The 67,473-nt window shown below is 44.7% G+C and overlaps 1 protein-coding gene across 1 annotated transcript; it reads left to right on the forward strand.

The window, feature by feature from the left end:
- The first annotated feature begins 33,920 nt into the window (after positions 1 to 33,920).
- On the forward strand, positions 33,921 to 59,721 carry GJA5 (gap junction protein alpha 5). The gene is made up of 2 exons (XM_084617430.1): positions 33,921 to 34,263; positions 56,460 to 59,721. The coding sequence occupies exon 2, from the start codon at positions 56,484 to 56,486 to the stop codon at positions 57,582 to 57,584; it is 1,101 nt and encodes a 366-aa protein (XP_084473556.1). The 5' UTR covers positions 33,921 to 34,263; positions 56,460 to 56,483; the 3' UTR covers positions 57,585 to 59,721.
- The last annotated feature ends 7,752 nt before the right edge of the window (positions 59,722 to 67,473 follow it).

The following is a 67,473-nucleotide window of genomic DNA, read 5'->3' on the forward strand; positions in this document are numbered from 1 at the left end:
GAGTACTTGTGGCACCTTAGAGACTAACACATTTATTTGAGCATAAGCTTCCGTGAGCTACAGCTCCGATGAAGTGAGCTGTAGCTCACGAAAGCTGATGCTCAAATAAATGTATTAGTTTCTAAGGTGCCACAAGTCCTCCTTCACTACGGGATTGTTTCCCTTTGCTCCAGCTTGATGTTCTCCTTCCCTGAGACTTTCATCCTCCTCAACAACATGGAGGCTGTCAGATTGGGGGTGGGACCACTCTACTGTGTCCCAGAAAGTCTCATCTGTATTCTTCTCTGTCTCCCTTATCTCCTCCATTTCAGTCATTTGGCCTCAAGTGCCCTACTGTGTTGCTAAGGGCCATGAGTTGCTTATAATTCATGTGCACACCTGCCACCTGCCCACAAGGCAGGTAATCATACATGCTGCATTCAATGAAATAAACTGGATAGCCCCCACTCTGCTGCAGACTTCTGCCTGCAGAAACAAACATATTTGTTTTTTAACTTTTGCATGATTTTTTGCTTTTGTGTTTATTTTTGTGAGATTACTTATTGGCCCAAATTTGGAGCATGTTTGTTAGGTGTATTGGGATTGGTTTGGATTTTTTCTTCTCTCTCTCCTCCCCTCATGTTTCTTTTCTAGGGGGCTTTTCTGGCATCCTTTTAGTAGTTAGCTTAGCCTGTAGGCTTCCTCCCCCCGCCACTGAACTCTCACTGCTGCCAAACTGTCCTGACCTTGGTAGCTCACACTGTTGCATGTCTCTCTTACTCTGCACCAGGGTTCTCTCTGCTTGAGAGCTGGACCTGGAAGGAATGCTTCCCACACTCCCTCACACAACTCCTGTTGGCTAGCTCCTCTGGTCACTTAGGAGCTCGCTTGTTAAACCCCTGCTCTCCATGTGTTAGCCCCACCCCCTTGCAAAGGGATCCTGAAGGGGTTATGGATCAGGCGAGAGCCTTGTTGGTAAGCTCTCAGCCCAGCCTAGCCCCCAGAACATACCACGCTGTAATCTTCAAACAAACAACAGACAAACTCACCCCAAGGATCATGTCATCTCTCCTCCTTCACCTTGAGAACTCCCTTGCAAAACTACCCTGTCTGATGTTCCTGTTCAGAAGCTCCTCTGATACCAAACCTGATACCATAGCTTATCTAGCAGTTTGGGTGAAGACCAGAACTGCCAGAGCCATCTCCTCACTTCTGTGGAAGTCATGAGTGATTTTAGAAGTATGCATTTGTTGCCATGGTGTAGTTTGAAAGGCTTAATTCTATGCCTCTCCATTTAAGTCAAAGGGAATTGTGGGATGATATCTTAGGGCTTAAAACATTTTCACAACACACGCAAAGCAAGGGGATTCAAGGCAGGACATTCATACATCTCAGAAGCCGTATAATCAGCTTGGAATTCTACCATGCTATTGCTCCTTCCCATAAGTCATGAATCCACAGTCCTAGAGAGGACAGCAAATAAGTGCCCAGACTCTGCCTCTTTGGGAATGGCAGGTGGCTCTTGGAGCATTCACTAACAAAAAATCCTCAGTGTATATTTTCAGGAAATAAACAAACCTATTTGCTCCATTGGTATGAGACCCTGGGTAAGATTCATCCTACCATACTCTGAAGAGTGCTGAATTGTTTGTCCATTCCATCAGCATACACCTTCTCACCAACAATAGCAGGCATAAGTGTCAGTATGTGGAAAGTCTTGCTGATAGGTAATCCCCCAATATCAACACCCTGCAACCCATTTACTGTAAAAATAACTCATTCCCTTTCTCACAGCACCTACTTCCCCTCTTTCAAGGAATAGAATAAAGGGAAGAGAGATTGGAGAGCAAGCAGTGGCCTCCCTTTCTCACATTTCCTTACAATGAGAGAGAAGTGGGCCCCAAATCCTCCCTATCCAACCTCCCATCCTGAAATCTCAGAGTGCTTGCCTACTTCCTCTGCAGTCCCCATTCTGTGCTTGAGCTGCATCTGTTCTATTGATAAACAAGAGGCTTTATTCTCATGACAGTTGAACCAGCATCGTTCATGAGCACTAAAATTCATCCCTTAAAAAAAAAACCCCTATCAAGCAAACACCTCCCAGTGCTTTTCACGAGCCATGCTACAGAAACCCCAAGGCTGCCTAGCAATCGGTCACAACTCTGCAAAGTTCAGCAGCTGGAAAGGCAGCTGGACATGAGCACAATAACTTTAGTAACGTGAGGCAAAAATCAAACAGACATTTGCCACAAAAATTCACTACTGGCAAATGAGACATAAGAGACTAGTACAGTGGCTCTCAAACTGTTTTACTGGTGACCCTTTTCACATAGCAAGCCTCTGAGTACGACCCCCCCTTAAAAATTAAGAACACTTTTTATATATTTAACAACATTATAAATGCTGGGGGCAAAGCGGGGTTTGGGATGGAGGTTGACAGCTCGCAACCCCCCCATGTAATAACTTTGCGACCCCCTGAAGGGTCCTGACCCCGAGTTTGAGAACCCCTGGACTAGTATGTGGTTTGAAAGAGTTACGGACAAGACTGCAAAAGGGGAGGTGTGAAGAATGTGGTAGGTCAGGGAACTGGTATTACTGAGAAATCAGAGCAGCAAAGAAAACCAGGAGCAGCAACCAAAACAGTAACATGGACATGACCAAAGGCAGCCCACAGAGAGCTACAACATTATCCATGGTTCCTTCAACTGTAATACAGAAGTGTGCCCTGCCAAGAGGCTGTCGGGAGGGCCCAGGGTTTCTCAGACCAGAGAATACTGAACATTGGAACCTGTACTCTCTACAGCTTGCACTGTTCTGTTCAAGATGAAGGTGGCTGCAATCTTCTTTATTCTATGCAAATTGAGTGGCAGATTGCAGCTCCTGGCAAGTTGCCAATGTGGCCTACAGCTGGGCAAAATTTGTGTGGCCCTGTGAAGATATATGAAGGGTGACTTTGGTCACAATCTTACCATGCTGAAGAGACAAAAACTGAAGTGATTTATGCAAACTGTATTTGAGGTTACTTGTTATATCTGAAAATTGTCACACATGTCCGTTTCCAGCTGACTATCACACACGCAGATATCACATGTAATCTACAGATGTCTGCACTTTAGCTGGAAATTGACATGTGGGTTGATTTCTGGAAGTAACAAATTTAGACAAACCTCCCCCTACGCTAAGCCTACAGTCGTTGGTGAGTCACGGATGCCTCATGGAGCCACTTCATTTCCTACAAACTACTCCGAGTGTTGTTAGTCATCTTTAATTTATTACCCAACTTGCCTAAGCCTAGACAATGGGAGCACAGATTAGTGGTACTGCATACATATTACTGGAAAAGCAAGGCTTGGGTGGGAATGAAAGTGAAGTGTATTGGTTTCTGACTCTCCTTGCAGGAATGAATTAAAGTTGTCTTGATCATCACACAGGGTGGAGGCAAGATATCAAGAGGGGTAAGAAAAATCTCACATGTGGGGTTGCAGATCAAGACACATTTCTCATGATGCAAGAACAAGGGGAGATTCAGGCTGGGATTTTCAAAAGCACTTAACATAGGCCTAACCTAGCTCCTCTTAAAGCAAAGGTAAAACTCCCATTGACTTCAATGAGTGCAGAGTAAGGCCAATACTGAGTGCTTTTGAAAAGAACTACCCTTGTTGTAACTGAAAGGCAAGGAAATTTAAAAGTGACAAAACGAAATACATTTTTACACACATATAATTAATCTGTGGAACTCATTGCCTCAAGATAGCATGAGTCCAAGCACATAGGAGGTCTCAGAAAAGGATTACATAGCTATATGGAGATAGTGAGAACATCCATTCCAGTGGATAGTGGAAATTGACTTTTTTTAAAAGGGTCTATATATGCAAAGAATGGAGTCTGTGTGTAGTTGGACTGAGCATGCCTCCTGAGTCACTACCTCAGCTATTATACATAGTGACAGAGATAAAGAGACAGGAATAGATGTCCATGTTTCAGATCCTAACAAAACTATTCAGTTTTAATACCAGGAACCAGATAAACACCTTGAGAACACAGGTTATCAAGGAACAAAGAGAGTCACCATCAGGAACCGTACAGCAGAAGCAGGAATGTGACAAGATTCTGGCAGGAGCCATCAAAGCTGAGCGCTACAAGGCCCATTTAGGTCCCCGATGGCCAGATTGTGCGAACATAGAAGGCCTGTCCATGTGCTGGCTCATAGTGATAACATTGTGTGCTAAGATTGGCACAAAATCCAGGTGAAATCATAATTGGAAAGTCCTTCTCCACTCTCAGAACTGAGTGTTCACACTCAGAGCTCCTAGTTTCCTCCTCAGCCATAAACACTATTGCATCTCTCCTTTGATCTACTCCCCAAACTAAGTCTATCCCACTCCCAAGGGGATACTTTCTCTGGTTTGGCTTGCTTCCATCATGCTGGCACAGAATTGGATCATGAGCAGCCATTGTTTTGTCATGGGAAATATTACAGAAATTGCCTGGTCACATCCAGTATAAATAAGGACCCAGATCCTCAGCTGGAGTACATCGGCATTGCTCCACAGACATCAACAGATCTGACTCCACTTATACGAGCTGAGAATCTGGACCATCGGCACAATACTTTCCATTATTCCCACTATGGTTTCAAATGTTTATAACTTTCAGAAACATTCTTATCTGAGGCAGATTTCACCCCATTCCTGGTTTCTGCCAAAGTTAAAGTTTTGGGGATGGAGCGGATTTGAACAAAATCCTATCAGCTATTCTGGAGTGATAGGAATGTGTTGGGAAATCTTTTTTTCCATTGGAAAAAGTCCCAGACTTTTTGGATCAAAACTGCAGAAAAAAACCCCCACGGTTGACGTCTGTAACTTGAAAGTGAGGCACGGCCATAATCCTTGGCTTGAGGAGAATTAAAACAATAAAAATAGAGAAGTTTATGAGTAATTGAAAAATTATTACTTCTGAGCATGCTCAGTGGGCACATGGTAAAATTTTTAGCAGAGCCTAAGTTTGAGAGATTTGTGATAGGGGACTGGACAGGGGCTCAGGAGACCTGGGTTCTATACCTAACTTCATCAGTAACCTGCTGAGTGATCTTGGGAAAGCCATGTCACCTCTGTTTCCCATCGCACTCTTTGTCTGTCTTATCTAATTTGATCGTAAGCTCTTTGGGGCAGGAATTGTCTCACACTTGTGTTTATACAGTGTCTAGCACACTGGGGCATCTAGGTACTTGTCACAGAGGTGATGCCCCAGCACAACCCCTCTTGGCTGGAAGTGGTAGTGTAGCAGCTGTGCCTCAGTTTTCCCAGTGTTTTTTCTAGCCCAGTCTGCCTGTAAGACTGACCTAATCCTCCAGCCAAACCATATAAGAGAATCCACCCCTTTGGAGGCCTCAGACTCTTTCACTTAAAGTCCAACAGAAAATAGTAAGACACTAAATTGACATCCCAGCGAGACTCAGCTGTTAACCTCCTCCATTGTAGGCTAGACCTGGCTGCAATAAACTGTCCCAACACTGACCCCAGTTCCTGGGCTTCAACCTCACCACCCAGGGACTGACACACTGTCCCTCTACTCAAGATTTTCTGGCAGCCTGTAGTCCCTGACCAGCTCCTGTCTCCAGCTAGGCTCCTTGTCCACCACAGGACAGTCTGTCTGCTCTACCTCGCACACCTGCTGGGCTTCCTTCCTCCTCTGAAGTCCAACCCTGCATAGTTGTAGAGGGGCAGGGCTAATTAAACAGGGCTGACTGGCCCAAGACTTCTGGCCATTAAAGGAACAGGCCACCCTGTTACAGTGCTACTATAATATAAATAATAACAATCTTGGATGGCTTGGACAGAGACAAGAATTAGTGCTCCTTGGTTGCTACCAGGGACATTTGCTTGAGGGATATTATAGGTGTCTCATTGACACATACACAGCAAATACTTCCAAAATAACTGTGCCCAAAGAGTTGCCAATCTAGGACCCTGGTCCTGCAAAAACTAATGCTCATGCTTAACTTTAAGGCAGGAATCCACTCCAAGGGCATAAAATTAAACTCATGCTTAAGTCTTTGCAGGGTCAGGCCCTAGAAAGAGGAGCAGCATGCAAAAGGTGGGAAGACAATCAAATATCATTATTTGGAAAGAGATCGACACATGAATTTTTCAGGTGTGTGATTACCCAGATAAACACATAAATATAGGTTTGAATTCTTGGTTTCTAGTTGATTAAACAATTAAGCAAACAAAAGCCATTCATAATTCCGAGTTAGCATAAATATGGATTCCCCACCTCCCAAAGTGGAAGGAGTACAGCCAAGTACAGTGTGTACTTAACTGCAACCATATCCACAATGGATAATAGGTACGGTGAGGTAATGTGAGTACCTTTAGCTACAGAGCAATCCCAGATTGGTGAGACTCATGGTGGGCAAAAGGTTTGGGATTTCATTTCAGTTTGGATAAGCACCACTATCGCACTACTGGAGGTGGGGGATGCTGCAAACATATTTCGGGAGGGGGGTTGACTAGAGCTGAGTGACATTTTTTTGGCCAATAGTAAAGTCTCCAAAAAATGCATTTTTCTGCAAATTCTGCAGATAGCATTGGCCAAAAACAACAACAACAAAAAACCCCTAAAAAAATAATTGGAATTGTCAAAATGACGAGCTTTGACATTTTAAAAATGAACCATTTGGTGTTTTGTTTTGAAATGACATTTTTCAAATGAAATGTCAATTTGAAACAATGTTCAAAACAGCTCATTCAGCCTGAACTAAATTTTTTGTTTTGTGTTTCAGTGAGGGGGAAAAAAAAACAGTTCCAGCTAGAAATGGAATTTTTGCCCAGATTTTTCAATTTGGCCACTGAACGGAAAAATCGATTATTCACTCTGCCGTAGTTCTGACTACCCTCCCTTTCTATATGGCTGGATGGGAGAGGGCTTCTTAAACTTTTTCCTGTTGTACCATGGAGTCATGGTATGGAAAAGGCTGGGGACCACTGGCTCATCCCGGCTGACCAAATGTTCTGAGTCTGCAGAGCTCTAAAAAACAGCACATCCACACAAGATTTCCTCTACTTCTTCCATTTGAGCTGGAAGTAACTAAAGAACAACCAGCCTCCTAGGAGGTTTAGGTGACCATTTGGTAGGGCAGGTGGTTTCCCATATTATCCAAACCTGTTTGCCCATCCCTAGATCAGATCACATACAACAGAGGGAGCAAGAATATCCAAGACCACACTGGTTTGGGGTTTCTAATAGGTGGTGACTTCTATTGCTGTATTAGGTGGGGTTACATGGTGTAACAGTAGTCACTGGTGTTTGTAGATATCTACCCCTGACATGTGACATGGATAGTAACCCTCGCCCAGGTCACATGACTGGGGCCAGGAAATAAAGAGAGGTGTCTTACCAGCATTCCTGAGTGCCAACATACTTAGTTATTATACATCCTGTGATATGAAATGACAGGTCCCAATGGGCTATGAAGTGAAACAGCAAACAAATCTATCTGGAACACAGTCGCCTTCAAATTATTTTGTGGAAACATGGATCTGCTCAAACCAGCACAACATGGAGAAACTGGATCATGTTATGGATAGTATCTCAGTCATCCCAGGGATTCAGTGGCGTTACCTGAGGGAAGAATCTGGCTCTCAGTGAGGTTGGTGTGTTCTGTCATAGCAACACATGGAGAGGCTCCTTTTTACATAAATGCTTCAAGCACAGTTCCCAATTTGTCATATCAGACCTAACGTACCCAGAACTACATTCAGTATTTCTGGGATGAGTTTGATGGCTTGTTGGACTTTTCCATGTGTGTGTTTTATTATGGTACAACTGCAGGTACATATTCAATTGCTTTCTTCCCATTCCATCTGCCTCTCCCCTCCCTTTGTCTCTCTCCTTCTTCCCTTTTCTGTCCCGCTCCATTTCTGCTCCTCTCCCATTTCTGTCTGTCTCTCCTTCCTTCTGTGTGTGTCATTCCATACATTCATCTGTCAATGCACATCCTCTGGGATCATCCTCTCCAGCCGCACCAGGGTTCCCGGTCCCCTCTCTGGGGCTTCAGGAATGCATATTTCAGTAAGACTAAACCTGTAAGGACAAGCAGACATCTCCTCGTTACTGCCAGACGCTCATTGCTCAATACAGCAAGGAGACGCCTGTAAAGTGATAGCCTTATATCCGCAAAGACCTCTGGAATTTGAAATGCTCTCTCCTTCCATTTTCAGGGCAAACAGCTGAAGAGACTGGGAATTTTGCCTCCCTGTGAGGATCTCTCTCTCCCTCAGACATCCTGGCCCTACAGATATCAACCTTACCTCCAGACCCTGCTGTTCAGCAAAAGCACTATCATATATCCTACTGTTTACCCAGCCCATGCAATCTGATCTGGCACCTATATCCAAGAGGGTGATTAATATCTAAGGGTACTTGAGAGCTGACCTTCCAACAGCCATGATGCATTTTTGGAAGGACAGAAAGAGTCAAAAGGCTTGTTAAACACTTTGATCAACTAGACTTCCCGTTACCAAACGCACATCAGCACCCTCTCCATAAACCCGGTCACTCATTCCCAGCTCCATGTATCCTCCCTGTTATCTCAGCATTCACTACAGACCCAGTCATTCATTCCTAGTTCCAGCTACCCTCCCAGCTACACCACCACACATTTAATAGGCCCAGGAACTCATTGCTCAGTTACACTATCTTCCCTCCTCCAATTACCCCAGTGTTGTCTCCAGGCATCGTACCCCTTCCTTAGCTCCCAAAGCATTCCAGTTAGCAGGAGGGAGCAGCATTCAAAAGTTCAGGCCACCATTTTGTCACTTGTAAACCCTTAAAAGCCAGCAATATTAGTGTGGGCTAATAGCATTCCGTTCTCTCTCATAGCTCCCTTTCCCCTTCCCAGCCTCTCTATTAATGCCTAATGCCAGCTACCCCTAGTAACGCCCTGATTTTTACTACTAAAAATATATATATCCCTTAATTGGTGGAATTTTGACATCAGAAGTAGCCCCCACCCCTCTACATGCATTTGCTCCACTTCTCTCTTCCCATTACACTCTAATCTCTTCTCTTCACCTCCTCTCCCTCTGCCTCTATCATGTGAGCTTCTCATTGTCAAAGGGGAAGATATTTGCCATCGCTGTTGTTGTGAATGGAGAGTTTGGTATAGCACCATACCAACAAGGAGCTTGTAAGCTAATGCAAAGAGACAGGAGGGCGCAGACATGACACAATGGGTGACCAGATGACAGTCTCATTTCAGAGTGGAACAGCTTATTCATTTCCACTGCATATCACATAATCCTACAGTTTTTGATTGAGGTGGCTTGTAATTACAAGGCTCTGTGACAGAAGTGTGTCGTAAGGAGGGATTGGAATGCGGAGAGGTGGTCATTTCGTGAGCAAGGCTAGAAAGGGATTTTCAAGGGTGGGGCACAGAGCAAGGGGTTAAGATGAGAATGGGGTGGGGCAAAAAAAAGGGCAACTCTGTGGGTAGCTCAGGAGGAATGTCAGTAGCAGGAGGGGAAATAGGAGGAGCTAAGGGATGAGATGTAGCCAAGGCATGAGTTGTTGTACGGAGTGCAGAAGGTGATGCTGAGAGGTTGGATCTAATGCAGAAGGCAACAGGAAGCCACTCAAGGGTTCTGAAGATGGGGAGTGACGTGGTTAGAGTAGCAGGATTTTGGAATGCATGCAGGAGGGTGAAGTGAGAAGCCAGCAGATCATGGAGAAGGTTACAGCAGTTGAGTAGATAGATGGCCAAAGAACTGACTAGGTTTTTATTGTGAGGGACAGAAAGGAAAGGTCAGATTTTTGAGATAATGTAGAGGAAGGATTTATGGGATTTGGCAGCATCTGGGTTTGGGCAGGGCTGGATTATAACACCATGTTTGCAAACCTAGCTATCAGTATCAGAGAGAGTAGTGGAAATTTTCATGGTGAAGGGGAGGGGAAGGGTTTCATTTTTACCATGTTGAACTTGAGATGTTGGCAGACCATCCAGGAGGAGATGCTGGAAAAACAACCGGAAAAGCAAGACTGGAGAGAGGTGGAACGGCAGACCTGCAAGACATTGGCATAGAGTCAGTAGCTGAAGTTACAGAACAGACAGGTATAAGGAGAAAAGGGGAGAGGTACAAGGACAGAGAATGGAGAGACTGGAGGAGCAGTCACCAATGGAGATGCGTATTAGATAGGCAGGACCCTGACCCTGGGCCAAGGAGCAGAGTGAAGGGAAAGGGAAGGATCAGCATTGTTGAAATCAGAAGAAAGATCAAAGAGGCTCAGACTAGAGAAAAGGCTCTTAGACTTGGTAGCCCTGGGGGGAGCAGTTTTGGGGTGATGAAGATGGAGCTGGGGTGCCAAGGACCCAAGAGAGAATTACAGGGCAAGGGAAAGCCAAAGCAGTGAGAATAGACAGCACACTCAAGGAGCTCACACCATCCCAGCTATGTTCTATAAAGTGATGTGTACATTTAAGGCACTGTATAAATGATTTAGAATAATAAATAATAGTGGGTGATGGTGCAAGGATGGAGTTAGGGCACAATGAGAAAAAGAGATGCAGAGACACGGCAAGACTATTATTAGAGCTGGCTGAACATTTCCAATAGAACAGTTTTCCCGTCAAAAAATGCCGATTCAAAGAAATCTGAACGTTTTGCAGGAACATGTCAATTTAGTCTATGTTTGAAATGAAAAATTACTGAAAAAATTCAGTTCAGTAATGTTGAAGCATTTTGTTTCAATTTTATTATGACTACTATGTCATATCTAAAAGACAAAACAGTAAAGTCAAATCAAAGTGCTTCAATCTTAGCAAAATAAAGCCTATTGATATTTCCAGCACAAAAGTGTTTAGAAATTTTGTTTGGCAGGAGATTTGAGTTTTCATTCCGATTTGGGACAAAAGAAAGTTTCTAAATGTCAGAATTTCCCACAGAAAAGAAATGCTTAGTTTTAACCAGCTCTGTTATGTAACAAGTGGCCATGGGTATCTTTTTCCCCCTCCAAGGCTAAGCTTTGAGTAGTGGTGTATGAACCTGCCACTGCATCTAACCTAACAGACTCACTCCCTTAATTCAGTAGCAGTTCATGATTTTACATCCAGAGATCCTCCTGGATTCAAATTCTTGCAGGTGACCCATCCAGGGGAATCACTGTAAGTGGTATCCCCCATGGAAGAGCTAAACTGCTGTGAACTCAGCCAAAGAGAGTGAGTAACAATTGTATATTCAAAAACAGAAGCTACACTGAATGACGGTTTAGGTTGTAACACGACACACCACCACCCACCCAAAACCTCAAAAGCGTGGAAATAAGAAGTGAAGCGGAAGACTTTCCACCTTCATATTGCCTACAACGCTATCAATAACTCCATCATACCATAGAGTTTAAACTTCCATTTCCGATATATACCCCAGCTCCATCAAACTTGCAGTCCAATGTAAAACCTTCCCAGTGACCTCTAATGCTTTTATATCAACAGAGCAGCATACGGGAAGTTATGCTGCCTCATCACTGTCCCAGGCTATAGCTATTCTTTATTACCATGATCTGGCCCTGAGTCCAGGCTTGGGGTAGCTGCCTGTTTCAGCTCTTTCAGCCTCTCATGCGCTGCAGCATTCTCAGCCGAGTTAGTCAGGAGATTACGCCAGGGATGGTATTTTATCAGAGCTGCTACGAGGTGAGTGAAGACGCGATAAGGACGTGTTAAAAGTCAAGGAGGTGCCACTGACAAGGACCAAAGTTGGGCTTGAACTTCCCCGCCTGTCATGTGTGCACTGACGCTCTGCAGTCCAGTGCTGTTTTTGCCAGCTGCTTCTTTGGCAGTTCTTACTTCACCCTTTTTTGTATGCACTCCTCTCTTTGTCCCGCCAGCTGATGATCTCCAATGAAAGTACAGCAGCACTCTTGAGCTCTAGGCTTGTGGGGAATGAATCCTTTCCTGTAAAATCCTCACTGTGTCAGGTTCCCCAATGAGTGGAAAAGGCACGCTCCATTTTTCAGGCACTCTGATGTAGAGGTAGCAGGGTTGCCTTTATTTTCCATACCCTCATTTGGGAGGACTTTAAATGCTGAGTGACAGTCCTACCAGATGAACTATGTGGAGCCAGGAGAGCTCTGCTACAGTACATCTGCCATTCCACCCACAAAGACTGATATAATGTGATCCATCTCTCCTGATTCCTTAATTGCAAGATTCTAGGGCTCTGTTGAGATTTAAGATCCTTCCCAACCTAGCCAGATCAGTATGCACCCTGTTTTCAGAGGAGCTTGATGCAAGATACTGTAATCAAATCATTAGTTTTTTTGTGTGTGAGTGAGAGAGATTTTTGCCACCTACTGGATGGACTCTGAACTGGTGAACTGCATATTATAGGCCCTAACAGCTAAGCAAGAGTCTCCTTTGTCCCAGGTGATAAGGTCTGTGTGTTTGGAGCAGGAAGATCTGTGTTCGATCCCTACTGTAACCCTGTAGTTTTGAGTGGCCATGATGTGCAGCATGGTGACTACAGCAGAGTCCTAAGAGGCCATGGATTTGTTTTAGAAAACATGAACCCCAGAAGCACAGAAACGTAGGACTGAAATGGACATCAAGAGGTCATCAAGTCCAGCCCCCTGCACTGAGGCAGGACCAAAGAAACCATCCCTGACAGGTGTATGTCCAATCTGTTCTTAAAAGCCTCCAATGATAGGGATTCTACAGCCTCCCTTAGAAATCTATTCCAGAGCTTAACTACCATTATACAGGTTTCAGAGTAGCAGCCGTGTTAGTCTATATCCGCAAAAAGAACAGGAGTACTTGGGTCTCTAAGGTGCCACAAGTACTCCTGTTCTTTTTACCATTATACAGTAGTTAGAAAATTTTTCCTAACATCTAACCTAAATCTTCCATGCTGCATATTAAGCCCCTTGTTTCTTGTCCTACCTTCAGCGGACATGGAGAACAATTGATTACGCTCCTTTTTGTAACAGCCCTTAACATATTTTAAGACTGTTATCAGGTCCCCCTTTGGTCTTATTTTCAACACTAAATATTTTAACCTTTTTTTAAAAAAACCTCTCCACATAGATAAAAGGTTTAGAAAACCAAACCATTTTTGTTGCTTTCCTCTAGACTCTCTCTAATTTGTCCACATCTTTCCTAAAGCATCATTCCCAGAATTGAACCCATTCCTGCAGCCGAGGCCCTCGCCAGTGAGGAGTAGAGCAGGACAGTTACCTTCTGTGAGCTCAGGGATCAGTTTTATCTAATTATATACAAAAAGACCAGCTTAGCACAGATCTTCCTCTAGCTCAGCCAGGGGAAAACTCCCATTTGGTTCATCTAGTAGAGCTACTGCCAGTGGGCCTCAGGGTTTCTCAGCTGGTGCTTGAATGTGGCAATGTGCAGGATGCAAACCCCAGTCCAGACAGGGTCCTCCACTAGCTGGTTAGAGTCCAATCCAAGCCCCTGCCCCTGGTTTCTGTGAAATGAGCTGATGTTCTCAGTTAAATTCCTAGGGGGCAGGGGTCCACATCAAACAGTTCCATCACAGCTGGCACCAATTGAGCTATTGTTAGCAGTCTCAGCAAAGAGACCAGGGACTGAATGGGATGGGAACACAGAGTGACACACTCACCTGCAGACAGAGTCCCTCCTGCTCAGGATGGAGGCACTCTGGCCTCACAGTACCAGGAAATTTGCACTGCTGCTACCCATATTTTACCAGTTTTGCTAATGAAGAGAGGACTTCTAGCTCTAGCACTGAACTTACTAGAAGAAAGAGAGATGTCCCTTCTCTAGGTTGCATGTTCATAGAATCATAGACTATCAGGGTTGGAAGGGACCTCAGGAGGTCATCTAGTCCAACCTCCTGCTCAAAGCAGGACCAATCCCCAATTTTTGCCCCAGATCCCTAAATGACCCCCTCAAGGATTGAACTCACAACCCTGGGTTTAGCAGGCCAATGCTCAAACCACTGAGCTATCCCTGATCCCCCTGTTCTGTCCATCAGCTGCCAAACAGCCTCCCAGACATCAGTACTTCCTCTTTTTCAGTCCTTGTAAACAAGGCCATTGAATTGCTGCGCTGGGGCAAGAGTGGCTTCCTCACAATCCACGGGCAGACATACAAACCCACAGCACAATTATGCTACTTGTACAAGCGCAGGGGTGGTCCTACCTCCTAATGACTCTACTCCCTTTCCACAGCTCATAGAGGTTCCTGCAGCACCGCTCAGGACTACCCTAGCCTGCACCAGCAGTTGAGCTCGCCGCCAGCAGCCCCTGAGTAGGGAAAGTACAAGCCAGCTCCTCACTGCCCCTGCATCAATGCTTGTATGAAAGGGGCTTTTTATTGAGACAAGGGTACAGAGACACTGCTCATTGCTCAGCCACTTCAGCCACCACAGAAACGTTAACTCAGCTTGTGTGGACTCAATATGCTTGACGTTCCTCAAAATAAGCTTTTGTCATACTAATTATTCCCTCTTTTGATATTAGAGCTGCACAGCCATACAACTTGGGAAAAATTTGATGCAGTATTTTGAAAAGAAGTTTTATGTAGCAGGGAGGTTTCCTCACACTTCCTCATTTGGTTTTCTAAGTCTTTCTTCAGAAGATGGCCCCTCAGAGTGGTCCTCAGCCACTTGCACAGATGTGATCCCGGTATGCCGGACCTGCTGCTAGCCATCCTCGCCACACCTGAAGGTCCCCACGACATCCCTCTTTCCTACCTTCACCATGAACTAGTTGCCCTGTTATCATACTGAGCCTCACTGCGCTGCCTCGCTCCCATTCAGCTGGGTGTGTTCTACTTTGCAGCCAACTTGGAATGCTGCAATTTGTAATCTAACAGAAGCTGGTTGCTTGGGATTTTCCTACATGGCAAGATACTGTACAGCAAGCCAGGTTGTGAATCTACAATGACCCCGCTTGCCAACTAGCAATCCACCATGCTGGTCTGGCTACAACACAGCAAAAGTCACAGCATGAGGCTCAGCATCCTATGCTTTCAAGCAGCAATACACAAGCTGCCCTCTGGGTCCTTGACTGTGCTGCAGCAGGGTTAGGGTGACCAGATGTTCTGATTTTATAGGGACAGTCCCAATTTTTGGGTCTTTTTCTTATATAGGCTCCCCACACCCGTCCAAATTTTTCACAGTTGCTGTCTGGTCACCCTGAGCAGGGTCCACACAATAAGTTACTGTATGGAAAGTTAGTGCACTGTAGATGCACTCCCTGGCTTGCCATGCACTAATTCACTGAGAAGACATACCCCAGGGTTTGGAACATCCAAAGCTCTGTTGTGGGTTAGGAGGGTATGCTATTGAATGCGGAGGAGGATAGACAGACAGATATCATAACACAGCACATCACAAAGGTATTTGTCTGAAAAAGACTTATACAGGGACCAGAGTCAAATTGGGAGCCCAGAACCTGTGGGTTCTCTGTGGATTTCTAACCTATTCATCTATAGTTTTACACTGTCCACCACCATAGTGTCTGAGTAGCCACAGCTTAGGGTTTGTCTAAGACCTGTCTGTGTACCACCTACCCCTAGCTCTGTGGGAACCCCAAAGATTTGGAGCTTTGGTTGGATATGGATAAGTGGCCAGATTTCAAAATCTCCTCTGAACATACACCTCTACCCCGATATAACGTGTTCCTCGGGAGCCAAAAAATCTTACCGCGTTATAGGTGAAACTTACTTTGGCCTCGAGCATTTCCGTTATTAATAGTCACTTCCCGCCCCCTGACTGACCCCTCAGAACCCCCGACCCATCCAACTCCCCCTGCTCCTTGTCCCCTGACTACCCCCTCCAGAGACCCCCCCCGCCCCTAATCACCCCAGAACCCCACCCCCTACCCAACCCCCCTATTCCCTGTCCCCTGACTGCCCCAACCCCTATCTACACCCCCGCCCCCTGACAGGCCCCCCGGGACTCCCACGCTCTATCCAACGCCCCCGTTCCCTGACTGCCCCGCCCACAGAACCTCCGAACCATCCAACCCCCTCCCCGCTCCCTGTCCCCTGACCGCCCCCCTGAGACCCTCTGCCTCTTATCTAACCCCTCGGCCCCGGCCCGGCACCCTTAACACGCCGCTCAGAGCAGCGTGTCGGAGCCAGACATGCTGATCCGTCGGAGCGCGCAGCCCCGCCCCCACAGTGTGCTGCTTTACTGCGTTATATCCGAATTTGCGTTATATATGGGCCGCGTTATATCGGGGTAGAGGTGTATCTTCACTCTGGGAACCCGACTGGCAGCCTCAGGAGATCAGGCTGCTTTGCAAGAACCCTACTACGTCCTAGTTTTGTCTGGAACAGAAACACCACAAGCACAGCCTCTCTTAGAGTACATCTGCTTGCAGTCCTGACAGACCAGAAAGTTCCTCAGTCTGGGATTTCCCCCCCTCCCCCACAAACATTTACAAAGTTAACCTAACTTATCTGAACCTCAAAGACGCTGAGGTTGGGCTAAAGGTTAGGTCAGTTCTTATACCCCGATACCCAGCCTTAATCCATCCCAGTTCCCATTCCCAACTCCAGGAGTTGCTGTTGCTGGCGGCATGCTCAGGGCTAGAGTCTCCCCTCTGCTACAGCCTTTTTGCAGCACTCACGCAGAGTGAAAGGGCCATAAAGATGGCTAAACCAGCTACCCGGAGATTCTTCAAGGGTAGGGAGACTCCCTGGGTGGCTCTGTGCCATTTCTCCTGTACAGTTGTGGCTGAAGGGAAAACGAGTGTCTGGCCAGAGCACAGCTGCACTCTGGCTGTCCCAAGCTGCCAGAATGGCCTCCTGGGATCATGAGCAGTCAGGGACAGGCAACAACAACCCTGAGGCTACTCTGACATACATTGGGGTCTGAACTAGTCCTTGTCTGGCCCCAGAATCAGAGATAATAAAAGGTGGTCTGTCAAGCCTCCTTGGCCCACCCCGCTTTGGTTGCTATGTTGAGTGAAGCTCAGCCAGTCTCCAGCAGCAGGGCCAAAGCATTGTGTTCAGTTAGTTTAAGGAAGTTTTGTTCGCCAATTCTTCAAGTGGCTGTTGGGAACCAAGTAGCTCTACTGCCCTGTTGGGGCTCCAAAGTCACATGAAAACATCCATAGAGAAATCCAGGGGAAGTCCATGTCTGCATTCCCCTCTGGCCATTTTGGGACTAGTTGCTTTCATGGCAGCATGCATGGAAATACCGGTGTGTAGGACCCAGTTTCTCCCTCCTTGGGGGCATATGAAAGAAAAGAAGAGGGTGGTAAGTACGTGGTACCTGGGGAATCCTGCTCAGACCAGTTCCAGTTTGCTGTAACTGGAACAAATTGCACTCACTTCAAAGCCTTGACTAACAAGCCATTGCTATCCCTCACTGGTAGATGCTAGAGCAGGGACAGAGATAGAAAAAGCAGGAGACTAGGCAGAGACAGCAGCTCCTGTGTGCCTTCAAGCTAAAAATTAGCATCAACACCCAGCAACAATGCCAAAGTTTTAGAGAGGCCCAAGCTGCCATCTGACTCAGCGTCTAGGCAGGATATTGATTAGAGGGGCTATTCTTTATTCCTCTGCTATTGTTTGAACACTCACTGCCCTTGAGACACCAGCAGCAGCCGTGGGAACCCAGCAGCTTTGGTGTTAAAAAGTGCTCTTATCACCACGCTGAGCAGAAAGGTCTCTGTTACAGATGGTGTGTCTGATAGGCAGAGAGAGGCATTATAACAGAGTGTCTTATTTGTAGCATGGAGTGTATATTGGATGCCCAAACACACACCTCCTACACAAATTACTTGATTTAGCTCATCAGCAATTCAACGCACCCTGACCCTGAACTATACAGGCTGTAATTAAGGAGGCTGCTCAGCGTACCAAATCCCTAAGCTGCCAGTAAGGTGCCAAGTGTACTGCGACTTGGAGGCAAGCACTGTAGGTGCTTCAGCAGCTAGACCTTGTAGGTGCTGCCTTAGTGGGTCTCCATAATCACCCAGACACATGGCTAAGGAAAAGTGGCATTTTACAAGGGCTGGCAGGAAAGGGAAAGTCTGCAGATATCCTAGGTACAGAGGCTTAAACAATTACAGTTCAAAGTGAGCAGCAGTGGTTCTTGTTTGGGTCCCTGGGGCAGCCCAACTGAGAGTCAGAGCTTGTCTGGCCTAATGCCTGGGTTGTTTTCTCCAGTCTGGTCTTTATTCAAACTTATAGGAGCTTACAGGTGTCCAGGCCAGGCTCAGTTAGTGTTTCCTAAACAGTGGAATGTTTTAATTGTATTAATTGTTTCAATGTATTAATTTAGATGGAACAAATGAACCAAACGTATTAACATAACGCAGCTACAGTCCAACATTAAGCTGTGCTACACAAAGTTCAGGATTTGGTATACAAACTCCTTAGCCTGCTTAGTACCATGGCCAACACACCATCAGAGGACCTTTTAACCTTCTATTAGAGATTCAGAAAAGAAGTGGGGAAACAGTTAAAGCATTTGAAATAGGAAGTATAGAATAATTTTAACAGCATCTCCTGGTCCCTTTAGCTAGAGAAAGTTTTTAGAAAGAATGGTTTCAGAGTAGCAGCCGTGTTAGTGCGTATTCACAAAAAGAAAAGGAGTACTTGTGGCACCTTAGAGACTAATAAATTTATTTGAGCATAAGCTTTCGTGAGCTAGTGAGCTATAGCTCATGAAAGCTTATGCTCGAATAAATTTGTTAGTCTCTAAGGTGCCACAAGTACTCCTTTTCTTTTTAGAAGGAATGAGACCCTTCCCTTACATTACTCTCCTGTAGATCGTATCAAAGAAAGTAAGAATTGTCTTTCACATGGCAGGCCTCCTCCCTCACCCTGGGTTCGTCTCTGCAAACAGCCCTCATACACTCCCACAGCAAGTTCAACACCAAGTGCTTTATTTACAGCATGATATACAAGTCCTTGTCTCCCCCCAGTTCCGCATAAGGCAATGCGGGGAAGAGATCTCACCTCCCTGAGATCCTGGGCTTCTCTGGACCTTCCTTCTAGCCTTTCCTTCTCCCAATTCCTATCTCTCTTTTAATTGTCCTCAGCTGAGGCACTAAATCACCTTGTTAATTGGTTAACCCTCCAGTCCTTATCCAATTATCTCCTCAGTTTGGCCCATGTGGGGACACCTGCCAAGTGTACAGAGTGGTGAGTCAGCCTTAGGCTACTCACACTCTGTTACACTGTCCTTCCAGGGGAGGAGAAAGTATCTGAAGTGGGCTGGAACTGTTGGAGCCCTCCCATCGACATAGCACTGTCTACACTGGGAGTTAGGTTGGTATAACTGCATGGCTCAGTTTGTAGTGTAGACCAGGGATCAGAGTTTTATCCTCTCTGTAAACCTCCATCCACTAGAGGGTAACAGAATCTAAGCATTTCAGCCAGACTGATTTAATCTAGTAAAGGACAGGGGTGCTACAGGATTCTGACCAACCAAATTCTGCCTGATTGCCTTTGGAGAGGTGAAACTAGTCACTGTGTATATACTACCGCTTGTTCTCCACTCACATTAGATTCCCAAACATCATCCCTTGGTTCTGTTGTTTCCATCTTTAGGGGACTTTGTTTCTATCTTTACAAAAAATCAAAAGAAAAGAAAAAATCCTGTAGGCAGTGAGTGGACAAACTTGAACATTCAAATTCACTTGAAAGAAATCCAAAATGAAACCCCAAAATGCATTGTTGTGTTGGTAGTGTAATCATAGGGTATTCTCTGTGTAGCATATTATTCTGGTGTCAAGAAACATTCTCCACAATGTTGCAGCACACCTTTCTCTGTATGTGTTTACGTTTATTCACTTTTTTACAATCTGCTAATGGTGGGAATCAGCCAAACCCTTTAGAGAGCTGTCATTCTTCAGTTCAATTTCTTCCCCCAGTTTTAACCTATCAGGGCTCATCCATGGTTCTTCTCCAATTTTCAGGAAATAGACAACTAAGCAAAAAGTGAGTTGAACATTCAGTCATAGAGGGCTAAATCCTGCATCATAGAAGTCAATGGGAGCAGGCTTGGGCTCTGAAAGATCCCCCAACACAACCTCTCTACCTGGGATATAGTTACTGGTCTCACTTCTACTCTGACTTATGTACTACACTAAAACTGGCTCTGTGAAAGTTCCCACACCATAGTTTGCTTTTTAGACTACTGGTGCACAATGAGTAGATGTTCATAACTTCATAGATGTTAAGACATAGTCTGACCTCCTGTGTTAACCAGGCCAAGACCGTCACCCATTAATTTCTGCATCAAACCCATGACTTCTGTTTGAACTGTAGCATATATTTTCCTAGAGCTGTTACCAGTAATGTCCATGTGATCTTTTTCATGATGAGCTACAATTAACTTAGAACCCAGAAGTGCATGAGTACTTCAAACCAGTGGTTCTCAACCAGGGGTATGTGTACCCCTTGAGGTATGCAGAGTTCTTCCGGGGGTACATCAGCTCATCTAGATATTTGCCTAGTTTTACAACAGGCTACATAAAAAGCACTAGCAAAGTCAGTACAAACTAAAATTTCATACCGACAATACTTGTTTATACTGCTCTATATACTGTACACTGAAATGTAAGTACAGTTTTTGTATTCCAATTGATTTATTTTATAATTCTATGGTAAAAATGAGAAAGTAAGCAATTTTTCAGTAATAGTCGCTGTGACACTTTTGTATTTTTATGTCTGATTTTGTAAGCAAGTAGTTTATAAGTGAGGTGAAACTTGGGAGTACGCAAGACAAATCAGACTCCTGAAAGGGGCACAGTAGTCTGGAAAGGTTGAGAGTCACTACTTCAAACTATTCCTCCCAACAGTCATTATCTTGCATTTGTCTACAATGAATTTCACCTGCCATTATGCTCTTGAATCACCTTGTTTTATTAGGTTCCTCTGGAGTTCCTCACAGTCTTCCCTGGCCTAGACTAACCTAAACAGTACACAGACTCTAGCTGGTATATTTTAATTTTAATTTATGAACTGCCACTACAGCTGCGTTCCTCTGGGACAATGCAGATCTCAAAGCCTAGGACAATGTGCATGACAGCTGGGGACAAAGCATTTTCTGTCAAGGAGAGCTGGCTACAAAACAATTTTCCAGAGGAGATCAGGCGAAGACCTTCCTCTCCGAGAAAGTCTTTCCACCATAAGTGTCGCTCACATTATTGATACCCATTTCTACCCCAAAAATCCCAACCAAACAAAACAAAAAATGTAACCCTGAAACATATCAATCTTAAAAAAAGTAAGTAAAATCTAAAAAAAGCAAACTCCCCCAAACTCCATCAGAAGCACAATTTTGAGCTTGGAAAGGAAGTGCAAGAGACCTCACTAGGACTTAGCTATCGCTCTTGATTTTACATGGAAGGTGCTCAGATACTACAGTGATAAAGGGCAGTACAAAACCCTAGTTAAGAAAGAAAATGTTGTGTCATTTCCATATTTGACCACCTCACTGTTCATCCCCTTGTCCAGATCACTAATAAAATAATATATTAAATATCATTGCTCTTAACAGGGATCTTTGGGGCACCCCACTGTTAATCTCTTTCCATGTTGAAGACTGACAAAACTGTTCCTGCTCTTTATTTTCTATCATTTAGTTTCTGATCCATAAAAGAACTTCCCCTCTCAGCCTGTGACTACTTGTTTTTTCTTAATAATCTCTTGGGAGGGTCTTTGCCCAAGGCTTTTTGAAAAGCCAAATACATTGTTTCCCCCAGGTCTCCTTTCTCTACTATTATACTGACATGTTTGAACAATTTGAGTAGATTGAAGAGTCACAATTTATCTTTATAGAAGCTGTGCTGATCTTTCCCTGTTATGGACCTGATCCAGTGTCCATTGAAGTGAATGGGAGTCTCCTCAGGCCACAAACCATGTTCACCCAGGTGTTTTATAACTCTCTATTTAATTGTTGCTTCCACCAATATCCTGGTTCTGGTCCAGGCCCTGGCTCGCTAGTCTGTATTCCTAGTGCCTTTTTTAAAAATCAGAAGAAACATTTCTTCCCTCCAGTTCTCCAGTAGATCAGTTGGTTTGAATCAGAGATTGGCTATTTTTGTGAGCTGTTGAGGCACTTCCTTCTGAACCCTTCAGTCTGCACCATCTGTTCCCAGTGACATTCTGCTCTCTAATTTATCAGTTTGTTTCAGCACCTCCTTCCTACACTTTGGGTGACAATGCCTCAGCTTGGCTTCTGGCACTAAAAAGAGTAGGGGCCTGATCCAGAGTCCTCATTCCCCACACCCCATCTGCCCGCCTACCCACCTGCCTGTCCTCCAGTTGGCTTTGCACCTCTCTGAGACCAAAGCATCTTTAAAATCATCTTCAACAGCTACCTGAGGATCACCCTGATGTAGGGGAATGCGCTCATAGTGTAGAACTGGCCTGGGTGGCCCTACTTCACCCACTCCTTGCCCCAGCATCAGAGAGGAGTGACAGGGATGTCAAAGCGAACCTGGAGCACAGCTGTTACTTTGGCAATTCCAGCAGCAGAACAGCCCCTTGGGTTCTTGCAGTCAATTGTAATTTAGAGCAGTCCTGAAGCTGCACTAAGTAATGCCAGGGATGAAATGGCCCCAAGCAGTCCCAAAGACTGGAGGGGTGTAATGGTGGCTTAAGGCAAAAAAGTTATGTATCTTCTCTGCAATGTCCTTGTTCTCCCTGACTGCAATGTAAAACCCAAGTATGTGTGAGTGTCCCTCCATAATTGTGCTCCTTCATTTCACCACCTACTACATGACAGCCAGAAAAATTGCAGTGGCTGTGATGACCATCCATTTCAGTGAGTTAAATGGTAAATAATAGCAGAAGGAGAAAGAAATGAAGAGGTAGAGGGAGAAATCTTTACATATTTCTGGCTATGACTTGGGCTGAATGCTCCAAATGTACAAATCACCTCCAAATTCATCCCTTTCTCACAGCTGAACTGTGACGCTTCCCGGGAGTACCCAAGGTTGTGAGACACCTTGCCCTTAGCATGGCAAAGCCTTGTCTGTGCCTGCCTGGAGTCAGCTCCCCAACTCCACCAGCCATGGGCAACATAAGCACTCCCCTTTCAGTCTGCCCAGGCTTCGCTACCCCTCTGCTGGTAAGCAATAGGCCCACTCCAACCCCTGAGCCCTCCATCATCCCCCTGGAGTGTCCAATCCCTGGCCCACTGGATACTCGCAGTACTCACAGATCCGCCATTCCCAAAGGAAGAGTACACCTTAGCTTACCAGTTACATCTCAGGATCACCGCTCAGCCCCACTTACAGCACTTAGATGTGTTTATAGTGAAAACAAGTAAATGTTTATTTAACAAAGAATGGAGATTTGAGAAGAAGAAAGCAGAATAAATGGAAACAAAAGATAACATATAAAATAAAATTGTAACACCCTTTCTAAAGCCTAAACTTAACTAGCAAGATATTCCCCTGTCTCATAAAGATTAGTTCACCCCAAGTGTTTCTCCCAGCATTAAACAGCCAGACCAGCTATGATCCTACATTCATAAGACAAGCCAGCCGGCAGTCTTTTTCCTAGGTAAAGGATATCTCGGTGTATCTCTGCACCCCCAGATATAATTCAAACAATCCGCAGTCTTGTAAACAATGTAACCCCTGGTGCTTGTTTTTTCCTGTTGAGAATCTCCCCTGTAGACTTCACAATCTTTAGCATTTTGCTCACTTGATTATGATTTTTCTCAGACTGTAAATAGGTATTTATTGTGAAGTATACAACACTCAATCTACATATAGCCAGGCAATTAGATAAGTATCTCCTGCCTGAAAGAAACTTGTTTACCTTCTGATGATAAACTCACAGCTCTTAAGATCATAATTATCAGTACATAAACGTATCTCCTTACGTAACATCCACACATATATTTCACAATGATTATGATGATCACTGTGACACAGGCATTCAGTAGAGACCTTACATGACACTCGATGAACTATTATGTAGAAATCAGACCCAGGGGATCTCTGTACTCCCATGCACTCCTGCAACCTCTGCCACTTGACACCAAGAGGTCCCCAGGTCATATAAACCTACTCTAAAGCAGGAGTAGCCAATTATTTTTTGTCAAGGTCCAAATTTCTTGGTCAAGGTATAGTCAAGGTCCAGACTCCAGAGAAACATTTTTCACACGGTAAGTGCCCCTGTTCAATGAACACATACAGTGCTGTGCACTAGTAATATAACCAGGGCCTACTGCTTAATATTTTTAGTACATTAAATGAAAAATCAAATCAAATCACCATATAACCTAAAAATAACCTCCAACAAAGTTGCAATAAATTACTTTGAGAAAGTACATGGATAAAATGTCAAATAGATGCAAAAAATAGCATTAAAACACTTTCAGACAATTGTTTTAAGTTCTGAGATTACCAAGAGTAGTAACTTAGGTTTTGTCAAATAAAATTATTGTAGGCATATATGTATATAAGTTGATAGATAAACATATTTGCAACTTTCAAGCTTTCAGTGGTTTATTTAATATTAGTATCAGAGTTTGAAAGAAAATAAAAGTGCACATGAACTCTTCATCTTTTATGATTCAAGTCTTTCGTACAACAAATACACACCCACCTACACGTGTATTAAGCAAAAGAATCATGAATAATTACTGTGAAATTGTTAAAACCGTAGTGTCACTACTGAAAATGTAATTTTATACAGCAATACAATTTTATAATATGGGTGAATAATGTATAATTAATAATCAGTGGGAAAAGTGACGGGTCCTTTGCTGGACAAGGGCCTTGAAGTTTGGAGTGAGTTCAGTCAATGCAAGACAGGCAGTTGCACTGTTGATTATCAGTCAGAATGAAGCAATTATGTGATTTAATGTTATTCATTGTTGAGAATGCCAACTCACACACGTATGTTGAGCCAAACGTAGACAAAATGTTAAATGCCACTTTCCTCAAGTGTGGATACTTGGAGTCCAGCACAGGTTGTCCAGAAAGTTTCAGGTGTAGTTTCAGCGTGTTGCACCTTAAGTACTTAATCTGCTTATAAATCAGTAAGCTCCAGCTGTAGTTTTGCTTTTTCAACATCTGGAAAGGATGCTTTTGCTTGATCCCACCATGTGCCATTTGCTTGGGTTCCTTACCAACAGAGAGATGTCTTTAACACCTTCAAATTCTTGGAACCTCTGCAGCAATTTTTGAAGAAGCCTGTCCAGAGATGATGCCATCAGATTCACATCTGCATTGTCCTGGCAGCTTAGCAGCATCAAGAAATGCAGCATCTTCCCAGTTTCCAAATCACTTTTGAAGAGACTCAGTTTGTTCTGAAGTGAAGTGACACTGCCGTGGAGATTCACTACATTGCGATTTCACCCCTGTAACTTCGAGTTGAAATCAGTTAAGTGGCCTGTTAAATCAACAAGGAAGGCCAGGTTGTTCATGCTTGTGACATCCCTCAGAAATACATGTAGTTCTTCTGCCTTTTTCCCTGGAATGTTATGTACATATTCTTCCACTTGAACTCAGATTTCCCACTGCCTTCTTAGTACTTGCTCTCTGCTCAGCCAAAGGATGTCATTATGAACCAACAGGTCATCGTAATCAGCAGAAACTTCTGAAATAAATTTTTTGAACTGTCTGTGTTGCAGTGATGACTTGGATTGAAGGAAGTTGACAAGTTTAATCACCATTGATATTACATTGTGCAAAGCTTAGTGATGAGTATGCTAAAGTGCGGTTTGGTGGATTACACAGGGACAGGAAATCAAATTCGCGTTCAGACCTTGCAGACGTTTCACAAGCCCTTGGTGATTACCAATCATGGAAGGAGCACCATCTGTTGTAATTGACACACTCTGAGTCACGTCAAAACCTTCATTAGACAAAACAGTTTGAACAGTATTAAACAAATCCTCATTTGTCGTGCAATTGTTATGTAGTATAAGGAACAACAAATCCTCCACAAATTTCTCTCCACCAATAATCCAGGCATACAGCCATGGGCGGCACGTGAATCACAGGCTTTGAGAGGCTAGCCCCCAGCTCTGCCCCTTCTGCCCGAGGCCCCGCAGCCCCACTGGAACCCAGAGCCTCCCACCGCAGCTGTGGGACCACCAGGGCGTGGGTGGGGTCACACAGGGCTGTTTGGGGAGGCTCAGCCTCCCCTGGCCTGCGATACCTGCCACCCATGCATATGTAGTAGCTGAATTGTATCCCTGACATCATAGGATTCGTCCACTGCCATGGAAAATTTTCCCATTTTCTGTTTCTCAACAACTGCTTGAAAACGTCTTGCACTATCATCTCAGTGCGCCTAATAGCTATTGTGTTTGAAACTGGCAGTTGTATGAAAGCATCAACAATGTCTTTCTTTTCTGCAAAAAAGGTTTCAGCTGTAGTAACCATACACTGCTTAATAATATCTGTATCTGAACAAGATTTCCTGTGTTTTGCCATTACCCACACACATCTCAATGAAGCTTCAACTGCCTTTTCCTGATCACAAGTAGTCTTTGAAATAATATTTGTGCTCTGAAAATACGCATTCTTTAATGAAGAGATCTTGTCTGATCTTAAACAGGAGCCCAGTGGATATTTGTGATCAAATTCCATGTGCTTCATTTCATATTGCTGTTTGATGTTCCCACTTAGCAATGGCCACAGTCTCTGTACAAATTAAACATACTGGTCAACCTTTTGAATGTTGTAGCAAAATAAAGCGTCAGTCCACTCTTCTTTAAATGAACCATTTTTGGTGTCACCTGTCCTTTTTTTACTTCTTTTTTTGCTTTGCTGCCATGTTTAAACGCAGTGCCATTAAACGTCAGAAGTGCAGGAGGCAGGACTACCTTCGCTCTGGAGCTCTGCTCCCCCCCTCACAAGGCAGGGACAGGGGGTGCAGGGAGGGAGAGGAGAAAGGGGAGAGGCATAAGAGCCCTCCCCTTGTCACAGGAGTAGAGGGAAGGGAAGAGCAGAGCTGCCCCAAGACACTGAACTCTTTCTTCTCCTTCCTGACTCCTGAGGGGCAGCAGGGGTAGAGAGCATTGCCTGCTTCCTGCAGCAACCCTGATTGGCAGCAAGGGAGAACACAGCCAATCAGAGGCAGTTTCTCCAAGACAGACAGGAACTATGGACCCCTCAGCAGCTTAGGTGGAATTGTGGACATTTTATTTGTGGGGTTCGTGACCCAGGGGCGCCATTTCAAATTTTGATGGGGGCAGCAATTTTAACCATGGTTCCAGGGGCTGTTTGGCTGTCAGCCCTGGGGCGGCAGGGCACCCACTGTCAGCCCTGCATGTGGTGGGGCTCGGCCTGTCAACCCTGCACGCCAGCCGGGGCTCCCGCTGTCAGCCCCACATGTCTGGCAGCTGTCATCCCAGCGGGGCTCCCATAGGAGCAGGTGTACCATTTAGAAAGGGTGGGGGGTCATCCCCCGCCCCGAGTTTTGTGTCAGCCCCAGGCAGCTGGGGCTCCCGTTGTCAGTCCCGGGTGTGGCAGGACTCAGGCTGGCGGTGCTCCCACTGTGAGCTCTGGCAGGTGCGCAGGGCTGACAGAAAACCCAGGGAGAAGATGCCCCTCTGCCCTCCCTAAATGGTGCCCCTGCTGTGACCATCTTTGACCAGGGGCACACAAAGCACTGTTGCCACAGTTGGGCTAAACTGCAGGTGGGACTGAGCTGCAGATGCACCTTCTGGCCTCTTGAGTGCGCTGTGGCCCCTGTGGAGCAGGCAGTCAGGTGCCTTTGCTGATGCTGCCCCTCAGTCACAGGCACCAGTGGTGGCCTGTGGTGGTGGCAGCAGCAGGTGAGGGGCACAGTATTGGTGCCAGGCTCCTCCACCTTACCCCAGAGCCCCAGCTCCCCCAAGCCTCCAGCATGTGGCCAGTCACTCCTCTACCCGCACTAGCACCCCCTGCACTGACTGCCCATGGCTCCCCCCAGAGTTTTGCAGTCTGGTCAAAAACATCTGGCAGTCTGGATTTGGCAGGCAGTCTGCCTCTTGACTCCCCCTGCTCTAAAGTGTGTTGAACTGCAAATAAAAACTCAGTATCCATCTCCTTAGCAAAGTGCAGCTTGCCATTCATTCAGCAGTCCCAGTAACATTCAGCACATGCCATCACTGACCTGCTTGCAATTCCCTTAAAGTTACTCTAGCTAGCTATCTCTCCAGGTTTTTATACTGGTGCCCATCACCATGGTGTCTGCCTTAGTGACTGATTTTAGTTTGCTGCAGGAGTATAAATCTGATTCATAGTGGAGTAAATAACTGTCGTATTTTCTTACTACTGGGAATGTTTTCTCAAAGAATCTTTTTTTATACTAAGCACCCTGGGACAGATTACATGAGCAAGAAGAAGAGTCACACCGAGCTGGAGAGGGAGAAATAGGAAGGTCTGTTCAGGCTTTAAGAAGGGTCCAAGCCCTGGATTGGAAGGAAAAAGATTTGCCCAGACCTTACTGATGGGCATGGGAAGAAGGGTTCTCCCAACTTTTTGCAGGAGAGGGAGAAGGTAGCGCTTGTGGGTCGAGATGGTAGGAAACACCTATTGTTTCCATGGTTTAGAGAAGCATTGTAACTTCTGCATGCTAGAGCTAAGCTGAATCTTTGAACCTGCTGAGGTTTCCATCTCTCATCCCTTGAGTATCCAATGGCATTAATAGCCATAACAACAGCTCTCTGGGCAGTATCTCTCATGTGTTCCAAACAATCTGGGATCTGCAGACAAATGCTGATATCTAAGCCCAATAATTGGAACAGGTTGCTCAGCATTTTCCTATCAGCATATTTCAAGGCCCTTTAGATTCCTTTCCAGAAAGCCCCAGTCTGCAGCCATCTGTTCTCCTACATAAACTCAGAACTCACTATTATTGCCATAAAATTACTCACGGCAGAAACACAGAATCATGCAGATGAGGCTATTTAAAAAACCTTTACCAGATGTTATGTGATGCTACATTATTCCATGCCACACATTTCAGAGCTTCCTCCTACTTTTGTGCGCTGTTGTTACCTTACCTGAGACTGGAAATTAGTTCTGAACATGGACTGACCTGTGCAAATGGTCAGAATTCCCATTTTCCCATCCATCCCACCCTCTGGAAAAATTTTGCATGGCTTTGAACCATTTCCATTTATATTTTCCATTGCCTTTTCTGTGGACTTATCCCATTGTGTCCCTGATTTGGTGACAACACTCCCAAATACGGAGTGCATTGTTTGGAAACCAGTCTTGGGTTCCCTTTGATATTAGAAGAACCAGCTGAAGTTGTTTTCCTTCTTCAGGGGAAGGGGGGGAGGGTACAACAAGGGCTAATTATTAGCTTAGTCCACATGGGTATCACATGTGAGAACCATCTATCCCACTAGCATGTGCCTCTTGGTTTCTCACACTCGGAGAAACACAAATCGCGCTCAAGCTTTCCTCAGGATTTGTTAAGGTCATTCTTATCACCTCAGATGCCTCAGCATTTCCTCTTGTTTTTGGTTTTTAAACAACATAATTGATGTTTTCCCACAGGCTTTTCTCAAGGGGACTGATTCCATATTTGCGGACTGCCTGGATAGGTTTAGCTGAAATAAAATTGTTTCTTAGCCACATCAATTTCTTTTAATGACTTTTAACCATTCCTCCCAAAGCAAGCTCCCCTTCAGTTAATATCAATAACTAATCCAATGCTATCATGAAGTTCCTGTATGAATTCATATGTGGTTTGTCCCAGAAAAGATTTGGACCAGTACCAGCCCACTTTGGTACCATGTGACAGTCACACGATCAGTGAGATGCAAAAACACCAACCCTCATCGGGAACACGTAGGTGAGGGTTATGAAGTTTGTGTGCATTTTATCTTAGAAGTTCTAAATCCCAGGATCCTACCTCATATTCCCTTCTTCTGATTTCAAATGCAGGATGCATATTCACCGGCAAGTGGAAGGAAGTGATTCCCATCCCATCATTATTCTGCAGCAACCACCTCAGGCCATGCAGAGACACAATGAGAAATTGCACAAAAAGTCTATCCAGCTCTCTTTGGGCGAGGAAGGTCACTACAATGCAAAGCCTTGAGAGGCAAGGGGCAAGGAAGTTCTCCAAACAAACTAGTCAAATATTGCCCATTATATAACATAAGGATTCCCAATGCTAGTCAATTGCCCACCACATATCATTCAAATTCTACCCAACAGTCCCTCATGATTCATACTTTGCCCTGTGCTTTAATCATAACCATTAAGAGTTCTACATAAATCCAGGGGCTTAATTCTCCCTGTTTCCTTAACACACTGCAGGTTCTTATTTGCAATGCTTGGTTGGAGGGCCATTAAAAAATGAATCCAATGTTGTGTTTTACTATGAAGGCCAAGGTGCCCAAAAATACAGGTAAGGATGGATGAGCAGGTTCACACAAAATATGAATAGAACAAAAAAACCTTCACTCATCCAGAAAGTGGAATTGGATATAAAACTTTACTGAACTTTAAAAAAGTTCAGTGCAATGTTGTCTTTTTCTTGTCACGTTTTTCCAGTGAATTTTGGTGCTGGTGCAAGGTGCCAGACTGATAAGACCTGGAAGGTGAAGTCCACAGTGGGCATCCCTACCTCACTGCCAGGAGCACAGGAGCGGACTCCGTAGGTGCTCCAGGGCTCAAGCACCTATAGAAAAAAAGAGTGGGTGCTCAGCACCCACCAGCCACTATGGTTCCTGTGGCTCCCAGGCTGGCTGTTTGGCAGGCCCCAGGGCTGAAGTACTCAGGGAAGGGGGGCAAAAAGAAACAAGCGCCTGGCAGGTGGGGAGGACTTGGGAGAGGGGGTGGAGTAGGGGCAGAAAGAGGCGGAGCAAGGGTGGGGCCTGGGGAAGAGGCCTATGGGGAACTCAGGGCTGGAGTTATCCTAACAAAATAGCTTCAACCTTGTACTTCGTGTGTGTGCGCCTTTGGGCACGGGTGTCTTCCTGTCTCCTTCCATTCACCGCTCTATTGCATGCTCTGCAGTTCTCAATAATATACCCACAGCACATCCTTCACCTGTATGAGACTAGATTGACCAACTGGTCAGAACCCTTGTCACTGGAGGTCTCCAGGGATGGGTAATTGAACAGAGAGGTTTTCACCTCTAGATTAGTGCTTTGAATCCAGCCCCAGTTGGTAGTGATCAAAGCTTATCAGGGAAGGCAGGCCTGTGTTATCTAATAACCTGATTAACCTCTATGAAAAGGGTATGAGGTTTTAGTCCAGTTCCTAGTCCACATCGCCAGAAAGACCACCACAATCGACACCGTCTGGCAGTGAGACAGGCCAAAGATGAATAGTCTCATGGAGAGTAAACACCCTCTTATTCCTAGAGGCAGTCACTCAGGGTTGAGACATGTTGGCTAGGCAGCATGAAGGTTGCACCTCCACTTGCCCATACTATAATTGCTTTGTTCAGAGAAGACTTCAGTCTCTGAGGCTGTCCACAGCACTAAAATCACTAATAAAAAGAGTGGACAATAAGAATATTTTCTTACTAATTTGTGCAATTAAATAGCTCTTAATTTTACCTACTGGGTCATGTCTTGAAACATTTTAAGAATGCTTCTAAAGGTAGCAATCAGACTTTGGGCAATATGCCCTGTCAAAGGAACCCCTTGTGCTTCAGGGCAATGCTATTAACGGCCAGTTCAGCACTATGCCTCTTGTTCTGCAAACTCTTTCATCATGTTTCCCCAAGAGATTTCTGTCAGGGAAGGCTCCACACCTTATGGCGAGAGCACTGTGTTCAGGGTAGGATTGGATTCTGGGTCCTCTACCTCCCAAATAGGGTTAATCGTCATGGTTGTGGGGTTATGCTTATGCTCTGGAGCCAGGAAGCCCTCCAGTGCCACAGCTAGCAGAGGAGCAGGTGGCCTCATGAAGCAGGTGCCAGCACTAGTCTCCTCCAGATGGCAGCACTCTGCAGATAGAGGTCCCAGAGTATTTTTACCTGGCAGTATCTGTCAGCTCAACAATTTCCAGGTTATCACATCTGCTTTCGTGATGCCAGACATGGAGTATCATCCTACATGGTGGCCTGTCATCTCTTTGCTAGGGCACTAGCACAGTATATATCACAACTGACATACCACGGGATTAACATTTATGCACACTGGTAACTTTACCCACATGGGTAGCACCATCAAAGACAGTAGGACTATTCCCATACATGAAGTTACTCACATGCCCAAGTTTTTGCAGGATCAGAGACAACATGATTAATATGGAGAGAATACATAGTGATATGGCACCAGTATGCAGATTTTAGAGCTGTAAGCTTGAGATGACTGCATTACTTGTAAGTGACTAAGCCATGAATAAGTTACACAGGTCACTCCAAACAGGTGCACCTAAAACATTTACTCTAACAAACACCATCATGAGTTTTGCCTGCGTCACATTTTAGAAGAATGATACTTTAGAAATATTTTTGTATAGCTAATATCTGCTATAACCCCCTGCCAATAAAGCAGGCTATGTGAGGGCCTGCTTCAGCAATGCATTTAGGCAGGTGCTTCCCTATACGCACGTGCTTAAGTCTCAGTGAACAAAAAATGGGATTTAAATATGTCTTCAAAGTTAAGCATGTGCTTAAGGGCTTTGCTGAATGGGAATGCTGTGCTGAACCATGGCTTTAAAAGCTGTACAGAGCTCAGAGTGACAGACATTGTAAACATATTTTTTAAACCTCTAGGAACATACCTTTTCTGTATATCAGGCTGTTGCAGTTTTGAGAGCCAGTATCTTGGGATCTTCCAGAGATCATGCAATCACACAGCTCTCTTATGAGACATAGCAGGTAACTCTAGCCCTAGCGGATTACGACAAAATCACCGGATCACACCTTAAACCTGTCACTGATCCAGGACTGAATATTGTCCAAGACTTTAGAGAGCAGAGGAATTTTAAATCCCTGCTTTTCGAGCTGCTCAGAGGTTGGGAGTGTGAGAATTTTGAAACTGTGCTGGCTCGGTGCCTTTCAGAATCAGTCTCTCAGGCACCTGTTCCTGCATCATTGAAGTTAGTGATGAGTTTCACCATTGTGTTCAAAGGGAGCAGGATAAGGCCACAATTAAGTAATTAGCACCGTAAGTAAATGTTGCTGCTTTGTGATAAAGGTATTTTGCCAATGCTTAGAACCTAGTTCCCTTTTTTATTCTCTCTCTTGTCGGTGCAAACAGTGAAAGTGCCCAGAGAGGGCTAGCCAACCTGAACATTTTATGCTTGCAAATGTAGCAGCATGGCTCTCCACTCTCTTATACCAGCATGATTCCAGTGACTTTAATAGAGTCATGTCACCAATATGCGGGTATAACCATGTGGAGGAGTTGATTGCAGCTAGTTTGGAGCAATGTAAATATTTTTAATAGGCCAATGGTAATGCACTGGACTGTAACTAGACTAGAGGTCTATTCATGGCCCTGCCATTAGCCTACTGTATTTTTTCTCCTTTGCATAGCTCAAAATGGCTGAAGAAATGTTCCCCTCAAACTATTACTTAAAGGCAAAGGCTGAGCTAAGACTTAGCATGGAAGATTTCCATCAGCAAGGAGATTTTTTTTGTGGTGCCTTGGAAAAGTGTGGGTGAACATTCATTTTATCATGAAAATCCCACCATAATCATAGCAGTTGCCCACCCTAAACTCCTACTTTCACCTTTCAACAATTAGAAATGTCTGCTCCCTTTTGATTTTTTTACTTTCCTTTGTTCTCACAAAGACAAACAGGAATGAAATTGTGAGGCTTGTCATCAGCCCTTTAAATAAATAGCCCTGCCATCTTTTCAGTAGTTTGACAAGTTGGTTCCAGGCCCCGGGGAGGAAGCTAATAAACTTTTAGTTGCTTTGCTATTGTTTTCCTAAAACAATTTGACTTCCTTTCTGATAACCCCAAATCCTTCATTAAAAATAGAGTAGCTGGGAGCCAGAGGAAGAGCTGAACTTGGGCCAAGTTGCTGCTTAAAATACAGCCTGCGTAAGATCACATTTATATCCCGATCCAGGACAACTCTTTAAAAGAGCAATAGGCAGACAGCTGCCAGTGCATGTCAGGCAGAGCGCAGGAGGTGGAAACCCCAGCTTATTTCCTTCAAGCTTTAGGGAATCTCCAGCCAGTCAGCTAGTGTCAGACTACAAGAGGCTGTGTTCCAGGAGCCATCTGGTGTTTATTTGCCCCATTTAAAGGGTCCTCCCCAGACAAGGAGCCCTACTGAGCACTGGACACTAGCAAAGAGATGAGTTCCAGCCTGCACTAGAGTCTATGCCAAAGCTAATAGTAACCTTCACCCCCCTGCATAGTGTGTTGTTCCATCCACCTGTCCAGAATCAGCAGAAAGAGGTAACAGTTTATGGTTTTCTTCTTATTATATTGAAATAACATGCTTGTGTGAGATGGTTATTGATTTAACCGGAGTGTGTATATTTATAAGACAGGGAACAGTGTCTGGTGGCTAGAGTCACGGATAGGCAGTCAGGACTCCTGGGTTCAGCTTTTGGCTCTGCAAATGACTTGCTGAAGCCCTGGGCAAATTACTTAGCCCCTCCATGACTTAGTTTCCCCATTTGTAAAATGGAGACAATTCTCACCTTTACAGGACTGCTGTGAGACTTAATTAAATTCATGTTTCCAAAATGCTTTGAGATGCTCTGAGATGCTAAGGAGGTGAAAGGTAGCCAGTAGTACCGGCAGCAGAAGATGAAGCAATGCAATGCTTTGTTACAGCTAACACAAGACTTGCAACTAACCATTTACTTCAGGGAAGATGTTCACTTCTGACTTACCGAGATGGAAATCTGCCCTGATTTTTACTCTTTAAAACTTTGTTTCTGAATGCAAATGAATCTGACATTCTTGTGCCTCACCTTTTTTTGCTGTGTCTATCTTGGATTAATACTTTGGGGCAGGAGAAATTTGGGTGAAAAACATCTTACTAAATTCAAAACATTTAAGATTTTATACTAAAAGAATAAATGTGACTACAAAAAAATGGCTCATCTGGCTCTTACGGTTTTATCATCACACGCTGATGCAGTGCTCAGAGGGACAGTCCACCCATGGGAATTATATTTTGGGACTGAAGATTCCTCCTCAACTGTACTGCTCCCAAAGAGTTCACAGCAAGGAAGGTCTCCCTTTGTCACATCTACTTCAGGGAACTTTAGAAAAAAAATGCCACCTGGCTCACATTGCTAGGAGCACTGTCCTAGTATAGCAAGGCTCCAGTGGATTTCTGTGTTTTTTGGCACACTGAGGAGCAGGTTTACTTGAGTGGTGAGGCCACGTGAGCCATGGCTACAGAAGGGTTCCTACAGGTGCTACCATTGGTGGTAGTCCAGGTGGGATTTGTTTTTCTAAAATCCCCTTGTGTAGAAAAGCTAGAAAGAGAAGATACATTCCTCGGGTGTAACAGGCCCCCTCCCTTCCCTGAAACCAAGAGCCTCAGAGAACAACTTAGCCTCCCCTGAACCAGCTTTGCAAAACTGCCAGGCTCTCAAGACAGCACATGCCCCTGCATGAAACAGCCTTCCCAACAGAGCATGAGCTTCATAGAGCATTATCTTTATGTGGTGTGTACCCCCTTCAAATGCATGAGTCTTGCCTGCACCCTGTACTCACACCCATTTTCAAATGGAACCAGCCTTTTTATTGGTTTAGTAGGTTAACTAGAAGTCTATGGTGCAGGATAAATACTCTCATTAACGACAGATGGGACCAATGCTAAATGCTAACCAGTCCTTGTGCTGAGACTCTGCTCAGAATCTTGCTCCGGCTTTTTTCTGGGTGAGATTAGATAGCTCTGATAGGGCAATGCAGAGCAGTCTGCAGGCTACACAAGGTAATCTTGTGGACTACACTTCTTATTGCCACTTGTCCTGGGGAGGCTTCACTCCCAAATTCACTCTCCAGTCAAAGCATCTGAGCTTTGCATGGGAGCCTCTTGAAAGGAGAGGAGGACCAAGCTGCAGTGGGGGAAGTCTAGGTTGGATATTAGGAAACACTTGGAGGGTGGTGAAGCACTGGAATGGGTTACCTAGGGAGGTGGTGGAATCTCCGTCCTTAGAGGTTTTTAAGGTCAGGCTTGACAAAGCCCTGGCTGGGATGATTTAGTTGGGGCTGGTCTGCTTTGAGCAGGGGGTTGGACTAGATGATCGCCTGAGGTCCCTTCCAACCCTGATATTCTATGCTTCTATGAACCCTTCTTCTCAGGCTGTGGTGTGGCAGAACAGCTGCTCCCTCAGCCTCAAGCTGGAGGAGACCGCACAACACCTGTGCCCTGTAGCCATGTGGGTGGTGGGAGACAGTGTCTGGCCAATGGAGCCATAAAGCAGCAGCACACTGACCTCTCTCACCTCTCCCTTCTACTCGCCTGCTGTCATCCAACTCCCTGCTGTGCGACACCACACAAGGTGTCCTCAAAAAAAACCGAGCTCTTTCTAGAAGGTACAGCAGGGCACGCCTGGTGCACAGGTTCCTTAAATCCTGCTTCCAATCCATGCAGCAGAATAACCCAGGTCTGTTGTGGGCAGGGGACTCTGTGACTGCATAATATGACAGGATTTGCCCCACACCATACATGATACACACAGACACAAACATATAAATAGCCTCACAGAAAGCCCCTATATTCATTCAGCTGAACCAGATCTTATCTGGGTTCACAGATCAACCCAATGAAGAGTGCATCCTCCTGGCTCAGTCTTAGGGTGAAAAAAATAAAGAACTAAGCCAGGAAAAGCAGATCAGATCATTCCGTGTGTACAGCAAAGTACCACCAAGGGCAGTTTCGGTTTCATTACAGCTATAGCATACACAGCAATAACAACACTATGCACCCCTCTAGCACAAGTATTAACAAATCAATCCTAAAACCACCCTGGTCAGTTAGGTCTGTATTATCACCTTTTTATAGATGTGCCTTTATGGACAAATCCTATCAAAATTAATAGGGATAATAGGGTTCTGTGGAAACTGAATAAGGCTCTATAGAAATTACTCTAAATAACCTAAATAATTTAATATTGTTCTCCTTTCCACATATTTTTGTTTGTTTCTTTTTGTCTATACAATAGAATTCCATAGCAGGTATATAATTGTCTATTTAATAACCTATGAAGGTTCAACAAAACCTATAGAAAAGTTATCATTTTCTATTACACAAGATTTTTCTATAAAGCAGACATATAGTAACAAGAGTTAACTTTACTGCTCAATGCCACACAGCAAATCAGTGGCAGAGCTCTGATTAGAGTTTAGCAGTTCCTGGTTCTTCGCCCTCCACTCAGTTCACAAGAACAACCTTCCCTTCTCAAATGACTTGATCTGGTTTAGCTGATGTAAGCAGGTAAGGATCACTGCGAATGTATAATATGGATGGGACAGAAATACTTCTGACTACATGTAGGGTTACTGAGGGCAGTAAGGCTACCAGAGAAAGCATATGGTGAAACCATTGTGCAGAGTATAGTTTTCTTTTGCCAAAGCCCACATCACACGTTTATCAGCTTTGTTTTCTGCCAGCAGCCATAGCTCAGATTTGCTGGAATCTCAGCATTTGTTTTTACCACTGAGGCCAACCATTAAATAGAAATGAACAATGGGAGTAGACATGAGTATGGGTAATTAGCACAGCCAACATTAGCTAGGATGAAACCATTTTTAGAAGTCATATAAACCCTCATGCTTTAGGACATAAAGCAACCTCTATGTGAAGGGGTTAGGAAGACATGTCCCCTGAGGCAGGTCATTCCATATTGTCCATAAAGAGGTTTCTTGCCCCATCCTCTGGCACATCTGGACATGGCCATGGTCAAAGATGGGATTCTGGAGTGCCCCACCTCTGATCTGAGCTGGTATGACATTTCCTATGTTCCTGTGCTCCAAATGAAGCATGCTGTATTTGGGGTTTATTTTAACTTTTGGAGCTGTGCATGTATTTATATTTAGAATGTTTATTTTGTTTTTCTTGTGTGCAAGGCATTCTTGGCTAAATAAGAGATCCCCCTTGCACCACAGGAACTCAGCTTGATTGGTTGGGTTTTAATAAAAGAGTCCGAAAATACTACCCAACATTCTCTTTAGTTTTGGTCCCATGGGAACTTCCTTGGCTGTGATTGGGATAAGTGAGGGGGCAGCTCCGTCTCTTTTAATTTAAAGAAAGGTTTGAAACCAGGACTTGTTATCTAAGAGAGGAGGTGCATGAACTATGTGTATTGGCAATTGGAAGGGACAGTGTGAAGCCAGCAGTCAGTTCAGCGTGTCTGCAGTGAGGAACAGCCCAGGGTGAGAGAGAAAGCCCAAGAATGGCAGAAAACACATGAAATTGATATTTTTTAAAGAAGCAAAAAAGATGGATACTTGGATTTGAGAGAGAAAGTGCAAAGAACAGAGAAAAAGTGCGGGGGGGGGAACTGGGGAGGAGACAGAGAGGGACAGTGTGGGGGGAGAGAGAGACTGAGAAAGGGAGTAGGTGGAGAGAAAGAGGGGGAAAGGCAGAAAGTGGGGGGGGAATCAAATGAGAGACAGACAGACAGAGGAAGTGGGTGGAGAAGAAGGGGAGAAGAGAGAGAAAGATTAAAGGTGTATAGAACAAACAATTGAAAAGAAGACTATAAAAGAAGAAGAAGGAGCCCCAGGAAGAAGAAGGAGACCAGAGAGGAGATATCGAACATCAGGTAGGTAAAAATGTCATTTAGAAAAAAGAATAGAGCTGCAGAGGTATCAAAGGGAAGTCACGTTACTAGATTCCAGGGGAAACGGTGGTGGAGGTGAAGATAAGGGTAGCCATAAAAAGAATAAGAACGTGGACACACACATTCTTTTTTCCATTTATTTCTATAACATCCAGACTAGTACTAAGGACAATTATGGCCATTCTAAAAATTTAAATCCTTTAATTACAAGCAACTACAGAAGTTATAGAGGAACCTGCCGGTAGTGAGCTGGGATAACTCTCAATGAGGTGGAATGAAAGCCCCAAATAGCCTCATTACAGTGAAATGTGCAGACTGCAGCACTGGTTAAAGTTAACCTCAGCTTTTAAGTGAAGCTGTCCTAAGGCAGGAGGGTGTGGGGAACTTCTTGCTATTGCAAGGGTCCAATGTATAAATGCTTCACATAGTAGATTGGGAGCAGGTTTCTTCGAATGCATGCTGAGTGGTTTAAAAAATGTTCCAGTTTCATTTCCTTGAGGATGTCACATCCCAGCTCTGCCGTTACATAGAGCCTGAGAATGCTGCATGACATTCCTAGGGAGAGCAATGGAAATGTACAGTGCCACCTCTTTAAAATGTCCTTATCACATGTATTGTGTGCGATGTGCAGTAACTGAGTCTCAGGGCTGTGAGCCCTTTGTTCTTTGAACTTCCTCTTGGTTCACATCCTAATCCCAGCAAACCCAGTTAAAAACTGATAACTATAAAGCCCTACAGAGACAAACACTCAACACTTTCCATTCTCATTAATAGCTTTTCTTGAACCTATTTTTCCCCAACTACTTCTTGTTTTTTAATGCTTGCATTGTGTTTACCTTTTAATATTGAATATTTGTGGTATTATAGTAACAGAGTTCAATACATAACCAGCTGTAAATTGTTGCCTTTATCCTTCCCACTGTGGGAGAGCTAGTGCCAGGGCCTGTCATGGGAGACAGAGCCTTTCATCTCCTAACTTCTCGGTCCAAACCAGTCAAATGTTTGTAGTGACCCTATATAATCTCACTCTACCTAGTTAGCTAGCTATAGTAGCTGAGCACCTTCCCCATTAAATCAATACAGCGATAGCGAAGTCTCTAGAGGATTTTGTGACGTTCTGAGGGCAGTTCAATGGCCTAGCTAAATTGAGTAGTTGTCACAGTCCAGTTGATAGAGTATACATAACCACTTTGTAAAGGACTAAATCAACAGCCTGTTGGCAAAACTCAGATGAGAGGCCCTTAGACTGAATGGGCCAACACAACTGAGCAATGGGGTTTCTACAGGTTAGGGGTGAAGTACGTTGGTTGGGTAGCATGTGTGGGCGGTTTGTACTGCTGCTGCCTATGCTGTCCTAAATCTGTGAATAAAGAGCTTTGTATATGTATTTGTGCGTGTGCGCGTGTGCATGTGTGCGTGTTGTGTCTGGGCATAGGTTAAACAGTTATTCTAAAATCCCTGACACTGTTGGTACATTTTCAGTATAAGCCAATCAACTGTGTATTTCTTTTTTTTTCTGAAACTCACCCGAGAGGAGAGAGCAAACACTTCTTTTCCCATCTTTTGATTCTGCTATTTGAGAGAATTCCTGAGGGTTCAGAGTTCAAAATACTGGTCCGACTTGCTAAAGCTCTGTTCACTTGGGAACTATGCTAAACATTTCTGCAACTATAAGCGACAGCTATTTTTTTCCTCCCTACATTATATTTTCTCCTAATATTTTGGGATCTGGAATTCCAGAGCTTTGCTAGAAGGAATTTGTAGCTTAGCAGAAAACGCAGGACTTCCTACCCCAACCCTTTTTCCTTTTTGACCTTCACACAGACTTCACACATTGTGCTCTGATTTGGCCTCATTTTCTGACTTATCTCAGTGTATTGAAAATAGACTAACTGGAATCAGTAATTCAGCAGTCCGGCATGGTCGGCACAGAGCATTTCAGAGCGTATGTGGCACGCCTCGGGTGTTGTTGTGTGAGGCACGAGGACAAAGTCTTAAAATTAGAAACAGCCCTCAGGAGACACCGGGCAAACTTCGATCTTTGGGATCAGAATGTATAAAGAGGGAAAGAAATCAATTTTCTGGCAAATTGACAGAAAACAGGGAGATCCTTGTGAACAACTCCACACTTCAGAACTTTCCTGAAACAAAGAAATACTTATAGCCATACAATAAGTAATGGGTATGTAGATATAAAAAAACTGCCTGTTGTATCTGTAAAGGAATAAGAGGTCAACCTCTTCTAATGGAGGAACTAGAGAGAGCTTTGCTACACCAGTGCTTCTGTCTCTCTTTGTAAGCGAGCAATGCCTGTGCTATTACTGACATGCCTTAGGTTTCACAGTGGTAGCTGTGTTAGTCTGTATCAACAAAAACAAAGAGGAGTCCTTGTGGCACCTTAGAGACTAAGAAATTTATTTGGGCATAAGCTTTCGTGGGCTAAAACCCACTTCATCAGATGCATGGAGTGGAAAATACAGTAGGCAGGTACAAATACACAGCACATGAAAAGATGGGAGTTGCCTTACCAAGTGGGGGGTCAGTGCTAAAGAGCCAATTCAATTAAGGTGGAAGTGGCCCATTCTCAACAGTTGACAACAAGCGGTGAATACCAAGGGAAGGAAAATCACTTCTGTAGAGCTAATGAGGCCAATGCAATCTGATTGAAAATAGACTAGCAATCTGATTGCATTGGCCTCATTAACTATGAAGTGCCGTGTAGTAATAGGTACTCTGAAAAAGTAGATCCTAGGTGTCTCAAATTGGGTACCCAAAATTAAGGGGCCTTTTGGCATTAATCTCTCTGTAGCTCCGTTCCCTGTATGTAAATTGAGGATAATACTACCCCTTCACCTCACAGAGATGTTGTGAAGATAAATTAGTGTTTGTGAAGCACTCAAAACTATAGTGATGAGCACCATAGAAAAGCCCACAAGGAAATAATAATTCTGGCTTCAGAGCAGGGTTTGAATAATGTGCAGTAAAATAAGGCATATGACCTTACACTGAACAAGGAGGATAAAACAAAATATCGAATAGCTGCTCATTCAGTGAGCACCATCCATCCTGAGCAATGAAGGAAACAGGGATCCTGTGGAATCATAATATGTGATCATGTAATTACAGACTGTATTATAATGCATATACACAAGAGCGCTGAATGAAGGATTCACAAGTAACCGTAATACTGGCATTTCCTAATTGTTGAGCGGTTGACTTGGCAACCATATTAAGGAGCCTTTAACACGGGGGGGGGGGGAGGGGAGGTGTGTGTGTGTGAGTGAAAGCGAGAGAGAGTACAAAATAAACTACCCACAAATTGTATCCAGACTTAGTTCTGAGTGCAAATAGCTGTCCAAATTTGCTATATGTCACATATGTTGAGAGATAACATGAGCCAGGATTTTAGCACTGAGGACTGAGATGGAGGTGAGAATTTCAGATATTTTGTAGAGGAAGAAGAAAAAGGATTTGCATTGGACACCTCCACCTCTCCTGCAATCAGTTATCATTCCCCTTTGTTTATTGTCCTTCAGCTAGTTTTCAGTCCATATAGTCTCTCTGCTTATATCAAAATGAACTGAGTTTTCAGGTAAAAGCTTGCACAGTGCTGTATCACATGCTTTACTTAGCTAACTAAAGTTCAGTTTTATTGCATCTACTGCATTCCTTTTGCCCATTAAAGGTCCACTTCTGCACATGTTGAAAGGATCCCAAGGGACTCTGAAGGTGCTAAGCACCTGCCAATAGCAGGCCTTATTAATACTGTAATTTAATGTTCTTTTAAATCAAGGTTTTAAAATATTATGGGCCAAATTCATTCTTGATGTTACTCCACTGAATCCAGCTTGACTACACCAAAGCTGAGTTTGCCCCCAAATATCTGGCTATGGTAATACATGATTTTACACTGATCAAGAACAGAGAGCATCAGGTTCCACAGACCAAACAATAATACTCAGAGCCATTCAGCAACTGGAAATTTTAAAACTTCCACCAACCCTTCAGATTAAAATGTTCTGCATCAGGCTGCCTTGCATGTATGACATATCCCTGACGTATCGACCTGAAGGTGTTCAGTGAGGGCCATGTGTGTGCGTGTGTGTTCAGGAGGTAAGAACTAATTCAAATCCCTAATCTTCTCACTCCCCTTTTTTGTGAATTCTGAGATTTTCCACATTTGGAGTGTGGAAGAAAAGGACACTTCATCAAGGAAGAGCTGAGGGTCCAGATATCAGTGTGATCCTCACAAACATCTCAGTGAACTGAGAAGAGGGACTAGGGAGTGGAGGGACATCTGACTTACACACAAGCCTGGCCAAAGGGACTGGAGAAGAACCTGAGTGAACATGCAAGTCCCCTCTATTAAGCAAGAGTGATTGGGATCCAGGCTGGTCCAGATCTATGCACAGATCTGACCACTGGCACACAGGCTGGAAACCAGTCTGTTTCATTGCATGCCTTGGTAAGGAAGACCAGGCTGATCTCTCTCTCTCTCTCTCTCACCCACACACACACACACACACACGAGATCTGGAAGACATCACCTGACTGCATATGAAACAGCCAATGTGAGTAAAGAGGGATCACACACTGCTGTGTTAGGTTTTAGTACCACTTTATGCTCCAACTGTCAGACATCTGAATTTTAAGGAGCACACCTTTCACAGGTGCATTTCTCACTCTCCTGCATTACCACTCCTATTTTAACATATATCTGTCCTCCCCAAAAAAGGACTGGTCTACACTAGGAAATTAGGACAGTATAACTATGTTGCTCAGGAATGTGAAAAATCCACACCCCTGAACGACGCAGTTAAACCAACCTAACCTCCAGTGTAGACAGCTCTAGGTTGACAGGAAAATTTTCCTGTTGACCTAACTACTGCCTCTTGGGGAGATGGATTGCTACACAGATGGGAAAAGCCCTCCATTCCAGAGCTTGGCACTGAAGAAAAGCAACATCCGGTGGATGCAGGCTGTATACATTCCTGAAAGAAAGGTTTCAGAGTAACAGCCATGTTAGTCTGTATTTGCAAAAAGAAAAGGAGTACTTGTGGCACCTTAGAGACTAACCAATTTATTTGAGCATAAGCTTTCGTGAGCTACAGCTCACTTCATCGGATGCATACTGTGGAAAGTACAGAATGAAAAAATGGGTGTTTACCACTACAAAAGAGAAAAAACCTTTTGTAGTGGTAAACACCCATTTTTTCATGCTTTGTGTGTATAAAAAGATCTTCTGTACTTTCCACAGTATGCATCCGATGAAGTGAGCTGTAGCTCACGAAAGCTTATGCTCAAATAAATTGGTTAGTCGCTAAGGTGCCACAAGTACTCCTTTCCTTTTTCCTGAAAGAAAGGATCTCTTCTACCTTTCTGGCACTCTAATTGGATCTGTGGCCTGTAAAATATGCCACAAGTGACATCCTCTTGAGATGAGCTCCTTACTGGCTCAGCCAGTGTATGTGCTGAGGATGGCAGCATGGCAAGGGATAGTCCCTGTTAGTTTCCCTCGAAGAAACTCTTTCTAGTGTCAAGAGACCACCAGGTCCCAGTTTGAGCCTGAGCTCCAGTTTGTCATGGAATCTGTTAAAGCAGAGCTCTCTGTGCAGTCTGTAGATTAGTAAGAACATAAGAACGGCCATACTGGGTCAGACCAAAGGTCCATCAAGCCTGTCCTCTGACAGTAGCCAATGGCAGGAGCCCCAAAGGGAATGAACAGACAGATTATCATCAAGTGATCCATGCCCTGTCACCCAATCCCAGCTTCTGGCAAACAGAGGCTAGGGACACCATTTCTGCCCATCCTGGCTAATAGCCATTGATGGACCTACCATCCATGAATCTATCTAGCTTCCTTTTTGAACCCTGTTATAGTACTGGCCGTCACAACACCCTCTGGCAAGGCATTCCAGAGATTGACAGTGTGTTGCGTGAAAAAATAATTTCTTGTGTTTCTTTTAAACCTGCTACCTATCCATTTCATTTAGTGGCCCCTTGTTCTTGTATTATGAGAAGGCGTATATAACACTTCCTTATTTACTTTCTCTGTACAACTCATGATTTTATAGACCTCTATCATATTCGCCCTTAGTCGCCTCTTTTCCAAGCTGAAAAGTCCCAGTCTTATTAATCTCTCCTCATACGGAAGCCGTTCTATACCCCTAATCATTTTTGTTCCCTTTTCTGAACCTTTTCCAATTCCAATATATATTTTTTGAGATGGGGTGACCACATCTGCACACAGTATTCAAGGTGTGGGCATACCATGGATTTATATAGAGGCAATATGATATTTTCTGTCTTATCTATCCCTTTCTTGATGATTTGCAACATTCTGTTTGCTTTTTTGACTGCCGCTGCACAATGAGTGGATGATTTCAGAGAACTATCCACAATGACACTCCTCAAGAAAGAGATCTTGGAAACAGCTAATTTAGACCCCATCATTTTATATGTATAGTTGGGATTGTTGTTTTCCAACGTGCATTACTTTGCATTTATCAACATTAAATTTCATCTGCCATTTTGTTACCCAGTCACCCAGTTTTGTGAGATCCTTTTGTAGCTCTTCGCAGTCTGCCTGGGACTTAACTATCTCGAGTAGTTTTGTATCATCTGCAAATTTTGCCACCTCACTGGTTACCCCTTTTTCCAGATTGTTTATGAATATGTTACATAGGACTGGGCTCAGTACAGATCCCTGGGGGACATATAGTACATAGGTTTGGGAGTCAGGGTTCCATCACCAGGTCTACCTCCGATTCAATGTGCGGCCTTGAATAAGCCACTTTGGCCCCGATCCTCAAAAGTATTTAGGTGTCTGACTCCTATCATTTCAATGGGAGTTAGGCACTTATGGGCTTCAGTCTCTCTCCACCTCAATGCCCCCATCCTCATAATGAAGATAATGGCACCTACGGTCTTCACAGGGTATTATGAGGCTTAATTACACAGTTCTTTGAGATACACAGATGAGAGGTATTATGGAAACGTGTTATTATCTGAACTCTGTCAGTCTGTGATGGGATCTGGACAGATAAAAGCACTCTCTGTGTGTGAATGGCTGGCAAGTGATTAGCACTTCTACAGGACATGAAGGGCCAGATTCTCACATTCCATGTAGTTCCCTTTGTCCTGCTCAGGCAGCACAAAGGAGCCAGAGAGTCTGTCTGTAACTGGACAACTGAAAATCCCCCCTTTGAGGTAATGGTTCTCTTCACTGGGGTAAAGCCAGCAGAGCTGGCTCCTCCACCAAATATGCCTTTCTCCCCAGTGTAGGGTGAATGTTGGGAGCCGGAGGCGCTCTACTCTGCCAATTCTTACCAGGTGTATGATCTGCCAGTTCCCTGACATCTCCCACTTCCCCACCCCACCCCGGCCCCACTTCAACCAGATATCAGACACATGAGAGATCACGCCACTATTTTCTTTTCTTTCTTTCTGTCTCCAGTTAACAGACCTTTGGCAGACAAATGAATATTTGCCTGAGAGTTTATTTGAATGTCCACGGTCACTGTGTCCAAATCAGGGTCCAGTGGCATGTAAAGGGGAGAAGTGAGCCCAGATGGAGCCGATGCATTTCTATAATCAGTCTCTCTGCTAATTTTAGAAGCATCCTGCAGGGCCAGCGTCCTCCTGTCACCTTTTTGTGCGAAAAGTTAGTGCAAAGTGTTGAGCTCAGCTATTTATATCACTGTTGCTGATATTGCAGCCAGTCCTCCAAAGAGGGGAGCTGGTGGATTTTTGGCAACTCCAGAGCAGAAGGGGAGTGGAGTCTTAGGGGAAGAAGGAAATTGCAAAGTGCAGAAACTCATGTGGCTTTGTAACAGCCACACCCACCTACCTCATCAGTGTGAATTTCTTAACCTTTCCCTGAGGCCATCACCATCTGTCAAGGTCAGTGTGTCATCCAGAGCAAGAAGTACTGGTGCATATTGGCTAAAATACTGCCTGTCTGTCATTCAGATCATGTGCTATCAATAAAGGGAAACCAGGAACTTGAACACTTACCTCCTCCAGAAGAAGGTAACACAAATGACAGCCGATATGGATGCTTTGTACTCAGGCCAGCTTGATGTTCTAACACGTGCTGTTTTTGCTGAAGCATTTTTATCTGAGAATTCTTCTGTCGCAAGGCATAAAGTTGGTTGGATTCCATGTGTCGTCCGGCTCTTTGATATTTGGTCTCCCCTAACATTAATATTGTTCCAGGTGACGATTAAAACTGGGATGGCCATCATTTTGTACACAGCTGGTCTTTGTCACATACACTTTCTCTGCTGAACTTCCACTGTTGCCAAGATCTCATGAGTTCACACAGCTCATTTGTTGATCCAGTATAAAGTTAGCAGCCTAAGGGACTATAACAGGGCAGCAGATTCTAAGACTCTGTATGCATATGCAGAGCTCTTTTGTTGAGTCATCTGGATATCAGGTGATGGGACCCTGCAAAGATGTGCAGAGGTATATTTGCTGAGTCACACTGGAATTAGATCACGGGGGTCTCCAATTAGCTCCAGTTTAGGAGTATAAAAGGGCTTAGACACACACACACACACTCACTCTCTCTCTCTCTTTCCTTCTCAGAAGCAGAAGGCGAGGACGGAGTTTTATTGCAGGGAAAACCCCTAGAAACAACCAAGCCTGGGGAGGTCAGAAACAGGTTTCAGGGGACTGTGACAAGCTTTCTTCACTTTATGGGACGATGGGGTGGGGTCCTGAAACTTTTCTCTGTTGTAACAAAGTCATGACTTCAAAATGTTTGCAAACCCTGGCTGAAGCTTTATGAATGGCTTACTAGCTCACTAATACCTAAAAACCAGCTAAACAAAAACCTCCAGTCTTATAATGGGACTGGTCCTTAGTGAGGAAAAATCTAAGTTGCAGGGTGGATGAATTAACAAGCAAATAAGATTGTCAGTGATTGAAAATAAACTCTTCTTAGTATGCTCAACAGGCATCTGCTAAGATTTTAGCAGAGCCTAATACAGTTCTACTTCTGTGACATCACAGACAGCAGAACAGCAGCTACAACTTTCACTTCACTGCTATGACTATTAAAAATGCACAAAAAATTAACTACAGAAACTAATATTAATTTTAAGGATCTGAAATTTAAAGACACAAATGTGGAAAAGATAAGGTTCTCATAATATTATTAACTTGTCACATTGCATACAGGCCTTGTTTTCACTACAAATAAAAGGAATGTTTTTAACTTGAGTTAACTACCATGAGGTAAAATCCTAGTGAATACAAGGCAGTATGGCATTTTCATGAGTTAGCAGGTGGAGTTAAAGACTATGGAGGAGCCTAGAGTTTGCCTCAATCAGCTCATTCCTATGAAAACTCCAAACTGACATGTCTTCTACTTCTGGGGAAATTCTGCACCAAAAAATGCAAAATTATTTGTCAAAATAATGCAATATAATCACACCAGTTTCACTTATTTTGGTAATTTATTTAAACTACCATACAGGAAAACAATCACAATAACTGTTCAGCATTTCCTAAACATATGAAAGTTAAGTTACAAATGCTTGGTAACCAAGACCCTGCATTCCAGTTATAATCCTGGATTTTCATTTAAATTACACTACTTTTATTTTGGTGTTTGGTGTTCTGTAAAGTAGAATGTTGCTTTAAATTGTTCAGACTTTCACACAAGAAAGTCAGACAATTTTGCTAATCATTGTCCGGCTTTTTTTTTTTTTTAAATGGATAAGTAAAATAGATCCTGAGCTGTAATCTAACCCCATTGTGCCTCTCTTGCACGGGAAAAAAAGGGAGAAAGCACTAAGGTCATGGCTACACTGGAAACTTCAAAGGGCTGCTGTGGGAGCACTCCTGTGGCAGCGCTTTGAAGTGCGAGTGTGAGCGCTGGGAGAGAGTTCTCCCAGCGCTCCTGGTAATCCACCTCCATGAGCCTGGAGCCTGTCCACACTAGTGCTTTAAAGCGCTCTGACTTGCTGCGCTCAGGGGGGTGATTTTTCACACCCTTGAGCCAGCAAGTTAGAGCGCTATAAAATGTAAGTGTAGCCAAGCCCATAGACTTTCCTAGCTGAGTATTCCGTTACTGTCATACACAAGAAGCCTCCTTTACACTACTCTGGCAAGGTAAAGGAGCCTTAATTGACTAAGGGTATGTCTACACTATGAAATTAGTTCGAATTTACAGAAGTCGATTTTTTAGAAAGCAATTTTATACAGTCGATTGTGTTTGTCCCCTCTTAAGACCATTAAGTCGGTGGAACGAGTCCACAGTACTGAGGCTAGCGCCAACTTCCGGAGCGTTGCACTGTGGGTAGCTATCCCACAGTTCCTGCAGCCTCCACCGCCCATTAGAATTCTGGGTTAAGATCCCAATGCCTGATGGAGCAAAAAACATCATCGCGGGTGGTTCTGGGTACATGTCGTCAGGCCCCCCACTCTCTCCCTCCCTCCATGAAAGCAACGGCAGACAATCGTTTCGTGCCTTTTTTCCTGGGTTACCCATGCAGACGCCATAACACGGCAAGCATGGAGCCCGCTCAGATCTCTGCGGCAGTTGTGACCACTCTAAACACCACGTGCATTATCCAGTAGAATATGCAGAACCAGAACCTGCAAAAGCAGGCAAGTAGGCGACAGCAGCGCGGTGAGGAGAGTGATGAGGACATGGACCCAGACTTCTCTCAAAGTACAGGCCACGGCAACTTGGCCATCCTGGTGATAATGGGGTAGGCTCATGCCATGCAATGCCGATTCTGGGCCTGGGAAACAAGCACAGACTGGTGGGACCGCATAGTGTTGCAGGTCTGGGACGATTCCCAATGGCTGCGAAACTTTTGCATGCGTAAGGGCACTTTCATGGAACTTTGTGACTTGCTTTCCCCTGCCCTGAAGTGCCAGAATACCAAGATGAGAGCAGACCTTGCAGTTCACAAGAGCATGGCGATAGCCCTCTGGAAGCCTGCAATGCCAGACAGCTACTGGTCAGTTGGGAATCAATTTGGAGTGGGCAAATCTACTGTGGGGGCTACTGTGATCCAAGCAGCCAACGCGATCACTGACCTGCTGCTATCAAGGGTAATGACTCTGGGAAATGTGCAGGTCATAGTGGATGGCTTTGCTGCAATGGGATTCCCTAACTGTAGTGGGGAGATAGACGGAACCCATATCCCTATCTTGGGACCAGACCACCAAGGGAGCCAGTACATAAACCAAAAGGGATTCTTTTCAATGGTGCTGCAAGCACTGGTGGATCACAAGGGACGTTTCACCAACATCGATGTGGGATGGCCGGGAAAGGTACATGACGCTCACATCTTCAGGAACTCTGGTCTGTAGGAATGGCTGCAGCAAGGGACTTACTTTCCAGACCAGAAAATAACTGTTGGGGATGTTGAAATGCCTGTAGTTATCCTTGGGGACCCTTAATGCCATGGCTCATGAAGCCATACACAGGCACCCTGGACAGTAGTCAGGAGCTGTTCAACTATAGGCTGAGCAAGTGAAGAATGGTGGTAGAATCTGCATTTGGAAGTTTAAAAGCGCACTGGCGCAGTTTACTGACTCGGTTAGACCTCAGCGAAACCAATATTCCCATTGTTATTACTGCTTGCTGTGTGCTCCACAATATCTGTGAGAGTAAGGGGGAGACGTTTATGGTGGGGTGGGAGGTTGAGGCAAATCACCTGGCCGCTGATTACGCGCAGCCAGACACCAGAGCGGTTAGAAGAGCCCAGCAGGGTGCGCTGTGCATCAGAGAAGCTTTGAAAACCAGTTTCATGACTGGCCAGGCTACGGTATGAAAGTTCTGTTTGTTTCTCCTTGATGAAAACCCGCCCCCTTGGTTCACACTACTTCCCTGTACGCCAACCGCCCTCCCCTCCCACCTTTGATCACCGCTTGCAGAGGCGATAAAGTCATTGTTGTTTCAAATTCATGCATTCTTTATTAATTCGTCACACAAATGGGGGGATAACTGCCAAGGTAGCCCGAGAGGGGTGGGGTAGGAGGGAAGCATCGGGTTGGGTGGTGGAGGAGGAGAGGACGGAAGGACAAGGCCACACTGCACTTCAAAACTTATTGAATGCCAGATTTCTGTTGCTTAGGCAGTCCTCTGGGGTCGAGTGGTGCCCGGAGACCCCCCACCACGTTCTTGGGTGTCTGGGTGAGGAGGCTATGGAATTTGGGGAGGAGGGCTGTTGGTTACACAGGGGCTGCAGCGGCAGTCTGTGCTCCTGCTGCCTTTCCTGCACCTCAACCATACACCGGAGCATATCAGTTTGATTCTCCAGTAGCCTCAGCATTGCATCCTGCCCCCTCTCCTCTCCCTCGTCCCTCCTCTCCTCGAGTTCATTTTGTGCTTTCCTGGACTCTGACATTGTCTCCTTCCACGCATTGTGCTGGGCTCTTTCAGCGAGTACAGTTTTTTCAGCTTCTAATCTTTGATAGCCTCTGGGACAGAGATGATACATGGAGTGATGAAACATTTGCAGCTGTGGGAGGGAAAAAAGGGAGATTAGTCTTTTAAAAGAGACATTTTAGAGAACAATGGGTAGACTCTTTCACTGTGAACCAAGCTCTTAACATTACATAGCATGTGTGCTTTCTTTACAAGGTTGCATTTTGCCTCTTATATTGAGGGCCTGCCAGTATGGTGTGAGAGATCATACACGCAGGGCTGGCGGGCAACAGAATTCGGCTTGCAGGCAGACATGGTAAGCCACAGTCTTTTGGCTACTTTAACCTTCCTAACATGTGGGAATGGTTTCAAACAGCAGCGCCCTCATTTCACATACCAAGCACCCCTTGGGTTGGCCATTTAAAAGGAGGGGCTGCGGTTTTTGGGTTAATGTGCAGCACAAACCCAACTAACCACCCCACCCCACCCCCACACACAATTCTCTGGGATGAGTGCTTCACCCCTAACCCAATCGCATGGCTAACAGCGGGAATGATTTCTGTTCAGCCACAGGCAAACAGCCCAACAGGAACGGCCACCTCTGAATGTCCCCTTAATAAAATTCCCCTATTTCAACCAGGTGACCATGAATGATATCACTCTCCTGAGGATAACACAGAGAGCTAAAGAACAGACGTTGCTTGAATGCTAGCAAACACCGGGACCATACGCTGCCATGCCTTGTTATGCAATGATTCCAGACTACGTGCTGCTGGCCTGGCATGGTAAAGTGTCCTATCATGGAGGACAGAATAAGGCTGCCCTCCCCAGAAACCTTTTGCAAAAGCTTTGGGAGTACATCCAGGAGAGCTTCATTGAGATGTCCCTGGAGGATTTCCGCTCCATCCCCATACATGTTAACAGACTTTTCCAGTAGCTGCACTGGCCGCAAATGCATCCCAAGTCTTCAGGGCAAATCAATCATTAAACATGCTTTCTTTTAAACCGTGTATTATATTTACAAAGGTACACTCACCAGAGGTCCCTTCTTCGGTGAAAAAATAGTTGCTGGCTGTTGGGGAAAATGGCTTCTCTGCTTGCTTCCTGTGCTTCAACCTCCTCCTCCTCATCATCATCTTCCTCGTCCCCAAAATCCGCATCCCTGTTGCGTGAGAGTCCACTTATGGAGTCCACGCACAGGGCTGGGGTAGTTGTAGGGGCACCCCCTAGAATGGCATGCAGCTCATCATAGAAGCGGCATGTCTGGGGCTCTGGACCGGAGCGGCTGTTTGCCTCTCTGGTTCTTTGGTAGGCTTGCCTGAGCTCCTTAAGTTTCACGCGGCACTGCTGCGGGTCCCTGTTATAGCCTCTGTCCTTCATGCCCTTGGAGATTTTTTCAAATGTTTGGGCATTTCGTCTTTTCGAATGGAATTCTGATAGCACGGATTCGTCTCCCCATACAGCGATCAGATCCAGTACCTCCTGTTCGGTCCATGCTGGAGCTCTTTTGCGATTCTGGGACTGCATGGTCACCTGTGCTGAAGAGCTCGCCACTCTGGCCAAACAGGAAATGAAATTCAAAAATTTGCGGGGCTTTTCCTGTCTACCTGGTCAGTGCATCTGAGTTGAGAATGCTGTCCAGAGCGGTCACAATGGAGCACTCTGGGATAGCTCCCAGAGGCCAATACCTTTGAATTGCGTCCACACTACCCCAAATTGGACCCAGTGAGGTCGATTTCAGCGCTAATCCACTTGTCGGAGAGGAATAGAGAAACCGGTTTTAAGAGCCCTTAAAGTCAGAAAAAATGACTTCGTAGTGTGGACGGGTGCAGGGCTAAACTGATCTAATGCTGCTAAATCCAACCTAAACTTGTAGTGTAGACCAGGGCTAAGAGTGGGAACAATTAATTAACAATGGGAACATCAGCAGCCTGCCTGTTTAGTTGTTACATTTCTGCTCTGCCTCAGAGACAGAGCCTGCTTCACACTACACCTCCAAGCCCAGGATGCAGCAACAGGGACAAGAGGGACAGAGTAAGTCTCTCTCTCACTCATTGGCACCCCACCCCCTTAATGTCTCTCCATGGAGGCATGCCCAGCCTCCCTCCTCCCCCACAGTGGTGATCTCTCTGCTGCTGGCTGCTCCCAGCAGATGTGCCTGGGCTGCCATGGAAGGGGCGTGTGTTCCCTACAGATTTCTTTGCTCCCCCATTTTTCTGCGGGGGAGCCAAGAAATCTCTGGCAGATATGAATTCTGTGCCTCTTCCCCGCAGGGCACAGAATTCCCCCAGGAGTAAACTTCAGTAGAATTTTACCTCATGTTAGCTACCTGAGTTAAGAACACACCTTTCTTCCTAGTGAAGACTCAACCCATACTATAGACTCAACCCATAGTATATAAAGTTAGGTATGTATTTAAACAGTCCAGTTAGTCACGGGAAATATTATGAATGTGTAATGTGGGTAAATTAATGTTACCCAAGAACCCTTTCCATTATTTCTGGACTTTTCATACATTTTATTTTTTCACCTTAATCTTGCATTAATTTAGATTTTTATATTTAATTCATGTCTAGAACTGCAGAGTCCTATAACTTGAGCAACAAGTTTTAGTACTTTGGAAACATCTGAACATTGTACAAAATGCCAGTGTGAGACCAAAACCATTAGAACTGATGAGAAATTGAGCTAAGTCCATGATTCCAGTCCACAGAAGACCAGTGTGGCAACTATTTGAATTTAAAACTTTTTACTGCAAAAGCGGGCACTGGAAATTTTTGCCTTACCAAAGAGGGTATACAGAGAGAAGTCAACTAGCATTAACCAGTGTTGATAGGACATAATATTATCGGCAGTATCAGTCACCCATCTACTTCAAATTATGGGAGGCTCCCTAGCAAAGGCAGAATCCTGAAGGAACACATGCAAGTAGTGGACATGCACACGCACAAGATGAGAGAAAAGTGTACAGCTAAATCTCTGTGCCCGGCAGAAAAAACATTTCAGACATACAACTATGCTATGGCACACTGGACTCACTGGTAACAGACTATTTACAGACTTATCAGGAGATAACAGGGTAGATACCACATCGTTCCCATTATGGAGTTACCAAGCAACATCCAAGAAACATAATGCATCATTTCATAGTAACTATTTATAAATAACTCATATCACCAACATATCAGCCTGTTTTAATCCCTTGTCTGCTTATAGCATTTTCCCACAACATTGAAACTGTATATGAACTAAAGTCAGAAAATTCAGACGGTGGGACAGATCCTTGGTGGCACCAAATCTACATCCAGTGCAGCTGTGGGGAGGGAACAGGTGACTAAGCCACTTTACTGCTCCCCAAGTTCTGAGATGGCTGGGGATTGAAACAGCCTCTAATATAATTTAGAGCAGCCTCCGGGTGGCTCTACATTATGGCAATGGAAGTGGTCTAGTATGGAAGCAGGTGTGCCATCCAGGATCAGCCAGAGCCCCATCCACTCACTTTGCCCAGTCCCATCTGTGGCATGCACCATCCCCATCCTGAAACATTCCCTACATGGAGTGGGGGAAGTGAACAACCACCTAACAACTCTCCTCTGTCAGGGGGAATTCTTGGCTGTCCCTTAAGGGCAGCCTGCAGCAGCACAGAGCAGCCAAAGCCAGTTTTGAGGATTAAACCCACGATGAGCTGTAACTGGATGACACTGTACATATACACTGTAGTATAAAGCACCATGTACAGTGCTATATTTTACTCCCCATTCTATTTAACAAGGGGGTAACTTATTGTTCCTATACAAATCATATCCTTGCATACTTCAACTTTTATGCATGGAAAATCTCAACCATATTGCTGCAGTAAATTTTCATAATTTAATAAAGTCTGAAACTCCACTCTCCATGGAAGCTATACAATCTTTGCTCAGGGAGAGTCATTAGCACTTGTAGACAAGACAAAGAATGATTAAGAAAGACTTACATTTCTGGACCTTTGTGGTGTCAGTATTTCCCTCGTGCGGTGATTTTTATTATCTTGCCATTGTAGTTATTATGTTTTCCATTTGTTAAGAGGTCATAAGATATTTTGTTTTTGAAAGGGCATATTATCTACATCAAAACACTGTACACTCCTATAGCACATCTGCCCTTGGATCACAACTTCTTCTACAGATGTTTGCCACATGATGCCCCTGTAAGGTAGGTATGGTAAGTATAATTGGACCAAATTAATCTCTCTTGTATCTCTCTTACTCCAGAGTTACAGTAAGGCTGAATTAAACCCATTATTTCCATATTACAGATGGGGATTTGAGGCACAGAGAGATTAAGTGACTTGACCAGAAGGAGTCTAGCAGAGTCTGGGATAGAACAGAAACCAGATCTCTCAATTCCTAACCCTGAGCTTTCAGTACAAGATCATCTTCCCATGCCTCGCATCTGACCTTTATAACTAACTAATGGTCTTTATAGATAATTTTAGTCCCATGGTACATCACAGAGGGAGGTTTCTTTTCATCTGAATGGTGAATTTTGACTTAAAAATAGCAAGGCCTGATGCTAAGATTTTACAGCATTCCTGTATCAGACAAATGGTTTTTCTGAAGCAAGCATCAACGATCAGAATTTGGATTACAAGGTTGGAAGAGGACCTGAGATCATTGCTGGCCCAGAAAATGTTTATGATTTATGTCTGAAATTGTTGGAATTAACTACACACAGCAACAACAAAATGAAATCATAGAGCTGGGGGGGGGGGTTCCTACACATTTATTTGAATGGTGGCACTCAATTCTGAAATGAAACCCAGCAGAGTAAGAAGATGCTGCATGCATTTCAAACATCTAGCATGTCTGTGCCACTGATACATCCATTTTAAATAGGCTACAGCAGAAGGCCAGCATAAGCAAGAGGAAGTGCAAGGATACTGCTCAGTCCTAGCTTTGGATTCAAATCTCACCTCTCAAAGTATCTGTACATTTGGGGAGTCCCAAGAGAACAGTTCTGCTATCCATACAGCAGAAGGAGAACCACCTTAGATGCAGGTTCCATAGAGGATAAATTTAAGCTCAGACCACAGAGTAAATATTTCCTGAATCAAGAATAAAATCTGGTACATCTCAAATAGTTTAACAGCCAAGTTATCACTCTGTAGTCTTTATACTAATTTATATTTTATAAAATCTACCACAACCAGAACAGATCAATGAACCATCTAATTTGGTGTCCTGTCTTTAGCATGAGGCTCAAAGCCAGATGCTGAACTCACACGGCTATAAAGCACTGAAGTGGGAGTGTGGGAGGGGGTTTCTTTCAGAAGGGTGTTTCAGTACACACATTCACAGAAGATTCCTGACTGCCTCTCAGTGCCTTTCAAATGCAGCATTTTCTGATTTAAGGATATGAGTTCCCCTCACCTGTCTCAGAACCTCTCTCTCGCCATCCTTTTTCCACAGAGGCTGTGGCTCCACTGAGCAGAGATGGATAACTGGACCTTCCTGGGAGAGTTCCTTGAAGAGGTCCACAAGCATTCCACCGTGGTGGGAAAAGTCTGGCTGACCGTGCTTTTCATCTTCCGGATGCTGGTGTTGGGCACAGCGGCAGAGTCCTCGTGGGGAGATGAGCAGTCTGACTTCATGTGTGACACCCGGCAGCCTGGCTGTGAGAACGTTTGCTATGATAAGGCTTTTCCCATCTCCCACATCAGGTACTGGGTCCTTCAGGTCATCTTCGTCTCCACCCCATCCCTGGTGTACATGGGGCATGCGATGCACACAGTGCGCATAGAGGAGAAGAGAAAAATGAAGGAGGCAGAAATGAGGGCAAAGGGGATTAGAAGCAGTGGTGACACTTACCATCAACAGGAGTACCCTGTGGCAGAGAAGGTAGAGCTCTCCAGTGGGGAGGAATCAAGTGGGAAAATAATACTCCAGGGTAGCTTGCTAAACACCTATGTCTACAGCATTTTGATCCGCATCACTATGGAAGTGGTCTTCATCGTTGGACAATACATCCTCTATGGGATCTTCCTGCAGACTCTGTACACCTGTCACCGGGACCCTTGCCCTCACCCTGTGAACTGCTACGTCTCGCGGCCCACAGAGAAGAACGTCTTCATCATCTTCATGCTGTCCGTGGCGATGTTGTCGCTCTTGTTGAGTCTGGCCGAGCTGTACCACCTGGGGTGGAAAAAAGCCAAGCAGAAGTGTGCTAAATCTTACAAACCCAGCCCCACCATGGCTGCTGGCAAACTGGAGCCTGCACCGCAAGTGGAGAAGGCTCAAAGTTGCACTCCCCCTCCAGATTTTAATCAGTGTTTGGTCAATCCCAATGGGAAATTCATCAGTCCTTTCAGCAATAAAATGGCCACTCAGCAGAACACAGACAACTTTGCCACTGAGAGTCAAGAGAATGCAGCTGGAGAAGGCCAATTTATCCAGATCAGCTATGCACAGAGTCCTGAGGCACCCAATGACTCTGCCCCCCACCAGGTCTCCAATGGTTATTTCAATGAGAAACGCAGGCTCAGCAAGACCAGCCGTGCCAGCAGTAAGACTAGGTCAGATGACCTGTCCGTGTGACCTGTTACCAGGTGGGGCAAGGAGGGAGGGAAAGCCTCAATGCTAAGCAAAACTTCTGCAGTGTGGACTTTGAACTCGTGCCATTCTGCTCTCTGTTTTACAGCCCTCTGCTCCTTTTTAGTGAATGGCATTGCCCTACTCCAGACAACACTTCTCAAGCCTTAGAACAGGGGCAAACTTTCCCAATAAAGGGCGGACTGGCAACTTGCCAGGAGCCTGAACACAGCACTTAATTTGCAGAAAATACAGCAGATGGTAGCCAACCTCATATTTCATGGAGAGGCGCCACCTACAGGGACCACAGGACCTGCCATTCCTAGTCACTCAGATAGAGATGGAATGTTGGCTAGCAGGAGCTGTAATCTCCAGAGATTGCATCTCCCCCTTAAAACTGAGGCTGGCCAGGAGCTGCAATATTGAACTCACCAAGCCATACACTGGCCACCTCATTGTTGCTTTGAAATTACTTTAACATGGAGCTACATCCACTTTGCAAGCACATCAAGTTACAACTTTTCTCTCCTGAGAAAAACAGAAATAAAACACTAAGCCAGTGGTTCCCAAACTTGTTCCACCGCTTGTGCAGGGAAAGCCCTTGCCGGGCGGGCCGGTTTGTTTACCTGCTGCGTCCGCAGGTTCGGCCAATTGTGGCTCGCTGCTCCAGGCCAATGGGAGCTGCTGGAAGCGGCGCGGGCCAAGGGATGTACTGGCCGCCGCTTCCAGCGGCTCCCATTGGCCTGGAGCAGCAAACCGCGGCCACTGGGAGCCGCGATCAGCTGAACCTGCACACGTGGCAGGTAAACAAACCAGCCCGGCCCGCCAGGAGCTTTCCCTGCACAACTGGTAGAACAAGTTTGGGAACCACTGCACTAGGCCTTTGAATGAAATGCTTTATATTTTTCTCTCTCTCTTCCCTTTTCTCTGCCTGGGCCCAGACACATTATACCACCTTGCCTTACCTATACCACGTAAATGTGCAATGAATTCTACTTGAATTTTTAACATTATGTATGTAGCCCCATCAAGATCTGACTGGTAGTTAAGAATTGTCTGTTTTCCTCCAAAAAATAAAGTGCCTTAGTGTCCAACTGTGGAAATACCTTCATCCCACGGTCAGGCCAGCAGATAGACCCTGGGATATTACCCAGGCTACCTGCTGAAGGGGCCTAAGGAATTTTCCCAAGTTACTTATTAGACTAGTTTCAAGAGAAATGTCCACTTAACCAAAATAAACAAATTTTCCCATGGATGCAAATATGTCACTCGTAAAAAGGAGAGACTCTGGTGTGAAAAGACATGATTTTTTTTTCTCTTTAACAAACGTTTTAAGTACATTTAGTTCTATCGAAAGGATGCTAGACCAACAGCCCTGGAGAGTGAGGTCCTCTGTTCATCCTCAGAAGAGTTACAGCACAGGCCGTGGTTGTGCAAGCTTCCTCAACCCTGCCCGGCCAATAAACCTTAACCTCAGCCTCATTCTGGAGTGAGAGCACTGACCAGCCTCTATTGCATCCATCAGTCCTTGGCCGCTCTGCTGAGTCTGCCAGTTCTTATTCGTTCAGAAATCGACAAATGCACTGATTCTTTTCACCACACAGGTCAACCTGAGCTCTCATCAGATGGCAACACTGGTAATGAGATAAACGAGGATCCCAGAGCAAGGCTGTTCAAGCAGCACTTAGGGTGGTTCCTAGTCCCCAAACCCAACCTTGATCCCCATTAATTTGGTCATTGCAGAAATGAAACAAGGGGATTAAGTTTATCTTTCTGTCTTTGGAGGATAAACTAGTCCTAGTTCAACCTGTTCCCTTTCATTTACCTTGCCCTTTTGAACATGTGCAGCTGCTTATAAATGGTTGAATTGTGTGTGTATGGGCTTGGAGTGATTTAAGACAGGACTGATCTATTCCCTCCTATATCTGCTGTTGAAAGTGATTGTCACTCCTTGAGTCCAATGCAGTGCATGGTTTGGTACAGTTGCCTGCACATGAACCAGGAGGGAAACATTTTAGTTTGTAAGTGATTTATGTACAGGTATTTTTGAATCAGGAAAAGATGTGTGCTCTCCTGAACAAGAGTTTTTAAACAATTGTGCCTAGTTTGTCCTAATAAAGTTCTGATATCATTTCCTATTGTTCATGTGTCTCCTCTTATGTGTCCAAGAATGAAAGAATGAGTTGCTAACATCTATGGGTTTCCATTCCAACTTCTGCCTGTCAGCTATCACAGAGATTCCCAAAACAAACGTGGGCCATTGCTTGGAATTCTGTGTGTTTGAGGGGTGGGGGTCGGAGGAAATATATGGCCAACTATAAATGTTGAAAAACTATTGTTTTACCAGCTAGTGGAGTCAAGGGAACACCCCACACCCTCTGGTTTATCAGAGAAGAGAAGAAACACAGGAAGCCAGCTAGGGACAAACAGCACTGGTTGTAGCTTTGCAAGATGTTCTCAAAGGGATGAAGGGTAGCAAAATCCAGCCTGAAGAGTTCAATTGTGCTTCCATCAAAATCAGTCAACCAGGAGGAGGGCCTTAAGAGGGCTCCTCTAGCCACCTGATCCTAAGAGGATTGACCACCCACGCTCATCGCTGTCTTCAAAGAGCAGTTTGGGGCACTCATCTCTCACAAGATTATGCTGTCCAACCTACAAACTCCTCTTCTCTCCCCTGTCCAAAAAGCTGACTTCTCTCCTTCCCAAACTGAACTCAGAGGCTCTTGTCCTTCCCTTGCTGCCACCTCTCAGCCCACAAGCTTCTTTTCTCCCCTGCTCCATCTGTCAAACTCAAAGGGTCTCCCCTCCTACCGCCAACCCAACTTCACCTCCCAACCCATGGGACCTAGAAGGCTGGAAAGCAGAAACAAGGGGGATCATTGTATCCTGTTGAAAATGAAGGGAAAATTTACAGAGAACATAATTACTCAAGCTGGAAGTAGGTGAGGAAACTAAGGATAGGACCACCACTCTTGGGGAAAGTTTTACGGTGTCTTTGAGGCTACAAGTGGTCGGAACCTTGATTTGGCATCTCATCTGAAAGACTGCACCCTCAGCAACACAGTGTCCCCCAGCATCACGCAGGAAAGATGAGTTCTAGTGCTCCAAATTTTCAAAGTAGTGCACAGGCATTTCTGAGTGCGCCTGTCTGATGCATGCAAACTGCCAGGATGCACATGCATCTGAAGCTTTGTGTGCCTAAGTCAGGCTAATGCACACATGCACTTGAGCAGTCACCTCTTTGAAAATTGGGCCACTGAGTTCTCACACCAGGCCCTCGATTTTCTATGGAGATCTTCCGTCCAAGCATTAAACCAGGCCTGACTAATCTTAAATTTCTGAGAATGGGTCCAAAGTGTAAAAGCCCCACTCTAATCAAACGCATCCTAAAAAACACAGGGGTATTTGATCCTACTCATTATAAATATGGGGTAGAGCTGGGAAATTAAAATATGGATATGTACTAAGATTTCAATCCTCCTAAATTCAAGGATGTTCACACCTGAGGACATGGTTCATGCCCATCTCTTTGACAAGATCACACCCCAACCATTCCCTAGAAAACGTGCATTAAAGCCAAGTACTGAGCATATATTCTCCTGCTCCCAATCTCTTCTGCACGCCTCCCTGGCTGCCTCCTGGATATCACAGATGGAGGATGTGTGATGGATGGATGTTTGCATTTACTGACAGTTCATATGCTTATGATGCTCTGAATCCATTGTCAAGACTGCCTGTCAAATCATATCACAAAGGGAGTATTTAGTTCTAACTGCCAGTGAGCAGGGGAGCAAGAGCTGTCTTTTCAGGCAGATTTCTTGCACATCGTATTGGATTGGAAGGATGGGCAGATGGCATTAAGGGTGTGAGCTAAGTCGATAATACTTACAAAATTCAGCATTGGAGTTGGCACTCAATCTTTGTCTTCCTCATAGCATAAGTCAAGGTACAGTTGTCATTTACTTTACAAAGCATTCTGAATAAAAGATTTTCATTCTGCATCAATGCTAATTTACTGGGGCCTGCTCCATATTATAGTTTCCTGTTCCCACTAACTCAGATTCCTGGAGCGTCAGCTGGAGTTCCTGGTTAATTTAATTAGATTGTACCAGCTCCATGATGTCACAGCGTCTCCTCCTGTTGCGCTTCAAACCAGATCAGCATCTCCTCCTACCTGATATAGCATGTCAAATAAAGGGGCTGTCTCAACAATCCAGCAGTCAACCTCATTCTACAGCTGCTTGAGGTCTGGATTGCTGATTCTGAGCTATGTCCAACCAGGCTCTTAAAGCAAAAAAAGTTAATCCTATAAAAAGAAAATCTATATTTAAAAAAAATCCCTAAGGCCAAACCTAACAAGACAAGACAGTGATACCAGGATGAATTCAAGACTACAGTCTGCTCCCCTGCCTCCATCCAAACAGCAGATAATGGGACTGTTCAGAGAGGAGACAAATGAGAGAGGACCCGAGAGAGGCACACAAAATAATGAATGGCCTAGAGAAAGCAGGTCGAGAATTCCGCTTTCCCCTCTCATAATATGAGAACAAGAGTCTAGGCAACAAAATTGAAAGACAACACATTTCAAAGTGATAAACTGGAAACAAAACACTGTTTCCCATGGAACTCATTGCCAAGAGTTTCATAGGATCAAAAAAGGAGCAGACATTTATCTAGTTGAGAACATTACAGTTACATAGGACAAATATAAGGAAAATAAACCTCATCCTTCAAGGCATAAACCAACCACTAAGACCTGGACTTTCAAAGTTGCTGAGCACTCACAATGTCAGCTAAAGTCAGTGGGTGCTGTGAGTGCTCAGTACCTCTGAAAAGTAGGCCCATCTAGCCTGAGATTAGGAAGATGCTTCTACTTTAGGTCATTCCATAATTGCACCTTTCTCTGAAGTTCCTGGTGCAGGCCAGTGTTGGAGACAGGATATCAGATTAAGTGGTTGTGATGGGTTTGGGCCCTTTGGGTTGTCACTTGATGTGCTGGGATGCCACGGAGTCGGCCTATTCTACCAGCCTGGGTTCCCTTACCTGGCCTTGCTGGGTTAGGCTCACAAGCTTCTTCCTGACAAGTACACAGGCAGGGCCACGCCCAGCTGCACAGAGAGACAGAGATCCACTCTGGAAAGATTCAGCCTTAGGGGCTTGCCCCAACACTTTGGTGCCCACTCCCTTTGAGGGGTACAAACCCAAAGGTTTTATGAAATTCGCCCCCTCCCAGTTAGACAGAATATAACCCAGTTTATGTAATTAACAAGAAATAAGTTTATTAACTACAAAAGGTGAATATTAAGTGAATATAAGAGATAACCAAACAATGCAGATTACTGAACAAATAAAGCAACACACACAAGCTAAGCTCAATATACTTAAGAAACAGGTTACAAAATGTAAATTCTCACTCTAAATGTTATTTTAGACAGGTTGCAAAGTTTCTGTGGTTCAGAGTTCCAGTTATATTTCCTTTCAGACTGGACTCCCCTCTTGCCTTCCTTTCAGGTGGCTTTAGCAGTCTTTCTTCTTGGGCAGACAGGCCACGGAGAGGAGGAGTGCCGTTTGCCTTCCTCCCCACCCTTAAATAGGATTTACATAAGGCGGGAATCCTTTGTTTCCCAAACTTGATCACCCCCTCCCTTCCAGTGGAATGGAACAAGAAATCCCAGGTAATGTTTAGTATCAAGTGACAAGACCATCTGACCCTGTAGTATTACAGTGTCCATGAGTCAGTGGCAGTATGGGTCAGCAAGAAGGCCAAGCCTTTCCACAGTCCATTGTCCTCGCTGATGGGCCATCAGCCGTGTCTGGCTTTTCCATTATTGTACCTGAAGTGTTAGCAGTGGGCGTCACCCAAAGTAGCATAGTTGAAATACAGATACATAGTCAATATTCCTAACTTCAGATACAAAAACGATACAGGCATACAAATTGGATAATCGCATTCAGTAAATCATAACCTTTCCAATGATATTTTACAAGACCCATCTTGCATAAAGTACACCTCAGTTATGTCATATTCATATTATAAGCATATTTTCATAAAGAATATGGAGTGAAATGTCACAGTGGGCCACTGACTTGATCCAGAATAGTGACTCCTATGTTCCTGCTGGGCTTCAAGCAGGCATTGGATACAGCTGGTCATTGTGGTTGGGGTTTTCTAAGGTAATATCTTAGCCTTAACTACCTGTACTGCCATGATGACTGAAGTTCCTTGTGAGACCATGGGATTTTCAACAACTGGATGTGTTTAAACTTTCCTCTAAACACCATAGTTACAGCATCTCCATGGTGAATGGGGTGAAAGGAAACCGGTAAAATGAATTTACACCTTTCGTTAGTAGAACTGGGAAACTGATGTAAAAACATATCTTTTTGTCCCAACAAATATTTGTTCACATTTTTAGATTAATTTATTTGACCTCACGCACACCCCATTCTTTTCTACCCAGGAATGTTTGAGAAATAGGATTTGACTGTCAAAAACTTTCGGAATTTCAATTTCAATCACGTATGAGCATTCACTGAAGCCAAATTTTAAATTCATATATGCAAATATTCACACTAGAGGTGTTCATCCACTCAAGAAACAGAAACACCACCATGTGACTTATCTAACCAATCACTATTCTGAATATCTGCAATAAATCCAACAGTAACATATTTTTTAAAATAGCTGTTGATTAAACTGGAATAGCAAATACTTCTGAGGGACTGGTGATCTGCTAACAGATATTCTACTTGCAGAAAAGTGGCTATATTTAACAAATTATTAGTTGCAATTTATTTACTCAGCTCTAATTACTAGTTCAGATAGTGGTCAGGAATCCCCTAAATCTACCCAAGACTCACATGGAAGGATCAAATTAAGGGGAACACAGCACCCCTGCTCTCTCTCTCGGCTAGTTTGATGAGAGCTCCCTACAGCCCGCGCTGCTTCCCGCAGCTCCCAATGGCCGGGAACGGCGAACTGCAGCCACTGGGACCTGCGGGGGGCCATTCCTGCAGGTGGTCAACATAAACCAAATGTCTCACGGCCCGCCAGCAGATTACTCTGATGGGCCACGTGCTGAAGGTTGCCAACCCCTGATGTAGAAGCACTTCCCATAAAAATAATAAAAACAATGATATTGAACTTGCAGTTTAAAAAAAAAACCTCACTGAGGGAACGTAGAGATCGGAAAGGCTGCAATTATTTTTCTTTTTTGCTTCCTGTCTGAAGTTGTGTAGTGCTGCTACATCCCATCTGCCCTGTTCCACCTCAGAGCTGACTGCATTTCAGTGGTAGATGAGGTGATCCCTTTCTATACTGTATGTTATACAGGCGTCAATCATGGAAACACTTGAGCACATGGGTAACTTTACTCATGTAAGTGTACTAGTGACTCCAGGTGGATAAACTACACACAAGCTTAAGTGTTTGCAGGATTAGAAGCGACAGAGGGTGGAAAAAGACTTGGATGTATTCTTTGATCACAGAATGACTATGAGCCACCAGTGTGATGCGTCCATGAAAAAGGCTAATGCAATCCTAGGATATATCAGGCGAGGTATTTCCAGTAGAGATAGGGAAGTGTTATTGCCATTATACAAGGCACTAGTGAGACCTCATCTGGAATACTGGGTGCAGTTCTGGTCTCCCATGTTTAAGAAAGATGAATTCAAACTGAAACAGGTGCAGAGAAGGGCTACTAGGACGATCAGAGAAATGAAAAACCTATTTTACGAGAGGAGACTCGAGGAGCTTGGTTTGTTTAGCTTAACCAAACAAAGGCCAAGGGGAGATATGATTGCTCTCTCTAAATACACCAGAGGATTAAATGCCAGGGAGGGAGAGGAGTTATTTAAGTTAAGGGTTAATGTGGACACATGAACAAATGGATATAAACTAGCCATCAACAAGTTTAGGCTTGAAATATACAAAGGTTTCTAACCATCAAAGAAGTGAATTTCTGGAACAATCTTCCAAGGGGAGCAGTGGGGAGCAACAAACCTAACTGGCTTCAAGACTGAGCTTGATAAGTTTATGGAGGGATTGATACAATGAGACTGACCACAATGGCATGTGATCTATCTGCGACTGCTAATAGGAAAAAAATCCCCAATGCCTAGAGATTGGACACTAAATGGGGAGGACTCTGAGTTACTACAGAGAATTCTTTCCCATGTGTCCAGCTGGTGGGTCTTGCCCACATACTGATAGTTCAACTGATCACCATATTTGGGGTCGGGAAGGAATTTTCCCCCAGGCCAAAGTGGCAGAGACCCGAGGGGGGGGGGGTTCACCTTCCTCTGAACCATGGATCACTGGTCTCTTGCTGGATTAAACTACAGTAAATGATGGATTCTCTGTAACTTGAAGTAATTTAAATCATTATTTTAGCATATTTAGTTATATTCAGTAACTCAGCCAGAGGTTAGGGGTCTGTTACAGGAGGATCATAAAGTACTTTACAAACTGATTTACAACCTCTGGCCCCAATCATAGACTTTAAAGACTTTAAGGCCAGAAGGAACCATTGTGATCATCTAGTCTGATCTCCTGCACATCGCAGGCCACAGACCCTCAACCACCCACTCCTGTAACAGTCCCAGGCACCACCCCCCGAGACTTCTCATTCCAGTCCCACACTCCCTGTCCAGCTAGTCACATTGTATCCACAACCTGGGATCCTCATCCAATTATTGTCTTGCCCCTCTCTCATCCCAGTTCCAGTTCTCCTCATAGGCTCCTTGTTCTACTCCCCTTGCCCATCTAGTCCTACCTCTTCCCTGCCACTCCAGCTCCTTGTCCAATCTTAGTTTCCCATTCCCCTCGTCTCCCCACACCTCCCCATTTCTCATTGGCTCCTTATTTCAGTATCAGGGCGCAGTCAGTCCCCGCCAGTTGGGTCCTGGTCCCAATCTCCCCTCCCTTCCTTCCTCATCAGTTCCTTGTCCCACCCACCCTCTGAGGCCCGACACCTCATCCCTCTGCATTTGAGTCAGGTGGCTTCATCCACCAATCTGGCTGGGGCCCTCCAGTGGGAGCACTGACAGCACAAGAGCGAGAGTCTGTCTGCTCTTAGTTCCAATGCCACAACAGCTTGCCATTTCTAAGAGCAGCGATTGCAAGGAAAATTCTGCTCAGATCCTGGTTTGGCGCATGCTCAGTGAGAGGGAATCTTCAGGGAATTTAGCTGGCAAACCCTCACAAGTCTCTACTGAGCAGGTGCAAACTTAGATTTTCTAGAGGCTTATAACTTGGCCAAATTTGGGCAGCTTTTCATGAGAATAGTGTAAGGCACATCTGGGACACCGAAGTAACCCACTTGCCAAATTTCTAGTCCTTGCTCCAAAGCATGGGGCCTCTAAAGCTTCTCAACAAAATATATGTAAGAATTTTTAACATGTATTAATGTATTTTTCCCTAATCTCATTCTCAGAAATAGCTAACGCTTTTTTTGCCACCGCTTCTACCCCTATCACATAATACTTGTGTGATGGGACATGGCATGGGAAGAGAATCAGGACAAGGGAATGAATGTATCTGAGAGGAGTCCAGGTGATCGAACAGACCCACAGTCGGCCAGTATGTCCCTCGGCCCGCGCCGCTTCCAGCAGCTCCCATTGGCCTGGAGCAGCAAACCGCGGCCACTGGGAGCCGCGATTGGCCAAACCTGCGGACATGGCAGGTAAACAAACCGGCCCGGCCTACCAGGGGCTTTCCCTGCACAAGCGGTGGAACAAGTTTGGGAACCACTGACATACAAGAAACAAAAACACATACATTGACTTTTTAGGCATGTCTTCACTGGAAGTTAAAACAAACGTCTCCCAGTCCTCACAGTGCCACTCACCAGAGCCAACACACTCATTCTCTGCTACGTGCAAGGACGATACTGAA

This window comes from Lepidochelys olivacea, assembly GCF_965140295.1.
Source record: "Lepidochelys olivacea isolate rLepOli2 genome assembly, chromosome: 1".
Lineage (NCBI taxonomy): Eukaryota > Metazoa > Chordata > Testudines > Cheloniidae > Lepidochelys > Lepidochelys olivacea.

Coding starts and splice junctions, on each gene's coding strand:
- GJA5 (XM_084617430.1), top strand. CDS start 56,484: ATGGATAACTGGACCTTCCTGGGAGAGTTCCTTGAAGAGGTCCACAAG.